At 33.6% G+C, this 70,627-nt stretch overlaps 9 protein-coding genes across 11 annotated transcripts in view; 4 read left to right on the top strand and 5 right to left on the bottom strand.

The window, feature by feature from the left end:
• The window catches only part of LOC109807960 (Phox (PX) domain-containing protein), a 5,048-nt gene extending 780 nt beyond the window's left edge, over positions 1-4,268 (top strand). The window contains exons 3-9 of the mRNA XM_020370720.3: positions 1-5; positions 84-192; positions 379-1,055; positions 2,445-2,609; positions 2,690-2,932; positions 3,262-3,477; positions 3,853-4,268. The exon at positions 1-5 is cut by the window's left edge and continues 82 nt beyond it. Of these exons, the coding sequence (XP_020226309.2) occupies positions 1-5; positions 84-192; positions 379-1,055; positions 2,445-2,609; positions 2,690-2,932; positions 3,262-3,477; positions 3,853-4,116 (1,679 nt within the window). The 3' untranslated portion in view covers positions 4,117-4,268. The remainder of the gene's footprint in view (positions 6-83; positions 193-378; positions 1,056-2,444; positions 2,610-2,689; positions 2,933-3,261; positions 3,478-3,852) is intronic.
• Positions 4,269-4,373: 105 nt separating this feature from the next.
• LOC109807961 (signal recognition particle subunit SRP54 2) lies at positions 4,374-8,184 on the bottom strand. Its single transcript, XM_020370721.2, is given in 10 exon segments — positions 4,374-4,908; positions 5,031-5,145; positions 5,265-5,422; positions 5,549-5,649; positions 5,986-6,134; positions 6,214-6,364; positions 7,249-7,402; positions 7,595-7,631; positions 7,633-7,695; positions 7,802-8,184. Coding segments are annotated over 10 exon segments (1,494 nt in total). The 5' UTR covers positions 8,033-8,184; the 3' UTR covers positions 4,374-4,573.
• On the top strand, positions 8,185-8,893 carry LOC109807962 (homoserine O-acetyltransferase). Its single transcript, XM_020370722.3, has 2 exons — positions 8,185-8,511; positions 8,590-8,893. The coding sequence occupies exons 1-2, from the start codon at positions 8,329-8,331 to the stop codon at positions 8,773-8,775; spliced, it is 369 nt and encodes a 122-aa protein (XP_020226311.1). The 5' UTR covers positions 8,185-8,328; the 3' UTR covers positions 8,776-8,893.
• Positions 8,894-17,044: 8,151 nt separating this feature from the next.
• LOC109809402 (Molecular chaperone Hsp40/DnaJ family protein) lies at positions 17,045-24,609 on the bottom strand. 2 transcript variants are annotated; one of them, XM_020372705.3, is made up of 11 exons: positions 24,166-24,609; positions 23,887-23,955; positions 22,900-22,992; positions 22,519-22,640; positions 20,634-20,829; positions 20,084-20,259; positions 19,624-19,753; positions 18,746-18,906; positions 18,532-18,620; positions 18,210-18,330; positions 17,045-17,461 (listed from the first exon to the last, which is right to left on the bottom strand). In XM_020372705.3, exons 1-11 carry the CDS (start codon positions 24,436-24,438, stop codon positions 17,416-17,418), a joined length of 1,476 nt encoding a protein of 491 aa, XP_020228294.1. In that variant the 5' UTR covers positions 24,439-24,609; the 3' UTR covers positions 17,045-17,415. The 2 variants fall into 2 exon arrangements, with proteins under 2 accessions (XP_020228294.1, XP_020228295.1); XM_020372706.3 differs by having other exon boundaries at positions 18,210-18,327.
• Positions 24,610-26,336: 1,727 nt separating this feature from the next.
• On the bottom strand, positions 26,337-29,256 carry LOC109808193 (uncharacterized). Of its 2 annotated transcripts, none has more exons than XM_083065548.1 (5): positions 28,846-29,256; positions 28,633-28,771; positions 28,243-28,475; positions 27,798-27,971; positions 26,337-26,777 (listed from the first exon to the last, which is right to left on the bottom strand). In XM_083065548.1, exons 1-5 carry the CDS (start codon positions 29,005-29,007, stop codon positions 26,691-26,693), a joined length of 795 nt encoding a protein of 264 aa, XP_082921674.1. In that variant the 5' UTR covers positions 29,008-29,256; the 3' UTR covers positions 26,337-26,690. The 2 variants fall into 2 exon arrangements, with proteins under 2 accessions (XP_082921674.1, XP_082921675.1); XM_083065549.1 differs by having other exon boundaries at positions 28,243-28,469.
• Positions 29,257-37,332: 8,076 nt separating this feature from the next.
• On the top strand, positions 37,333-49,009 carry SUS2 (Pre-mRNA-processing-splicing factor). The gene is made up of 26 exons (XM_083065257.1): positions 37,333-37,827; positions 38,408-38,531; positions 38,660-38,752; positions 38,897-39,287; positions 39,551-40,037; positions 40,162-40,952; positions 41,077-41,162; positions 41,629-41,811; positions 41,892-42,206; positions 42,296-42,600; positions 42,674-43,128; positions 43,242-43,368; positions 43,743-43,984; positions 44,061-44,184; positions 44,301-44,490; positions 44,615-44,722; positions 44,861-45,114; positions 45,249-45,865; positions 45,946-46,052; positions 46,246-46,500; positions 46,584-47,057; positions 47,168-47,329; positions 47,476-47,673; positions 47,758-48,036; positions 48,224-48,466; positions 48,662-49,009. The coding sequence occupies exons 1-26, from the start codon at positions 37,556-37,558 to the stop codon at positions 48,854-48,856; spliced, it is 7,077 nt and encodes a 2,358-aa protein (XP_082921383.1). The 5' UTR covers positions 37,333-37,555; the 3' UTR covers positions 48,857-49,009.
• A 546-nt stretch (positions 49,010-49,555) lies between these two features.
• LOC109808221 (PTI1-like tyrosine-protein kinase At3g15890) lies at positions 49,556-52,993 on the bottom strand. The gene is made up of 4 exons (XM_020371118.3): positions 52,623-52,993; positions 52,040-52,187; positions 50,938-51,200; positions 49,556-50,676 (listed from the first exon to the last, which is right to left on the bottom strand). Exons 1-4 carry the CDS (start codon positions 52,664-52,666, stop codon positions 50,028-50,030), a joined length of 1,104 nt encoding a protein of 367 aa, XP_020226707.1. The 5' UTR covers positions 52,667-52,993; the 3' UTR covers positions 49,556-50,027.
• Positions 52,994-59,596: 6,603 nt separating this feature from the next.
• On the bottom strand, positions 59,597-61,292 carry TMM (Leucine-rich repeat (LRR) family protein). The gene has a single exon (XM_020371117.3). It carries the CDS (start codon positions 61,187-61,189, stop codon positions 59,747-59,749), a length of 1,443 nt encoding a protein of 480 aa, XP_020226706.1. The 5' UTR covers positions 61,190-61,292; the 3' UTR covers positions 59,597-59,746.
• Positions 61,293-62,731: 1,439 nt separating this feature from the next.
• On the top strand, positions 62,732-64,828 carry LOC109808735 (SNF1-related protein kinase regulatory subunit gamma-like PV42a). Its single transcript, XM_020371852.3, has 3 exons — positions 62,732-63,308; positions 63,517-63,877; positions 64,241-64,828. The coding sequence occupies exons 1-3, from the start codon at positions 62,794-62,796 to the stop codon at positions 64,586-64,588; spliced, it is 1,224 nt and encodes a 407-aa protein (XP_020227441.1). The 5' UTR covers positions 62,732-62,793; the 3' UTR covers positions 64,589-64,828.
• The last annotated feature ends 5,799 nt before the right edge of the window (positions 64,829-70,627 follow it).

Below are 70,627 nucleotides of genomic sequence, written 5' to 3'. Positions count from 1 at the left end.
AAGAGGTATGTAGGTGCATAGCGTGATGTTTGTCCGTTTGAACAAATGACTCTGTTTGATGCTGACAAATTGCGTAATTTCAGCGACGGCTTTTGTTAGCGGATTGGATGGAAAAGTTGTTGTCGGACATTGATGTATCAAGAAGTGCCCCGGTGGCCATGTTTCTCGAGCTAGAAGCTGCTGCTAGATCATGTATTTATATGTTTTTTTCAGTTTTCCTCACTAACTTGAACACAATAACATTTTGCCTTTTTTTGTGTTAGATTTTTTAATTTTAGCTGGTTCTTTATTTATTATACTACTTGAAAGAGTATAAAAAACGGTTCATCATGATGTTGCACAAGCATTTAACTCCCTTTTGTTGCTGATATTTTCCAGCATTCCATAGTGTGAATGAGCATATTTCGGATGAAGCTACAACAGCTTCACAAGTGTTCCGAGAGTACTCGTCTGGTTCTGTAACTGCTCATAGTTCATCCGCTGCATCTGTTTTTGGTAATGATGAAGTTTCTGAGCTGGGAGCTCTGCAACATGAAAAGGATAAGCGTTCTGATCAAATCAGGGATAGTTCAACATCAGAACATGACTTAATTAATGCAACTGAAACAGCTGCTGATCATGCCACATCTAGTGAAGACTTTGTTTATAACAATGATAGTACAGACAAAGTTACCGAGTATGCTGCTGATGCTATAACGCTTCACCTGGATGGAACTGAGTTTACACCTGCAATGCGAGATTATAAATTGAATGCTCATGTGAAGAGACTGTCAACAGAAAGCATTGGAAGTGACACAAGTAATTTAAGGCATACTGAAACATCAAATTTAACTATGACCACTTTGGTTCAAGATGCTTCACATGACTTTACTGGGAGACATGAACACTCTGGAAGCACAGATTTATTGTTGACTTTTCAATTGGATGAGCGGCACAAGTTGAACAAAATTCTCAATGCCCAGAAACAGAGACTGGCCACTGCAAAAGCAGATGTTGAAGATCTTGTAGCTAGATTGAATCAAGAAATGGCTGCAAGACAATATCTTGTGACAAAGGTATCCAGTGCATGTTTAAAATTTTTCATTTATTACTATATTTTGAAATAGATATTTTCATTTGTCACTTTTATTTGTTTTTCAAAATGTAGTTAGGATAAATCTTCTTCTGGATGGTGTTTTTCCTTGCAAGAATGTTTGTTCCCAGTTCCTGAAACCTAGAACCAATGCAATGTCATAGATGTAGTTATGTGTAGGTGGTACATATTCAGCACATTGCTATCAGAAAGTCAGAATTTCATGACTGTTGATACTTTTTAGTCTTTATGATACTCAATAGTCATTTGTGGCAGTACTGTACTTAAAGTCATCAACTGCCATTTACCAGCCGAATTAATTTTTATGTTGGTTCATTATGGATCAAATCTTCTGTTCTATATTTGAACTCTGTTGAATAAGTTGTTTTTCAGATCAGGCTAGTAGAGGACTTTTATATGCTAACGAGGAGATCAGCAGAAAACTTTGTTGTTTGAGTATACACTGCACAGAATGAGCTAGCCTAAGTATTGTCCGCAGGATATATTATTAGAAGTCCATGGCTTCCATTATCCTGGTTTCAGTATCTGTCAAATTTAATGACCAATCAGTAAATAGTGTTCTCAAGTTCCTAAATTAAGTTTATGATCAAAATCGTTATGCTAATTATAAAGTTCCCTTTAATTTTTTGCCCTGATGTAATATTGGACAATGAAATTGGAAATTATGGCAGAATTAGATTTTCAAGGCTTTGTCTATTTTCTCTGCATTTGTCTAAAAAACTAAGGACAGAATTTGTAATGTTCGAAAGGATTTTCTTTAATGGGCTAAATATGTATTAGAGGAACATAATTTGCAATTAATTAAAAAAAATGAGGTTATATTTTTCACCTTGTGATGGATTGAGTTGCATAATGCAGTAGTAGAAAGTGTTCTTTGATAAAAACATATTACCTCGGGTCCTAATTATAAGCAATATATAACAAATTATCAAGACCAAGAAAAGTTATTAATATGGTTACTTTTAATTAACTCTGCCATAAATTTAAGTTTTATTCCAAATATATCTTTTACTTTAAGTGATTGTCATATTTAATGTTAGCTATTATAAGTGAATGCATAAGAAATAGACTTAACAATAAATGAAGGGTATAAAAAAAATTTAACCCTGAATAATTTTAAACACTAATGATTGTTGCTTACAATTAATATCAAAGAAAAATTCAATTTTTTTTGTTATAATTAAGATCGGTGTTAGTAGTATTTCTTTTGTTGCTGTTAACTGAGTAGAGATTGCTATTTATGTTGAAACAAGTTAACTCTCAATGATGGAAAAATGGAAAGTAGTGTTGATGTTTTATTGGACTGTTTTATGTTATGTTATAATGTTTAAATATTTCATTTTACTTGTAGGTCAAGGATTTAGAAGTTGAACTTGAAACAACTCGACTGAACTGCCGAGAAAACATGCAGCAGGCTGTTTTAACTGAAAAGGAAAGATTTACACAAATGCAGTGGGATATAGAGGAACTTCGGAGGAACTGCCTGGAGACAGAAATGAAATTGAAGTTAGAAGAGGTCTGTAGTGATAATTTACTTTAATCAACATCTCTTATCATTCCATTTTGGTGGACTTAAGTGAGGATATAATGACTTAGGATGAAAGGCTGCTAGCAGAATCTACAAAAGCATCTGTCATTCAGGAGAAGCAAATGTTGCAGCAAGAGCTAGATGTAACTAGAGAACAACTTAAGCACTTGCAGAAACATCATGATGAGTTTGAGATGAAATCAAAGACAGATTTGAAGGTTCTGATAAAGGAGGTAAAATCCCTTAGAAGTTCTGAGAAAGAACTGAAGCAGCAGCTTAGTGAATTGATGAAGGAGAAGTTAGATTTGGAGGTATGGTACTTCTGTTTTTTGTATGTTGCAAAACTAGCACTGAAAGACTTTTTTATTTGATTATTTTTTATAATTTAAACTAGGAACATATCAATATGACTGATTCCATTGGTTTCTGAGAGGCAGGGGGAGAACAGACATAATTAATCTATTTCAACCAGTTCCTTCTAGATTTCTTTTACATTTTTTATTCGCACAAATTTGAAATTTCTTGTCCTTTTTTTTTTCTCATTTTTTTTAATGAAAGATGGTTCAAATATTTTGTTCTGTGATGTCCTAAAAGTTTGGAAATCCAATTGATTTCATGGTATTGTTTTGCTCTTATTCAGAGAGTTTTTCAGAAGGAAAAGCAAAGAATGGAAATTTCACATAATGCTAATGCAAAGTTGCTGCATGAGTGTGCAATCCTTCAGAAGAGGCTTCGGGAGTGCAGTGTAAATTTCCTTGTTGAAGAGGAAGATAAGCTAAATATCGACACTTTACCATCTGATGCTTTGGATTTATTAGCGACATCAGATAATCGGATTGGTCTCTTGCTTGCAGAGGTATGATATGCACCTTGAGCAACAATTTTGTCTTTCGATATTTATTTTCTGGGGCACTTTAGAAAATACACGGGGAGGCTATTTTTGCTGGTCCGGGTTTTATTCTATGTTTACAAATTATGCTTCTTTAAGTGCTCATGATATGTTCAATATGCTTGTGTCTTTTGTGTGTGGAGTCCTGTCCAATTAAATTATTTCAATAGAAAAGAAAGGCATCTCTTCAATTTTGCTCAGACAAGATTCTGAGAGTTCATAGCAATTATCATTGTGGTTATACTATGTTTACTGCATGCTACCCTATACATATACAGCCTTCTATTTACTGCCCTCTCTACTCACTGTTTTGGTTACTGCTGTCTGCAAATATGCAAACAGGCACAGCTCTTAGCACAAGATGTAGAGAATGCTGTTGTTGCGGTGGAAGAGACCCGTGATGTAAGTAAAGACAATACTGGGAAAACTTATGATGAACTGAGGAAGATGCTGGCGCATATGTTTGTAGACAATGCCAGTTTAAGGAAACAAATCAATGCCGTTCTTCGTTGTGCTCTAAATGCAAATATCAATTCTGAAGAGGAAGGGGAAGGCGAAGAAATTCATTTGCAAAAAACCGTTCTAAGCAAGTTTTTAGAAAGATAGCATATAGCATGTTCTATACTAGTTACTTGTCTGTTAATATAGTCTATAATTTTTTGACCTGTTTGGTATCACTGCGCGAATCGCATTCTTTCCGAGCTGATAATCACATTTAGTAAACCAATAATTAGAAAGTGTCCTGCTTGTGCTTTTAAGCTGATTTCAAACGTTTATTGTTCTGCCAAAATTGCTATAAATAGTTGGAGTCGACGTGGTTAACACAATTGCTCCCATCAATCGTAATCGACAAATCAAATACCTGGATTTAAACCTCCTCGCCTCTTCCATCAATCAATATTAAAAAAAAAAAAAACAATATAGCCTTTGTTTTTAATGTTACTTGACTATGACAATTTCTATTAAGATTTTACTTCGATGGCTCCTAGACTAAATAAGTAATTATACACAGGAAAATGAAATTAAGGCTATTGCAACAATCCGACACTAATAAGGCAATCAACTAATCACCAGCACCAAACAATCCTCCCATTCCCATCATGTCTTTGGCAGATCCCATCTGCTTCATCAAGTTTTGTAAGCCGCCCATGCCACCGATTTGCTTGAGCATCTGCGGAGGGAGGACTTTGCCCATGTGCTGGGCATTCATGTTTCGGGACAGGGCACTCATGTCACCTTTCTTTGGTATTTTAAGCCCTTTCATCTTGCTCCATATCTTTGCAAGACGTTTGTACTCTTCCATCATCTCCACCACTTCCCTAACTAGACGACCTGAACCTCGAGCTATTCGCATCATACGTGATTCATTCATCAGCTTTGGGTTTGAACTATCCAACTCTGAAACATTTTACCAATTAAAAGTCAGCATGTGAGGATGTGTAATTCGGAATTCCAATGAGAGAACCCGAATCATGTGTACACAAAGCTGATCTTCACAACAATCAAAACATACTGCGTACCTTCGTTTGTCATTGAATCCATCATTGTCATGTAACGCTTAATTTTTGCTTGGCTTTCTTTCTCACGGCCTTTTGGCATTAATTCGGAACTAAATCCGGGAAGCATAGAAAACACCTACATAAATCAACCAGGAAATTAGTGAAGGTAATAACTATCTTTGTATGGCACATCAAATGTAAATTTATCAAGAAAAAAAAATCAATTGAACACATAATAAGGTAATAAGTAATAACCTGGCTGATAGGACCCATTTTCATTATGTTCTGAAACTGCTCATACATAATCCTCAAGGTGAAGTTTCCTTCTGACAGCTTTTGAAGAAGTTCTGGTTGTTGATCCATAGGAACAACTTCATGAATTTTGTCCATAAACCCAGACCAGTCACCCATTCCTAGTTCAAAAGCCATTTGAGATGACTAAAGAATAAATATTTATAGGAACTTGGACACCCATACCATGTTCTTGATAAAATAATAATGTACTGGGTGAGATCAAAAAAGAAAAAAAAAATACACACCTAATAGACGACTGACAAATGGCTTAACATCAAAAACTTCAAACTCATCCATATGTTCTCCAGTTCCAATGAATATGACAGGACTCTTTGTAGCTGCAACACTGCACTTATAAAATTAAGAGTAAGGTACCCAAACCACATAATAAATATATACAGAAAAATATAAGCAAACACATCCATTTATAATATTAATTTTCAAATCCCTTTGATGATGTAAATTTTAATTTTTGTTGCGTAAATGTAAGATTTAAATCAGTAGTTCATATTTAGGTTGGAAAATTTGCAATACACTGCATTTATAATTGCTAGACAAGTGCATTATACTAGTTTAAATACACCTGTTCATTTTCACGTAAGATTACTAATTGTTAAATTTACTTATTCATAGTTGCAAAAGTTGATTGTAGATATTATACAATTCTCGCAGTAAGACTTACGCACTAAGAGCACCACCACCTTTTGCATGGCCATCCATCTTGGTAATGATTACAGCTCCAACTGCAACACTCTGTTTAAATGCTTGCGCTTGATCAAAAGCAGCTTGACCAATACTGCTATCCATAACAAATATAATAAGATCTGGTTTCTGAACAATGCAAAAAAAAAATATTAGCATTTAATGGGCTTTGCAAATAAACATCAAAAAAAGAAAGAATGGGAAATACCGTTGCTTCTGAAACTTGGCGCATTTCTTCAAAAAGCGCAGCTTCTTGTTTGTGCCTCCCACTAGTATCAACAATTATAAGATCACAATTTTCTTTCTTGAATCTCTCCACACCTTCCACAGCAATTTTTACAGGATCGGACTCCATATAGCTGTAGAGAAATGCGGGGCACAACAGTGCAATAATTACTTGTGCATTGAAATCAAAGACAATGAAAATGCAACTAACATAGAAGGTTTCATAAACAAATAATACTGAGCACAGCATATCATACATAGTTTATCTTCAAGGACTTAAAGCAAGAATAAAAATTGTTTCAATATAGATGCCCCCTTTCATAAATACAGATTAAAACAGGGAAAATGTGAAATCGTGAGACAAGACTAAACAAATATCCTCTGGGGGAGGGGGAACATTATAAGTTTGCTGTATGGTGGTAATATAATATCTTCCAAATTACCCATATATCTTTAATGGGCTAGCAATTTCCTTTTGTTTTTCACTCTCTTCTTTAATGGGCTGTCAATTACATGCCTCAGACTTGAAATTGTCAAAGGTGATTTTGCTCATCAATCATCATTGATAACCTTGTCCTCAATTAACAGTGACTAAAAGTACTTAGGTAAGCATAAGCTTGGGATGCATTGCCCAATATAAATCAATATTCTTCCAAAGAACCATTCTATAACTGCAGACCATTTTTCTAGAAGTCAATCTTCATTATAAATCTCCAAAAAGAACCAGTTAGACCCCTTGGAAAAGCCTATTACGTAGTTTCAAAATTAACATAAAAACTAGAAAGCAGTTATGACGTAAGTCATACAGAAATAAAACTTCAGTTGTGCTCATCAACATCCATAACCATGATTTTGTCATCAGGAGGGATATATGTTGCATAACTAACCACAAATCTTTAATCTACCATTTAGCTCAGGTGTTCAACCATCTCCACCATCAAATTCTTCATCAATAAGGCAAAAATAATATATCGGAGCACACAATAAATATTAACCAATAACAAATGCCAATGAGTACCTTCCATAGAAAGGGATCTTAGCTTTAGTCGCATTTTGCTTCAATTGATCAAATGCACCAGCCCTGAACGTATCTGCACATACTAGAGCTGGCTTCCAGCCTTTCTTCTGATGATAATATGCATATTTTGTACACGTAGTGGTTTTTCCAGAACCTGAATTCATTTTAAAAACATACAAGTAACTATCAACAATAATAAAGTATTTTCTTTGTTTAAAAAGAACAAAACAACCAACAAAAGCTGAGAAATGCTACAAATTACTGAGGATAATGCATAAATGCCGAGTACATGACATAACAAAAGTCCAGAACAAACAGAATCATAAAATGCAAACTTACAACACACCTTGCAAACCAACAAACATGATAACACTTGTTTTCCCCCTTTTTCGGAGTGAAAGAGGGCTTCCCAGGGTCCAGAATTTTGCAGAGTTCGTTAAACACAGCCTGCAAATAAAAGCATAATCCAGAAAGAGTTACTACCATGAGCAATAACAAACATATAAGCGTTTATTCACTCATTAGTTGGAATAGAAGAAACAAAAAAAAGTACCTGTTGGATGATCTTGCGTTTGTTGTGACCGGCAGCGAGATCATCGAGGTTGACAATCTTCTTGATGTTGGTCTGCATGTCGCGGACGAGCTTGAATTGAACATCGGATTGAAGAAGAGCGCGAGTGATGTCGTTGAGGCAATCGTTGAGCACCTTCTCGTCGATCACCGTCGCATTGCTCATCTGCTGGAGAGCACGCGAAATGCTCCCTCCTAACTCCGCCAGAACCATCTTGATCTCCCCTTCAACAATTCAATTTCCCGATTAGGGTTTCGATACAACACGAACACGAAGGTTTCAGTTTCAGATTCGGACTCAGACTCAGATTGCGTTATCTCGCTTTCTGTTCCACCGCCGGTAAAACGAGCGGGGCATTATGGGGATAAAATTGTAACCGTTAATGGGCCTTGGTTGGTATTGGGCCTTCATTTAGTAGCCCATGAACTGTGGTGTCTATTTTATTTCCGTATGTAATCTAACATGTAACTGTTTGTGGCTGGTGTGGCGAGAGAAAAGAAAAGATAGATATGGCAGTTTCAGATATAGGTAAGAGTTGGAGGGTTTTGTGTGACAACCACAGACACAAAGTTAACTCGCCAAACACGCCCTTGTTCCTCCAAATTGCAATGCCAATTCGCGTCACAAGGTGGTCTTCTTGTGTTGTTGCTCGAGCTCTAGAAGATCAAAATTCCACATCCTCTTCTTCTAAAGTACAATTTATTTTTTATTAATTAAATGAATTTCCTTCCGAAGCATTATTGATTGATCCATTTGTTGATGTATAATAGGAGGATTTAGTGTACGTGGGAAAACTAGTGGCGGGTTCCTTTGCGGGTGGGGCAGCGATCAAGTATGGAAGCGCTCTCTTCCCTGAGATAACCACTCCCAACCTTGTGCTGGCTCTCCTCATCATCTTAACTCCTGTGCTTGTTGCTGTTTTTCTTTTGATCAAGGAAAGTCGCACACACCCATAAAAAAAATAACATGATTTGTTCATGAGCAAATTGGAAAGAGTGTGTGTCATACTGCATTTCTCTATATAATGTTCCCAACATTGCCCTAAAGAATTCAAGGATCAGCTCGTTAATTTTCGATCTCGGGTTATTAGTAAATCAAATTGCAGTTCCATATATCTACATACAAATATTATATTTTCTATGTTTCTTTTGTCCTATCAATAGAATAATAGAATGTTAGTTTAACAAAATCTTACGAAGTTAATTTTTATATATTATTTATTGGTTATGAGTTATGACTATGTTTCTTTTATACTACCAATAGAAATAACCCCTTTTTTATAAGAACATAGATAGCAATGCTAGTATCAAGTCACCGACTATTTATCAAACTTTTTACTCTCTTTACTCCACTTTGATTGCCAACTAGAAAAACAATCTTTATACCAACCATATTTTGTAAGATATGAAATCTGATTCAATTTGCATGTGATTATTATATTTTTGACAGATGTAATATTCTTTTTTTTGAATAATATCGTATCTTGCGGTGCATCTTAGACAAAAATAAGTTACAACAAAACATCACAATAAATTCCAAATCTTAAAATTGGATTAAAAACATTTATTTGAAATAACAATTACTCAATAACCTAAGTAAAACTAGAAACATGAGTAAAATTTCAAAATCAAATCATTTAAAAAACCATAATTGAGAAGAAATTCCCACTAATGTTGGCCAAACAAGTTTCTTGACAAAAATTAATACAAAAACCATAAATATTCCCACTGATAACACAATTATTAAAAAAAAACTTTAAATGAGTGTGCTCTCAAGTCCTGCCAAAGTCCAAACCCTAAAACGAAAAACCTAATAAAATAAAAAATAGTGCAAAATATTAAACCATATGAAACATGTTAAAAACTTTAAAGAATGGAGACAAAATATTAACATGGTTCGGTCATGTAGACCTACATCCACGAGCATAATAATAAACATATTTTATTATTAAAAAAAATATCAACTACAATATACTTGCAACGTTTAACACAACCAAGAAAAAATGAGTTCAACAACAAGCAAATAATAATAATAATAATAAAGGCATCTGATACAATGCTGTGTTGAAATAGCTTTATTGTTTCCTCGAGCTTTGCATTATGACAAAACCAATCCTTCAAAGAAGTGTGAAATTACTCCTGTTTGTAAGAAAAGTGTGTAATTTGCCCTAAACAACAAAAAAAAAACATGATTAATAAAAAAACGCACGATTCATATGCCGCGCTTACTTTTCTTTTTATCGAGAGGGACCACAAAGGCCGAAACAGAGATATTAACGTAAGAAAAGGGTGGTTGTTATCAGCTAGCAGCGGAATAGCTAGGAGGTCGGGAGGAACATTAAAAAATATATATATAAAAAATAAAACCTCAGCGAGCTAGGGTATCAACAGCAAAATTAATCTTGCAAAAAACATGGGAACACATGAGGTAGTAGAATTTGAGAACAAATCTTTGATATCCTTTACAAGGGGATAGAAGGATGCAATGTGTGACATCCTTTGTTAACAAAGGAAACTACAATCTCAATGTTGAGATTAGTGAAGGCCCTGGATATTGGAATTTTAACTAAGATTAGGCATGAATCAAGAAAAGGCTTTCTGAGCTCTATCGGGGGGATGGGAGAGGAGCTTATCTTGCTGCATTATAAAAGTCATATGGCTAGTAAAGTGGGCTGTCCTTGAGTGGAATATAAATATCAAATTCCCACTTTCTGTTGAAACCAAAAGTTAGACGCCAGTTGTGATAAAGTGAGTTCCGAGTCATATAAATGTAAAATGTCTTGGTTCCAAAAGTTGATGGATGCAATGGGGCAAAAAAGAAAACGACAATCCCTGAAAATATGCAATATGGTTTTAGATAGAGACCCTTGTGGAAGTGTGGAAGATAAAAATATTAGTAGGGCACCTTGAGCAATCTTCCATAAACTTTAGCTCTTTCAGGCCCAGGCCAATTCCAAATAGTCCGAAAAATATGTGGATTTATAAGCATAAGCTAAATAGAAATACCCAGGCAAATACATATCCCGAGCTTGCCTAAAGCATAATATACCAACAGTTTGAAAGAGAAAGGAAAAAAAAACAACGAAGGGATCTAAATCAGACTGCGAGGTATTAAAAATCTTATATAGTCTTTAAGCACTGCTCTCGTTTAGAAATTGTGTATAGACTACTTAGCATATGACTAACTTTGTAACGGGCATAAAGCACACATAAGATTCAACTTTACAGCCAATGGTTTATGCCTTGCAAATTAACTACAAAATATTATGACCTTATTTGCTCTAATTGAAAGCCATATAGTGCAACCTCAACAAGTACTAGCAATCGTTCACCGCAGATGAATAACAGGTCAATCAAGTGCAATACATCATTGCATTAGAGCAAGTAACTTGGAAGGATGATCTCGCACATAATCATAATAAGTTAAATAACACAATAAGGTAACACTTTAGGAGTTTATATAAAAAAATAAAGTTACGTTACATAACATTAAATCCTATTTTATCCGTAAAACAGGAAATATGTGACAAACCAACAAATGAGTAGCAAATTTTCCTCTATATGCCTTGCCTTTTATCCACATCTACACCATATTATTCAGAAAATACGTAATATAGGGCAGTTGCAAGATTTTTATTTGGCCACGTAATCTTGCAATCTCTGAAACTATATAGAAAAAGTCCAATTAGGAAACACAATATATAGCATAATGACTACTACATGCCTTTATTCACATCACTTCAAAACAGAATTGAAATCCAACATACAATTCACATAGAGGAAACGTGACAAACAGAAAAACGATGCTTATTCACGTTTGCTCCTAAATTCTACATGCCCTTACCCACATCAAAAGCATACTAATGCTGAAAGACGTAATGTGGAGCGTGATGAAATATTCTTAGTCAGCCAAGTCATCAAAACTCCCTCTGAGATTATCAAGATTAGGAAAGACAATCACATAAATGACTTGATTGCGCTTCAAAATGAAAAACACAACCCTCACCAAAACAAGATTCAAATGATCTGTACACAAATCTGAGACATTTTTCTACATTTTAGGATACAGAAGAACATAAGAACTAACAATTCTAATTCCAAATGCACTTTTCTGAAACTGACAAACATATAACTAGGAGAAGAAATATATCTAATGATATAACTTATAATGAAACAGTGAAATATGAGCACAATTCTTCAAACCAAGACACAGATAACAAAGTGATAAAAGACCTAAACCAAGTTGTCCCCCTTATATATGTGACTTGGGAACACAATACACAAATAAATAAGAAAAGCCTATTCCAAAGGTGTTTCTCAAAATGAAAAACACAACCCTCACCAAAACAAGATTCAAATGATCTGTACACAAATCTGAGACATTCTTCTACATTTTAGGATACAGAAGAACATAAGAACTAACACTTCTAATTCCAAATGCACTATTCTGAAACTGACAAACATATATCCAACTAGGAGAAGAAATATATCTAATGATACAACTTATAATGAAACAGTGAAATATCAGCACAATAATTAAAACCAAGACGCAGATAACAAAGTGATAAAAGACCTAAACCAAGTTGTCCCCTTATACATGTGACTTGGGAACACAAGACACAAATAAATAAGAAAAGCCTATTCAAAAGGTGCTGCTCTGACGAAGAGGATATCCAAGTTATAGATCATACAATCATACTAGCATAATTCCCCAAACCAAAATACAGATCATCAGAAATGAGAGATAAAGACCCTAACTGAGCAGCAGTCCCATTTAAATCAAGAGTTCCCGGTAAATGGATTCCCAAGAAACAGAACAAAACCAAACCATTTAAATTCCAGAGCTCCTAATACAGAAAAACATGAGAGCTGACACTGCCAGGTTACCGTACCCCTTCAAAACAACCAATCCAGGACCATGAGAAAAGATAGCCTATGCAGAATGGAATATTATCGATAAAAAAAATGAACGTATATAATAAATCCCAAGAGCCATAGAGAAGAAGTAAATAAAAATCGGGAAAACAAAATTGCTCATAATAAGACAAATACAAATGAGGAAAAGCCAAATCAGAAAGGAAATCAAGCCCCAGAACCCGTTAATACTTGTATTATGCATGATACAGAAACATCCAAGATCTCTAACACTGCCAAGACACTACACAGTCAAAGCTACCGATCCAAAACCAATAGAAGAAGATAAACGGTCCAGAATAAACATAACAAAATACAATCGTATCATAGGTAATGAAACCTATGGATTTACACCAAAGTTAGCCCGTAGTAATCTCCTACCATTGCTTCTACATTCCTCATTTTCCCTATAAAGCATCATCATACAATACCTTATTAAGCCTCATAGTTGAGAAGGATGAAACCAGTTCCTGCTAAAGACTAGTACAATTACCAATGCGAAAGTTTTTCTTAATGAACCAGTGAAAGAAACAAAAGACAAATCCAAGAATTCAAAATCTAGAGTAAAGATCACCAAATTACAGAAACAAAGACACTGCCTTTCATAGACAACCACACTTTCACTGCTTGACTTCCCTGTGAGAACCATAGCAGAAATCATGGAAGGGTAATCGAGAAAGGCTTGTACCAGAGAAAAGAAAAGGTAGAATCAAAAGACCTCAAAATTCAGGGAAGAGATCACCAAATCATGGACGAGGTTGGATGGCTACGCAGAACATAACACAAATCTACAATACTCTATAACGCAAGAAAAGAGGTTCACAATTCAATCCATATGCATGACGAAATTCATAAACTACCGATACCGAAGATCACATTACAAAAAAGTGAACATTAAGAATTTAGATGAACACGCATCAAATGATAAATCACCATGATCAAATGATGAATGATATTTCAAATGATTGACATAAAAGAAGAGCAACTTGACTATCAAATTTCTTGAGATTTTCATATCAATATCCAAAAAGGCCCAAAATCCTACACAAACTGTAACCAAGACATCCCATACTGAGAACCCATGTAGCAGATAGATACTTTAGAAACGTATGTTATCTTTCCATTCAAAATGGGCTGCTTTATGGAAGAGAATAACCAATAAGGAGAGATATATGTGCATAATTCAACGAACCAAACTAGATAATTGAAACAGAGATAAATACCCTAACCAAACTGTTCTATATACAAAGAAACATGAATTCTCCAGAAACATGTGAAACTCCATTCCCCTTTAATATTGAGATTTCCTGATACAGAAAGCCGATCCAAAACCCACAGAAGAGGATAGCTAATGCAATAACAAACAATGTGATGGAATCAAGGGAAATAATAAAAACTAAGACAGTCAGTCCATACTCTTCTGCCGCTGCTTCCAGGATACTCACAATGCTTATCTTTCCTCTAAAACCCGAAAGGGAAATTCATGAAGCAAATACAGACAAACCAAAACTGCTCATAGTATTAGATCATAGAACCCCTCAAACTGAGATTAACAGAAAAAGTTCAATCAGCAAGAATTTCGACCTTGGTGAAATAAACAGTGCAAATAATAAGGAAACTATTCAGGTAAGAGTCTTGATACAGAAACACAATGGATATCCCACATAGAAACTCTGCAACCAAGAAAATATTCTATATATAAAAATAAATAATAAAAATATCTATACTATCTATTAATATCTGCAACCATCATCGGTCAAACTCTAAACTGCACAAAGAGAATTTAAAAATTCAATTATTGCAATCAATGAATTAGAAGAGGGGAAACAAAACAGTGTCAACTACGCTCTTGCTGAAGCCACTCCGATGAAGGGGACACTCAATTAGAAGAGGGGAAACTTTTATAGGCTATATTATGTTAAAGATTAGTAAAAAGAAGAGTGGTAGAATTCTCCAAACCATGCTTCCCAAATGCATAAACTAGAGTTCTTCTAACGATCTCTTACCGTACAGTATCAAAACCACCAAAAACACATAAGAAAACCTCAGAAACAGTCCGTCATAGTCTCCATTGTTTTATCTCCCTATAAGGGCCAAGCGAAAGTCATCCCCAAATCATAAACCAAAAGAAAATTTCCAAGAATTCAAAAACCCAAGGAGTCATGGCCAAATCATGGACGCTGTTAGCCAGCCGAAATCACTGCATCCAAGAAAGAAACTCTTGGTATCTCAAAATATTCGTGTCAATCGCCAAACCCAACACAGTCTCGATTAAAATTGAACCAGCAAGAAGCATGACAGTCGGCAAAGCAAAACTCATTGAAAAGATGCCAAACAAACAACGGAGAAGATTAAGAAATCGAAACATAATAGAAAAGAAGATGAATAACCTATAAGAGACAGAAACCTACTTAAGAAGGAAGGAAAGAATGAGGAAAATAACTGGGCCAAGGAGGTTTATATTTAAGGGGAGGGTCGTGATGGACGGCTGAGATTACGCATTAGATGGTGAATTCAACGGTTGTGATGCATTCAAAATAAAGCCGTTAGTGCGGCTTTCTAAAGGCGGTAAAATCGCTGAACAAGAATTGGTCGTACTGCTTATCGGTTTGCAAATATTTCATAGATTTTTAAAATAAATTTCATTTATCTACTTAAAAATAATAGTAAAAAATAAAAAATAATGTCATAGAATTTTAGTGGAATAAAAATTAATTTTTAAAATTACAAAATTAAAATTTATTTTATAAAAAAATTTAGAAAATAAAAATAAAGAGATTTTTTTATTAAAAAATTATTTTACAAGTAATAAAAATATATTTCACTTTGATATTTGAATGTGCCATGGTGCACTCACCAAAATGGTGTAGAAACAAGTGTAATCATTATATAATAGATGAGAAACAATGAAATATATTTCACCCGTAAAAAGAAAAAATAAACTAACAATAACATTTATCTATATCTATATATTTATATATAAAAGTAATTTTTTATTTTCATGTACACAGTTTAATTATTTTATCTTTAAATTTTTAAATAATAAAAAATTACATTAAAAATTAATTATTCTTACAAATTCAAGACTCAAACCCAAAATTTAAAAGTTTAAAAACAAAACACAATAATAAATAATTTAACAAATATTGATAATTCTTAAATACCTTTAAACAAGTATCGTGTCTCAATTCTACTAATATACATAAATAATATATTATGTAAGATTAATCTTTTAGTTACACATAATCTATACTAATATATAAAGGGGATACCCTTTTTCAGTAGTCTCTACTTTTATTTGACCATTATATCCTTTTATTTTAAAAAGGGGATACCCTTTTAGTTTTTAATCAACTTTAAAAACTTGAAATTAATAAATCTATACTAATATCTAAAAGAGATACTATTTTTAGTAACTATTTTTAGTTTTCATTTTTACATGGATCATGTTATCCTTTATTTATTTTTCAATAACTACTTTTTTTTATGACTAACTTCTCATTTTTTTCTTTTTTATTTATTTTTTTCTTTTAATATAATGGAGGCCGTGTCTTTTTTCTGCTAGTTTTAATAAGTTTTATTACATAATAATAAATATTATACATGAGAATGTATAGTTTATTTTATCTTATGTAATAATTATATATTATTGCTCTTTAAAAATATACATAAAAATGCATAAATTAAAAAGTATAAATATTTTTACACCTAAAGGATATAAAATCACTTTGAATCAATACACCAAATTATAAACATCAATATTTAAATGCAAAGGCCCATTCGTGGTGGTTTTCTTTATTGTCAGCAGACATCAACTGTGAAAAAGACAAGGTTAATCTTCTTTAGATCACTTTGAGTCAATTTACCAATTAGTCTCTCAAATTATAAACATCAACTGTTAATTGCTTACATTATGAAAATGGAAAATTTAATTTTTAAATATAACACTCATTAATCAATTTAATCCTTGAAATTAACACTACTAGTTAACTTAGTCTCTAATATTAAAGAGTCAATTAATTTAGTCTATGAATTCGAAAAATACTATCAATTTAGTCTTTAAATTCCATTCCATAGCCATCAGTTTGATTTGGTCCTTGATTTTAGGAACCAAATAAAACGATGCACTGTAAAATCAGGAACATAAACTAACTGATAACAAGTTAATAACCGAAGTCAGTTCAAATTTTGGCTCCTTAATATTAAAGACTGAAATAACTAATAGTCAATTCAAGAAATAAACTTTACTTTTCTCATTTTCAAAGTCTGAATGTTGAGACTAATTTAATGGTTTACTGGATCACTCTGTTCATTATTAAAAAGAAACACTAAACATAAGGATTCACTTAATAACAATTTATGTAATTCACTCGTATAGAGCTTAGACTTCTTATCAGATATACACTAGCTTTATCTCAGTGCAACCTGCTCATAGAGTACAATTTGACGATCCTTAAACAAATTATTCTGTATAAATAGTCTTGTGCCAAAATTTACAAATAAAAGAATCTGATCACTACTTGTTTGATTTTGCTGGACAGCAAAAAAAATCATTTAAAGGATTTTGAGAAAACGTCTGCATTAGTCCCTTTCCTTCCAGTAAATGTTGAATCATGACAACTTTAACCCACATTAGGTAAACTACACCTTGGAGACTCTGGTCCACCCAATAATCCCATGGGACTAGAGGTTATCTTTTAGCCACTTTAAAGCACCATTTGCCACAGATCTGCAAGTTTCAGTGGTGGTAAGTTTCCATGAGGACTAGAACAATAATAAAAAGCATCAACACAGTAGCCACAATCTCCATTCCTATGTATCAACTCAATGAGAAGGGCATATATGCACCAAGAATTACTCCCTCCGTTTTTTTTTGTTTCATGTTTAAGGTTTATGCACAAGAATTAAGAAAATGATTGATATTTTAGTTTTTCAAAATATTTATTACTTATTTTCTTATTATACCCTTTAAGTGGTTAGAGAAGAAATAGGTACATTAAAAATGAATAAACACATTGTTCAGTAAATACACATTAATTATCAAGGATAAAAATGAAAAAGAAAATTAAGAAGTCATTGATTTTAGAAAAATGACAATGAAAAAAGAACAAAAAAATAATGTCAAAACGATTATGAATAAAAAACGGAGGCAGTAATTCTTATTTGGAAAAAAATAGCACTAGAGTGCCTAGAGAAATTGATATAAGATTAAAGAACACAATCTATGCTCAAACTTATATAAGACACAAACAAATCGTTGTAAGAGCTCATGGAATATTAAGTATTCTTTAATTCCATGCTACTAAAACTTAAATGCTTTATTTAATTGTTTTTATAACATAAAAAGAGGCACGTTGCTCTCTTGCTCTGCATAAATTAGTCATTAATTTCAGAACCAAAGTTTTCAATTTAGCTCTCTAATCTACACATTGATGAAAAACAAATAAAAATAAAATAAAATAAGAGAAATTTATTACCCAGCAAAGTCCTTCAATTTATTCCATACATCATTTTCATCTTCTGGTTTTTCGGTTTTTTCTTCAACGGTTGCTGTTGGAGTTTCGTAATTTTGAGATGCAGGACCTTCCGTACCACCTGCTACATAAGGTAAAAATATGGTTCACTACTCAAATAAAGTGTCTACTCATTGCATTGCAAGATTTCTCCATTGCAACTTGAAAACGTGTTGTAAAGACCTAACCAAATGTCATGCTATATAAAATATTAATGTTTTCAAATATTCAAATGAATAGATGTTCTGATGTATCGTATGATAGGGAGGGGAAAAAAGCCACCTACTGGTAGAATGAGTCCTAGGACGGGATTTGGAACGTCTGCCTGTGTCACCTAAAGAAGAAAGTTCTTCAAGCAACTCACGCTCCTTTGTACTGAAGATGCAATGCAGAGGCAATTGATATCAAACTTGTGATCAGTAATAAGATATGGACAAAAGAACAAGACATGCAGGGAGGAACTACAGAGACAAAATCAGAATTATAAAATGACTCAATACCTAATACGTTTTGGTATTGTAACTTTAACTGTAAATAAGTGGTCACCACGTATTGATGGCTTATTTAATTTTGGTACTCCTTTTCTTGCAAGGACAAGGACATCTCCAGGTTGGGTACCAGCGGGTATTTGTAGTTCTGAAATGCCTTCCACTGTCTTTACCTGTGTTAGGAGCCAAAATTTGATCCATCGATGGTAAAGGCACAAGTTAACAAGTCACATCAGCATTGATATACCAGAACACAAAAAGCTAAGGGAAAAAATTAAATATCCAGCAAATTTTATTTTATTTTACTCAAAATAACCAGCAAATATTAAACCTTATTACCTTAACATTCAATATAATAAAAAGAAAAAAATATCATAACACATAAAGAAGAGAAGACTATAAATTCAGTCAAACAAAATCTTATTAGCCAAACATGTTTGCAAAAATATCACTAGGTGACACAAGTTCTGACTTTTTTCATGTGACACTCACGAGGCAACAAAATTACTAGCTGGTAGAACTAGCTACGTTTAAGGGCCAACATAAGAAAGGTACATAAACTCCTCCATATATATCTATCACGCCACAATTCCATCCAAAGGAAAATTTGAATATAAGTATCATTCCATTACCATTACCATTACGTGGGGCAGATATAGCATTATTTTTGCAAAAAATATTTTAAGGCCAAGACCTGAATGGAATACCAGGGTTTAGAGAACACTATCAAGTGTCAATTTTACACTTGGTGACATGGATAACAAAGAAAACTACAGGAATAATGTTATTGCAATTGAAATTCAGAGGACCTAAACTGCAATTCAAGCCTATAGGCACTGATCCAAAAAATACTCGAGCTCAAAGCATGAATAGTGACTAGATTAATTTACCTTCACAACAGTCCCCAGTATAGCATCTAGATAACTGATTGATATTGTTGAGCTGAGATTAATGTCATCTCTTTGTATTCCAGGTATCTCTTGAACATCAAGATATACATAAAGATCTCCAGGAGGGCCCCTGCTATGACAAGATAAATAGCCACTTCTAAATCATGTACTCGAATTATAAAAGAATCTTGAATTCACATACAAATAAACCATTTCCTAACTCCTATTCATTTCATTATATATATTTCTTTAGAATTAGGAGAACAGATATTAATGCTCCTTTTACTTTGAAATATCCACCCTTCGTCAAAGAGCAAGAAAAACTTATTGATGGAAGCATGTATATCATGCTGCATTTACAATAAAAGCACAAAACACAAAATCTCTATAACTTTTATTCAATAATTGACCAAAGACATCCGCAACAAGAAGACCAGATATTTATATAAATACAGCATACCCTCTAGGTCCAGCATCACCCTCCCCAGAAACTCTTAGAATACTGCCTGAGCTAACACCAGGAGGAACTTTAACTTTAATATTTTTCTTAACCCGTATTCGTCCTTCACCATTGCATTTACGACAATATTCAGATATGACTTCACCATCCCCTCCACAGTTTGGACATACAGAAACCTAATATTGAAAAAGAGATTACATTATATTAGAATAGTACTCTCAGGCAGACAAAATGTACAAGGTTTTTACCTTGTGTAAGAAAACTGTATATGAAATGAAGATGAACTGATGAGTGATGAAGTAATATAAGCAATTGATTTAAACATAAATCAATTATTCCCATAAAGTAAAGCATGAGGATGTCTACAATTCATGAAAAGAAATGGAAAATTACAAAGGACCATGCAGAATGTCTTCCCATTGAAGAAATTTATTCGCCATAAATAAGTTAGCGTATCAATTTTCTTACCACACCAAACCATTTTATTTTTTGTTCTGCACTGGAAAAAAAAAATGATATCCAGACCCATCAGGCAAACAACTCAAATTACCTGAGAGAACAACCCAAAAGGTGTTTGTTCGGTCCTCATCACCTGACCCCTCCCACCACATGTTGAACATACTCTCATCTTGGAGCCTATCTTTGCTCCAGTACCAGTACAGACTTCACATGTTTCTAAATGAGAAAGCTCGAATTCTTTCTCTGTTCCAAAAATTGCCTCAGAAAACTCCAAGGAAAAATCATACCTGTTGACATTTGAATCAAAAGTTTTCTCAAGTCACAGTAAACTCTCGTTAAGTTTGGAAGCTGTAATATTTGCATATATAGAACTGTCAATTCACATTTCTGAATAAAGAATTGATATGATAGGATATAATATAAAATATTAAATATTGGAATTTAAGATCATCAAATAATAATTGGAAAAAGTTATTGCTAAAAAAATTTCCCATATTGATATTTTATGTTAAGAGTTACAGAAGTTATAATAATTAGTTAGTTAATCAGGGGGTTAATAAGTTAAATAAATGGGAGAATGTAAGGGGAAAGGATGCATTCAATCTTGTCATTTTGCAGATTGATCTTTGCTCATTGTGAAAGGAGAAATTATTTGTGTTTGTGAAGGGAAACCCTTGTAGGAGAGATATCTCTCCTATTTTCTGTTCAATCTCATTCTATCAATAAAATCTTTGTTTTCTTTTTCCCCAACCCTGTTCTTGGTTGTATAATATACAGAAGCATTTTTAGTGTCAACTTAATGTCTCAAATTGAACCACTCCCCCTAAACTCTCGTCATCCCCCAACCAAAGCATTTTTTTTCCAATTATGTTTCCCCTTTATTAATTTGTTCCTTGTACCTAAGGTCCTTAACAAGGGGTGTTGGAGAGTAATATTGTGTCTATATGTTATGAGTGTTATCAGGCTAGACTTATTCTAGTTGTACTGCACTGGTATTTGACTAAGATTAATAATATAAATAGGGTTTTTTCTTTTTCATTTTTTCTCTACATCACGTTCATGTTTTCTCTAATTTTAAGTATTTGGAATCAATATTAAAAATGATGGAGAAATACATGAGATAAAAAAAAAAAAGTGTGTTTGGGGGAGGGGGTTAGAGAAGAACATCAGGGATTATTTATTTGCGACCACAAAGTGTCTACAAAACTTGAGGAAAAGTTTTATCATACTGTTATAAGATCAACTATATTTCATGGAAGTGAATATTGAACTTTAAAGGGAAAAAAGTATAAAAAAAAAATAGAGAAGCAAAATTGAGAACGTTAAGACAGATGTGTGACAATACAAGAAAGTACAAGACACAGAAAAAAACTGTATAGGAAGAGATATTGGTATATCAATGAAAAAGATGACAAAAAAATGATTAAGGTAGTTTTGACACGTCAAAGAAGGCCATTGGAGGCACTAATGACGAAAATAGATTGCATGATTTATAACCATATGAAAGTGATAGATTGCAGAGGAAGACTAAGAATGACATTGAAGATAATTATTAAAAAAGATTTCAAGGATAATAATATCCCTGTGAATTTGGTTTTAATCGAGTTCAATGCCGTCAGATACATGTAGTCAAACCTCAACTTGTAAGATAACAAAAAATAAATTTAGAATAAGAGCCCAAACATCTCCCACAAGTTAAAAATAACTTGTGCACTCTACTTTTTGAGGAGTTAGACCACAAAGCTCATAAAAAGTTGAGATGGATAAATTGATTTTAATTTAAGAAAAAAGTTGGATCTGTTTTATCGTCTTATTTTTCTCCTATAAATACTTCTTTAGAAGTTTCTTGACTTTCTTCAAAATGTGCCAAGGTCCTCTTCAAACACTAGCAATATTTATGTTAACTAGCTAAATATAGTAATCATTCACCAGACTAACATGGCCGAAAGAAGAATAACCAAATATCCCCAACTCACCGGATGTCTTCACCCTTAGTAACTGTACTACGACGACGAGTTCCAAATCCAGTTGGATCCATGCCTGCAAAGCCACCCATGCTTGGCCCAAAAAATGTCTCAAATAAATCAAAAGGATTTGTCTACAAAAAAAAAAAGATCGTTAAATATAAATCTACCTTATGGAAGCAGCAAAAAAAGAGTGGATAGTGTAAAACACAACTTCAATTGCCATGCATTTCAGTTTCTTTTATCCCAAAAAATAGACAACTTATGCGCATTGGAGCTATTGGTACATTAACCACTAATTCTGCTGACCAGTAAACTTTGAATCATCCTTTCAAATATGTATTGCTCCAAAAACTACATATGAAAACAAAAATACAAAAACATATTGAATACCGTATAGGCACTTGACCCTCCTCCAACTGCACTCTTAACTCCCGCCTCGCCATATTGATCATATAAAGCCCTCTTTTTATCGTCTGATAGCACCTGACAGTGTTGTAATTCAGAATTCAACAACTAATAACATAAATATAATTTAAAATAATTGTACATTCAGTGTTATGACTGCAAAGACAGGTTCATGCCATTGTTCCAGAATAAAGTAGGAGTTTCAGGCATTTCCACCAACCCAGTTGAGAGTAACAAGTAATGACTATCATAAAACTTTTGATGTTGAGTCCTTCAAGACAGAGCACATAGTAAATAAATAAATATGAAAGTTTGAACTGCACAACGGACACCCATGACTTGGTGGTAATCAATTTTGCTCATCACTTTTGGGTGTAATCTGTTGTGATTTGATCTGTCATCTTATAAAAAAAATGAGATATTTTAGAGTAATAGCCTGTTACTTCTTTATCATAGACAAAACTTAGGTGCAGTTATTTATGTACTTTTGATACTATTTTCCAATTAGAATTGGAATTTCCTTTCAATAATCTGCGAAATAAAAGTTTGCATTAAAGGGGAGCATAAATTACCAAGATGAAACTTCGATTCTGATCGCTGATCAACACTAAGAGTACTTAAGGAACTACATCTAAGTTTTATCCTTTTTGGAGAAACTAATAAGAAAGAGTTTCTACAAAATAGCTTATACATGAGTTTATTTTAGCTTATTTCATTTTTTTTTCCTATTTTGCTCTCCTAGAAGTGCTTCTAGAAAAGTTTACTCAAACAGGCCCAAAAGTTAATTATGGACCAAAGCCTATGTGCCTCTAATGTGGAAGTTGGGACCCCAAACCAAACACCCATCCATTCATTTCCTAAAGCAATAATTCAGTAGATTGCTTTTGGAGGTGATGTTAAACATCCATACATGTCCTGCAAATAAGGCTTAACATAACATTCAGCACTGAGCAGTGTAGTTTCCATGCATACCTCATAAGCAGCACTGATCTCTTTGAACTTTTCAGTTGCCCCGGGCTCCTTGTTTACGTCGGGATGGTACTGAACACAAAATCAGGCAAATTAGGAACACACTTTCAGGTACATTCCACAGTTCAAATTCCAAGACGAAATCGTAAAAATCCGCATGGAAAAACAAAATAACCACGTGGAATCCCTTACAATTTCTAATTAGCTAACACAGGCATGGAGTCAGCTTGGGATTCGCAATCAATTTGAACGAAAGAAGCAACGACGGGTAAAATCGGATACCTGACGAGCTAACCTTCGATAGGCGGCTTTGATTTCCTTGCCGGAGGCGGATTTGGGGACTCCGAGAGTGGTGTAGTAGTCAGAGGAGGCGGCGAGGACAGTGTGAGAGCGGCGGCGCGTGGGAGCGTGATTGGGATTTGGAATTGTGGAGAAAGAGGGAAAGGGAGAAGAGGAGTTAAGGGAAATGAAGGCGTTGTGGGAGCGGAGATGGATGGCGCCACAGAAGCAGGGACACGTGGAGGGAGGGAGAAGAGAGAGGGATGTAACGGCCATTGAGTGAATGCGGAAGTTGAACGGAACGAAAATGGTTGAAAGCTAAGAAGAAGAAGAAGAGAGGGAGTGCAGCGAAGAGTTGTTTGCGTTCATGGTTTTGCTTTGCTTACCTACTGTGCTGAGTCTGCGCGCGTTTGTGGGTGGGAACTAGGCTATGTGTGCAAAGCATAAAGGTCAGCTTTTATGGCACTGCCATTGCTACGAATCAGAAAGGGAGAGACTTCGTGGGACCTACAAGATAACTTGTGTGGTATGCTTCTGTGCAAAGTTGAAAATTAGAAAATGTAAAAAAAAACCACTTATTATTATGAGAAATACTAAGTTACCCTTATATTCAAATTTTGAATTTATTTTTGTTTTTATATTTTTGTTTCTTTTAATTTGTGAATATTTGATTTAGAATTATTTGATTTTTAATATGTTTATCTTTTTTATTTCAATACTTCTTTTTAATTCATATATATATGAAATGTTTGAATTTAGTACAAATATTTTTTTATATATATTATGAGTCATAATAAATTAAAAAAAATTATATTTGTACATAAATTATAAAGAATAAGTTAAATAAAAAAATTCACAAAAGATTTCTCAACTTTAGCAAATAGAATCTTATTGTATTTTTCTCAAAGTTTTTTTTTTGTAGTTTTTAGGTTTTTTCGGTATTTTTTTCTAAATTATTTTAATATCTACAAAATGATTTAAATCACTTAGACCAATATTTAATAATAATAAAAATTAATTAATTACTATAAAAATATATTACTTAATATAAAAGAAAAAAATTAAAATAAATTTTTTTCACACTTTACATCATTTTTATTAATTTAAAAAAATTGATTGTATCATAATATCTCTATTTACAAAGTTACCATAATAACTCCCTCTTTTTATTGTCTTCGCTGAGGAAAATCGGAAAAGAAAGGATTTTCGTAATGAATTTTGGTTGGTCACTACTTTGAACCCAATTGTGATTTGTTCCGGTTGAAGTGAATTGTACTTCAGACAAATTTTACCTATAATCGTCGGGATTCAAATTTTGAAGATACCTTTCGAATTGAAGGTGAACTCATTTCCTAAAAAAAAAATATTATATGTAGATTTAATTATTTTTATACAAGATATAATCTTATAGTTATTGATTTGATTATTTTTATATACATTAAAACTGTTTTTTCGCTCTTTATTTTGAGAATAGAAAATGCTCTCAACATATTTTTTTTATTCAATTAATGCCATGTACAAAAATACTTCAAACAAAATTAGCCTATAATCCGATAAATCGAGAGATATACGTATAAGGATGAGAATAAGTAAATTTTATTTCAAAAATTATTTTTTTAAGTATATGGTTTAAGTAGTGATAACACTTAATGACACTTTATCTAATGTAAGAGAGAATTTTTTTTTACCAATAAATAAAACTTGTATGGGTAATAAAAAAATAAATGTATTTTCACTTGTACAATAGATGAGTAAGTATTTCATTGATAAACTTAATCATAAATAATAAGGGGGTATAAAAAACTTGCAATTAATATATTTAAAATGTCTATGTTTCTTATAATTAAGACAAAACAATATTCATTTCTTATAATAATTTCTTATTGGTTGATTACATATAAAAATAATTAAACTGACAATTAAATTCTTTTATTAATCTAGATCTCAAGTATTTTCTGTGAAAAACAAACTTAAAGTAGTTGTAATTTATAAAAATCTACAACATAGTGAGACAGCAAATATTTTTTCGTAGACAATACTCAGACTCAAATAATACTTAAAAAGAAACAAACATGCACCGTTTGAACTCAACACCAGCTGGTCTCACTATATATACCACATCTATAATGGAAATCAATATTAGCATGTATGGAACAACCAAACTGCAACAAAGCTCAAGACCAAGAAAAATAAACACATAATTTGTAGTACTGTTGTGATGGTACATCAAAGTGATCTTGAACATTCTTAGTAATTACAGTACATTCGATGCTAAATGGGGAATAAATAATTGAATTAACTGCTGAATAATCTTATCTGTAATGTCAAATTCTATCCGAATCACCCCTGAACTAGGAAGAGCTACAATTCCTTGACCTACAGGAGCTACACAAACTGCAACAATTTAACACCACGCTTTTTTTTTTGGGGAAGGGGGTGGGGGGTGGGATGGGAAGAAACACCAAACATAATTAACCAGATGCAGCTATTTTACTGCCTCAATTATGGTATACTACATACTGATCGACCTAGAATGCATCAGGAGGGAAACGCCCGGGAAAAGGGTTGTACTGTTGTGCCTGATTCAAATGCATTCGCAATGCATAATTATTCACCTGTCAACAAATCCATAGACACAGTATTCATCAGTGTGCATAAAAAAGTTTTAAAATTAAAAATATATATATATAAATAAGGGATGATTGTTAATCTTAGAATTTCATCCACCATTATAATTATTAATCGGTTATATAATGTATACAATATAACAATACTAGTATCTTATTCGATTTAATAAGATTACCACAAAACAAAAAACAGTATTTTATTCTGTGCTCCCAGGTCAGTGCATACATATCCCAATACATTCTAATACAGTACACTAAAAAAGAGAGATGAAATGATAAGTGAAGTGGAGAGAAACAAAAAAACATCAAAATGGAACTCTGGTCCGAATGAAAGAGAATAGAGAGAATGGAAGAAAATAGACAATAGAAAAAGAAGAAATCGGGACCCAAAAATCAAAAGTTGCTTGAGAGAGAATCTTAGAGAAACTAGCTCTCTGTTATGAAAAGAAATCGCAACCCAAAAAATCCTACAGTGTGTACGAGTTTGCATTAAACTTAAACCGTTTAACAGATGCAGGAACTGTAAGGTAAACTCGTAAGTTTTTACAAGTTGGCCCACGATACCTCTATTAATCCCTTGTCCGAAACAATGGACAGATTGTACTATAAAGTATTTTCTTATGATATAAACCCAGCATTGGCCCTGCCCTCTTTATAACACAAGTACAGCCAGAGAAAGGGGAGGAAATTGGGAGACGGCCTGAAAGAAAAATTTATGCACTTAAAAGACCTGTCGTTGATTGTATATAGTGAATTTACTGCCAACTCTCAATCCCATGGGGATGAGTATGCATTAGCATCTCTTCACGATCACTATCATTGAGTCATTTCCATTTCTTTGGTTTAAGCACTCATGTCATTTCCTCCTTTTGTCTTCCATTTTAAAAAAGGGAAATCATTCAAAATTCATGCAGTTATTGGTTAAAATTTCAAAACCCATATACAAGAACTACTGAAATGTTTTGGTAAAAAGTAAATCGTGCAAACTGAACCGGGACAAAGCTGTACCTCAAGAGTTCTGATCTGCTCTTGGTATTGAGACACCAACTGCTTCAACTGCTGCAGCTCTTGGTTTTTATTCTCATAATCAGAAAGACGTTCAAGCTGGATTCTAAAAGCACTTTTAAAACAATTTTTCTCCTTAGTCAAGGCTTCAATTTGCTCTTTCAGCATCAAATTTTCCTGAAAGTAAAAACCTCTTATGATAAGTACTACTATTACAAGCTCAAAACTGACAATTCACTACCCAATCATCCAACTGCTGCTTCAATTATCACATGTTAATGTCGCTACACGCCAGGGACATTTACTTAGCCACAGGTAAGATGCCAAGACACCAGAAACAAGCTAACTCAATTACGTCCACGACAAACAACTCGACTTTACAATAGCCTTCAAAATTCCCAAAACCAATCAAAATGAATGTATAATTAAGATAAATACGAACATATACCCTTTGAAGATCAGTTGTCGCCCCGGAACTCGCGTGTGCAGTGATCGATTTCTCGAGAACCTCCAGCAATCTAGCAGCGCGGGCTCTGGCGTCATCAACACTCGTAGCACAAGTCATCTCTCTAACAAACAAGTCAATCCATTCCGCTCCATCAGCAGGAAAATTGCTGGAAGCCGGCTGGGGCTGATCCCCGGAAGCAGAAGCATCCTCATTCTCTCCCAACGCACCTGCAACTTTTGCAAAGAAAAATCATATCCATAAAATTCTTTCAGTCAACACACAAAACGTTATTAAACACGAGAAAAATCCAATGGAAATTGAAAGATTCGAATTCCATAGCAGAATAATTTGAATTGAGGTATAAATTAAAATTGATTTGACGATAGGTACCTGCTTGGACGACGTTAGGGTCAGGCTGCGGAGGAGCGGATTGAGAAGTATCATCGGCAGATCCCAAGCAGAGGCCGTGGAGGCTCTTGATGGCGGCGTCTAGGTCATTGCCGCATTGTTGGAGCGCTCTCTCGAGGACCTGAACCGAATTTGAAATTGAAATCAACGAATGAAGAGGAAAAGTAAGGATTAACGAATGACGAATAACGAAACCTGGTCATCCATATGAGGGAAGAGGGAGCGAAGGTGGTCGATGAGAGAGGGAAGAGAGAGGCGAATTGGGGAAGAGGAACAGCGGAGCCTCTTGGACACTGGCGGAGAAGGGGGAAGCTCTTCGAAGAAAGATCTCTTGCTTCCGCACACCGCAGCAGACATCGTTCAATCACGATAATGCCTCGTTCTCCTTCTTCGGTTTTCTTCTATGTGTCTTTCCCCCTAAATGCAAAAATATAGGATTAGGGTTCCTCACAAAACCATATATGTGGAGCGGATGGGGAGGAGGAGCTTTCCTATGCCAATCAATGATATTCGTCTCTTGGATGGGTCAAATTCCCAACAATAAGTTACGCCCGCTTCCAATATCAATTCCAGGGTTTCCAAAATGCAAACTTTCCTATTCCTTCTTTCTCCTAAAAATTATAATTCTTTCAACAACTTTATGAGAATTTTTTACGTAAATATTATTTTTTTTAAAAAAAAATACCCAAATAACCACTGTGCAGGTTTATTTACACAGATAGAACCATTCACTGTTCAAGCTCAGAATTCGGTTCCCGGGGAACCGAATTCTGAGCACCAAAATGTATTTTTTTTTGTTTTTTCAACTCAGAATTCGGTTCCCGGGGAACCGAATTCTGAGTTGCTTTTATATATTTTTTTTTTTTTCGTGTTTGCAGGGGAGACGTGGGCTGACGTTGGAAGCGGAACGGCCCGTTCCGAAATCAGAACGGGCCGTTCTGCTTAAAGAAACAGAGTGGCATTTGTTAACGTGAAACGGGACAAGAACGGGCCGTTCCGACGTTAAGAATTAACGTTGAAATAGATGTTGGAAGTGGCCCGTTTTAAACAAATTGTTGTGGCAATTTTTTTAACGTGGAACGGGCCGTTTTTGTTTTAGAACAGCCCGTTCCAAGATAGATATTTACACATTTTTTTTACTCCTGGAACGGCTTCGAAACGTCCCGTTCCAGGAGCTGTTTTTACAAAGTGTTTTTGATTTAGAACGGGCCGTTAAACAGTAAAAGTTGCGTTTTTTCTATAAATAGTCCCCCTCCCCTTCATTTTTTGATGCGATTTGTACTGCTTCTGATTCACCTTGATAGTAAGAAATTTTTTTTTTCTTCAATTTTTATTAACTATATCAAAAATGTTGTTGTGGAAGTAAAATGAGCATAGGTTTGCTTTCATTGGTAGAACTGTAAGTTCAGCACTTTCGTTATATACTTTAAATTTCAATTAACTTGTAACAAATTAGTACTAATTTTGGTAATTATTATTGCAGGAGACTGAGAATATTATTTGTTCTTACTGTCATTCAATGCCAGAACCTCACCCTCTAATTGTTCCTATACTAGAGGAAGTGGGTTTTTCTGGGGTTGCAAAGCTCAGACATCTAAAAGTGGATCACGCATTAATCACAGCTTTGGTTGAAAGATGGAGACCTGAGACTCATACATTCCATTTTCCAACTGGAGAGTGCACCATAACACTGGAGGATGTTGCACTTCAACTTGGCTTAAGAGTTGATGGTTTACCGGTCATTGGCCCAACATTATGTGACTGGGAGGAAATGTGCTCCACCTATCTCGGAATCATGCCAGTTAAAGGTGAGTCACTAATTGGCTCTATGATTAAGTTAAAGTGGTTAAGAGATAATATGTTAGAATTACCAGAGGAGCCATCTCAAGAACAACTTGATGCACATTGTAGATCATATATATTAGGGTTAATAGGAGGTGTTTTGATGCCTGACAAAACAGACAATAAGGTACATCTTATGTATTTATCTTTATTAATAAATCTTAGAAGAACAAGACGATATAGTTGGGGGTCGGCTTGTTTAGCTATGTTATATAGGGAAATGTGTAGAGCTACAAATGTTAGTAGCAAAACAATGGGTGGTTGTGCATCTCTGTTACAATCTTGGGCATGGCATCGCATGCCATATATTGCGCCTATTTCCAGGTTACCAGCATCATTCCCTCTAGTCTGTAAATGGAGCGGGGGCAGAGTTTTAAACTTTCAAAATGTACCTCATAATGATGTTGTTGGATATAGATCAAGGTTTGATCACATTCAGAATGATCAGGTAACTCTTTAAAATCAAAGTTTTATTTTTTTTTCTTTTGTTTAGCATAATATGTTAACTAAAGAAGTTTAATTTTTTTTGTAGTTTTTATGGGCGCCATATGGAGTATTGCAAACAGCAATACCGATGCAAGCATATAGAGATGCTCTGCTATGGACATCATGCACCTCCATTATTTGTTTTGCAATTGTTGAATGGCACCAATCTGATAGAGTGAAATTGCAATTTCGTCTCTTCCAGGATGTCCCTTCTCCACCGAATAATTTGGATAACCTGCACAACATTGACATGAGGGGAAGACAAGATGAAAATTGGGTTACAAGACATGCTCAGTGGATCGACATATGGAACAATAGACGTGAGCACACATTGATGGGTCATCCAATGCAAGGCCCACTGTTTCACACACGAGAATACATGGAATGGTACATGGCCAATTCCATCTATTTTTTATCTGTGCCACGACTACTACAAGATCCAAGGACCCATCAACAACGAAGGACTTCCACAACATTTGAGACTGGTCGAACTTCCATGCGATCGCATGAAGAGATTGGTCAACATGTATCAAATCCTCAGTACGTCACTCCTGAACAAAACATAATTGACAGACGACATTCATTTGCAACAACTTCAGAGGATTTTTTTACAAATTTATTTGGAGTAGATTTTAGAACTCCATCTTCAGCACAATCATACATGCAATCTCTTTACTGTCCACAATTCGGTAATGAACCTGGAAGTTCTTCAGCACCATTTCAACATCCGGTGGTTGATGATGAAGCAAATCCTTCTGAGCAACAACCTCCACGGCGTAATCCAGGCCGTAATAGACGTCGCCCTCGTTGTGGAACTGGACACCATTACGGAGATTGAAAAATGTATATAAATCACTCTATGTTAATGTTATTGTTTTTTTATTCTAATGTACTATGTGTCTTTATCAATGTAATATAAATTTTAATATTATGCATTTTTACATGCGATCTAGACTAAGAAGGTTATAAACTATTATAATTATAAGTATTGTTGCGAACATAATATACGATTTCAACACAATATACAATTTCAACACAATATACGATTTCAACACAATATACGATTTTAACACAAACACAACGTACTATCCGATACTAACACAAAGTAATTAACTTTAATATTACATAACTAAATAAATTTATTACAACTGATTACAACAATAATGATCATTGGTGGCGGGAACTACATCCATGACTAATATTCGGACATGTCTTCCTAGTGTGACCAGGAGTGTGACAATAAGAACAATTTTTGACATGAGTATGTTGTTCTCTAATATCCATCTCTGTTCTAATCCTGGTGGACTTTGGTCGACCCTTCGAAGTTCTCTTCAGTTCTGGATTTGGCCACAAAGTTGGACCAGTGTAAGTAGGCCAATAATCTTCATGTCGAAGCTCTCCAAACTGTCCTTCGTATACCTTTGCAACTTGTTGTAAGGTATATATGGGAGATATGTACCTTTCATAGTCATGATGTGCATGTAAGCATGAAGCAAGCACATGTGAGCAAGGGATATGAACTTTTTGGAACTTGCCACAATCACACCACAATTCATCAAGCCTTACCGCAAATCTCCCAGCTGGTCGAACTTCTCTCGAATGTTGCGTTTCTTCCACTAGAAATCTACTGCTTGATCTGTCAAAGCTGATAACTCTATGAGTATTTGCCTTAGACTGTGCATCTTGAATAGTTTTATTTGCAATTTCCGAGTAGACATGTCATGCATTAATCATTGCGCCCACTTCCGTACCTCTTTGAACGAAAAACTTGTTGCAACGAGTGTATGTGGCCATTACCATGGAACAAATTGGCAAATTTCGTGTTTTCTTCAATACGGAATTAATTGACTCAGCTAGGTTTGTTGTCATGTGTCCCCAACGTCGTCCATTGTCCCATGCTAGTGTCCATTTTTCCCTAGGAATGTTGTCTAACCATTGAGCTGCTTCAACATTAGTATCTCTTACTATGTTGTAATAGTAAAAGAATCTAGGTTCAGTCATCCCGTAGGCTACAAAATAATGAAATTATTAAATAATTAAAAGTAATAATCAAATGCTTTAAAAAAAGTAATGATAAACTTACCCATATTGACGACATCCTTCTTTAGTGCTGCATTTTTGAACCGTCGCATGAAATTTTGTACAATATGTCGAATGCAATATGTCGAATACCACGACTTCTCCAGGCACAGTCGTGGTGAACGCATTCCATAACAAGCCTACTACTGCTTGAATTTTTAACCTTGTAACTGCAATGGTTGACAATGTGAAATCTATTTATGGCATCCTGCATTTGTTCTTTTGTTTGGAAGCGTTGGCCAACAAATAGTGTTCCAGGTGGATACACAACCATATCACGCTCCAACAAATGGCTATACTCACTGTCTTGTTGGATTTCATTGGGAAACTCTAAAAAGTGTGGAGGTGGGTTGTATATGGCTACTGGTTGTGGTTGTAGTGGTGGATTATTTGGAATTGGGAGGGTTTCTTCATCATCATGTTCATGTGCAGAGAGAATTTCGTCTTCGTCCTCGCTAAAAGGATCAAAGACATTTTCTGTTGGGAGACCAACAACAACATCATCTTCAATGTTGGTTTCAACATTGGGTTGAGAAGCAGAAGGTCTAGCTTGCTCAAATGGCTGAGAAGGTATTTGATTAAGGTCCATGATTGGACCACTTAAAAGCTGTGTGTATGACTCAATGTTGTAGTTGGAGGGGATATCATAAGAAGGGCCAGCTGGGTTAGTGTACTGGTAACTTTGATAAACTTCTTAAGGTGAACGTGAAGGTGAAACTTGTGGTGCATGTGATTCAACTGTAGTAAATGTAGCATATAATTCAATACCTGATTGAAGTTGATTAGAATCGTGAACATTGAAAACTGCCTCAACGTCTTCATCATCCGTCAACTCAACACAGGTATAGTTACTAACCCCTGGGCCAAGTCTAATAGGGTACCGAAAATGTATGCTAGCCACCCTCTCAGAATCTTGTCGATGTAGCTTTCTGTGGATGACTCTTTAAAGCCTTTCTAGAGTAATTCCTCTGTTGATACGAACTAATTTTGCAGATGGAGAAGAGAAGGTGATTCCTTCATTCGGACATTGGTTAATGGAACCATCAGAATGAACAATAATGTAGATTGAAGAAGCCATTTTATGAAAGGTTTAAAGGAAATTAACGTGATTCTAAGAAACTGATTCAAAAGGGGTACACGAAAGGAATAAAGGAGATAAGCTAATCTGAAATCGTGTGAAAAAAATAAAGGGGAGAGGGTCTATTTATAGAAAAACACAAGTTTTTACTGTTTACCTAGAACGGGCTGTTCCAAAACCAGAACGGCCCGTTCCAAATCAAAAAACCTTTGTAAAAACAGCTCCTGGAACGGGCCGTTCCTAAGCCGTTCCAGGAGTAAAAAAAATGTGTAAATATCTATCTTGGAACGGGCTGTTCTAAAACAAAAACGGCCCGTTCCACGTTAAAAAAATTGCCACAACAATTTGTTTAAAACGGGCCGCTTCCAACATCTATTTCAACGTTAATTCTTAACGTCGGAACAGCCCGTTCTTGTCCCGTTTCACGTTAACAAATGCCACTCTGTTTCTTTAAGCAGAACGGCCCGTTCTGATTTCGGAACGGGCCGTTCCGCTTCCAACGTCAGCCCACGTCTCCCCTGCAAACACGAAAAAAAAAATAAAATATAAAAGCAACTCAGAATTCGGTTCCCCGGGAACCGAATTCTGAGTTGAAAAAACAAAAAAAAATACATTTTGGTGCTCAGAATTCGGTTCCCCGGGAACCGAATTCTGAGCTTGAACAGTGAATAGTTCTATCTGTGTAAATAAACCTGCACATTGGTTATTTGGGTATTTTTTTTAAAAAAAATAATATTTAGGTAAAAAATTCACTTTATGAATTCTTTTTATTGAAAATTGGTAATATCACAATTTCAAACTATTCTTCTACCCCCAGATTATACATTTAATAACGTTTTAATGATATCTAATGTGAGTGCTTAATTTATATTCTTTTGAACAAATTGTGATTAAGTTATGTAATATATATTAAATACTAACATCTATTTGTCATATATTATGTTTGAGATAATAAAACAATGTTGAAATGAAAGTCAATAGGAGGACAGACATTTAAATACAATTCATCTTGCTGATTGAAATTAACAAAAATTGGTGGCTGTTATATCCTCTTAAATGATTTTCTCTCTTTTGATTTTATAATTTTCAAAGAATTTAAACTAATAAGAAAGAAAGTGGTAAAAAAAATCTATTAAAAAGTTTATTATTAACACTTTTCATATCATAATAAGAAATATTAGTGACATTCATAATAATAATTTTCTAAAATATTTTTATTATTGGTTGTAATTTATTGAAATAAATACAAGTTTTGTGAGTTTCACAACTCATTTAACAAGCATTACTCTAAATTTAGTGGTAAAACCTATAAAAAAAATTATGATTTTGATTAACAATATACAAAATATTAATAAAAAGTGTCGTTAACATTCTTCTATCATTACATCTCATTAAATTTTTATAAGGCATTTTAGTTAGATAAGTTGTGTGATTTCATCAATTTTAGCAAAAATTTCACATATTTTTTTTGTTATTTTTACACTTTTTAGAATTTATAATGTCTTGGATTGTATTTATGTTTCACGAAATTATTTGTTAATTATTAGAGTATTGAAATTTCAATGTCGAAGCAATAAAATCATTTTGTTATCTAGAAAGGAAATACTAACGACAAAAGTAAAAAAAAAATGAATGAATAAGTTTTAAGAAGCTTTTAAAGCCCCTAAATCATGGTCATGAAATCCCATTTACTCTCATTTAGGTATGGCAACGGGGCGGGGCGGGGCGGGGCGGGACAAATTTAAACTGCCCCCGCTCCCGCCCCCGATACCCGCCGGGGATAAAATCTGGCTCCCCATCCCCGTCCACGGCGGGGTTCGGGTTTCCCCACCCCGCCCTCGCCCCCGCTCTTATTTTTTTCTTCTTCTTTTTTTCTTTTAAATAAATATGAACAATTTTAAAAAAATAAAAGAAAAGTAAACTAATATAAATTTTTACAAATAAATATTTATAATTTTGGTTTATATATATATAAATAATTTTTTAATTATATTATTAAGCGGGGCGGGGGCGGGGGCGGGTATGGGGGCGGGGGGCAGAGTGGGTATTAACATTCCCGCCCCCCGATTTTATCAATCGGGGAAAACTCGAACCCGAACTTGATAAACACGGATTTTCCCCATCCAAATCGGGGCGGGTTCGGGCGGGTACCCACGGGAGCGGGTTAGATTGTCATGCCTACTCCCATTAACTTTGTTTGGTTTCATGTCATGACTTTAAGTAGTGGAATTTATGGTTGTGAAAACTTGCTCACGCCTATGAACCTCCTAGGTGTAACGTTCCTAAAATTCAAAGTCTTAACAATTGCATTGCATTACATTTTACTTGATAGCACTTCACTCAATATTTTGTTGATTAAAACCTTTCATCGATTAGAATCTTTCATGATAGTCATTTTCAAGACACCTAACTGCTTTTAGAATCAATAAATGTATTCACAAATTAGCACATAAATTTTCAATATGTTTTGTTATCACTCACACATGTTATAAGAGTTTTCATAGAATGTCACACGTCCCCAAATTACTCAAAGTCAAGCACAATTAAATATGGAGTTCTTAAAGTCAAACACATTTAATTAAGTGTGGGGAAACTTGATCCATTACATTTTTTTATTATTAGTCATGTAATTTTTGAATTATATTTAAGATCAAGTGTATTATATTGTGAGATAATAAAAAATTAAATCTAAATATCATACCCAGTGGACTAATTTAATGATCAATGACTTCTAAAAATTCCTATGAGGTTCATGCAAATTAGTTTAGAGATTGGATTATGTTAGAGTCAAAGATCTTTTAAGTGTTTAATCTTTGGGTTAAGTTTTTTTAATGATAACAAAACTTATTAAAATTTTAAAATATATCTCGAAACTTTGGAAAAACTTGAAGATATATTCCAACTTTATAAAAAAAAGTTTATAATCAATAATAAATCAAATTTAAAATTTATAGAATATTCCAAGTTGTATAATATTAAAAGTTTAACTTGCCTATTTCCAACCTACTTGTTAGTAGATCAAAGTTTAATTATTAGTCACGTAACAACAATAAGACTCATGGAATAATAGGATTGGGTAAAAAATAGGGCCTATTACAGTCGGGCCCAAACAAGAAGCCCAATAAAAGTTAATCCAATAGTGAAGGCGGTATTCGATAGAAGGCGGCACGTGCCACTGTTTTAGTGATTGGCAAACTATCCATCGTCCAGTATTATTAAGTCCCATTTCACTTCCTCTCTGTTGTCTCTTGATTTTTTCCTTCACTCATAAACCCTAGAACCTGCACGTACCTGTGTAGAGTTCTTTAGGTCTCTTTGTTCCAAAATCATGCTCTGAAACTATTCCCAATCATTTCACACCATATTAGCTCGTCCAATTCCTGGACCTTCAAGTTCTGAAAGAGTACAGTCTTTTTCAAGATGTGGAACAACGGCCAGATTGTGCCGCCAGGAACTTCCGTTCCTCCGATTCCTCCGCCTCCGGCCGCGCAGCCGTCGTATACTGTGCTTCCTCCACCGCCTGCAGCACCGGTCCCTATGGAGACTGAGGCTGATGCGGAGGCGCGGCTCGAGGAGAAAGCTCGAAAATGGCAGCAACTTAATTCTAAACGTTACAGTGATAAGAGGAAATTTGGTTTTGTCGAGACCCAGAAAGAGGACATGCCTCCTGAACATGTTAGGAAAATCATCAGGTAAGTGTTCTATCTTTCACTGTCTCGCTGTTTCGTGGATAGCTTTTGGAGATTTGCGGCTACGAGTATTCATTTTTCAGAATTTTAAGTTTTGGTTTCGAAGTTGCATCTGCGAATGGAATTCTGTTAGGTTGATGAACATATTTATGTAGTTTTATGATTTACAAGTGAGATTGAGGTTGTCTTGGTTTTGCCGGAGAGGATGCTGGGTTATAACAGTTCTTAGGGTTAGCTAATAGTCAACTAGAAACTGTATTATTTCTAATTGCGAACTGTGAAATGGATAATTCATTATCTGAATATCTGTATCTCGATGTCTGGAGAAATGATTTTAAGTAACTTGGGTGTTATTTTTGTGGTTAAAATTTGAGTGATGCCCAAGGCTGACTTAAAGATTGGTTTAGTAGAATGCACTGATTAAATTAATGGATTGGATGATTATTTTTTTTGGCAATTAATGGGATAATTTTGAGTTACTGACTTTGTATTGTGTAAATATCTTTGTGACTTTTTTTCAATCTAATTATGGTGTCACTACCATAGTTTCAAGTGTAATTCTCTCTGCTATTCTTTATTTCAGGGATCATGGTGACATGTCCTCAAAGAAATATCGTCATGACAAACGAGTTTATCTTGGAGCACTTAAATTCATACCACATGCGGTTTACAAGCTCCTTGAAAATATGCCTATGCCTTGGGAGCAGGTTCTCTACATTTTTCAGTTTCTCATATTTGATCAATGTTTGCTTTTTTACTTTTTCCTCTTCATTTGATTCACCGTAATGTGGTCCCATACCAATAGCATCTATAATTTTATTTTTGGTAAATGTAGGTTCGAGATGTGAAGGTCTTGTACCATATTTCTGGGGCTATCACATTTGTCAATGAAATACCATGGGTTGTTGAGCCTATTTATCTTGCTCAGGTTTGTTGTTATATTCTCCTCGTACTGTACACATGCAGCAGATCATCATATAGTTTACAGTTATAAAGTCAGCTATGTTGTGTATAATCTTGAGACAGCATGTTTTTATCTCCATAATTATGCTCTAAACAAACTATTGTGCAGTGGGGTACCATGTGGATCATGATGAGAAGGGAGAAAAGGGATCGTCGTCATTTTAAGAGGATGCGCTTTCCCCCATTTGATGACGAGGAGCCTCCACTAGATTATGCTGATAATCTTTTAGATGTTGATCCTCTAGAACCGATTCAGTTGGAGCTAGATGAAGAGGAAGATTCTGCTGTGTATACTTGGTTTTATGACCACAAACCACTTGTGAAGACAAAGCTAATAAATGGTCCTAGTTACCGGAGATGGCATCTCTCCCTCCCCATAATGGCAACTCTGCATCGGTTAGCTGGGCAACTTCTGTCTGATTTAATTGACCGCAATTATTTCTACTTGTTTGACATGGAGTCATTTTTTACTGCAAAGGCTTTGAACATGTGCATACCAGGTATTCAGAATGCTTTCATGAATACATTTACTGCTATTTATATTAAAAAGTATTTATATAAACACTTTATATTTTTAATTATTGGGTTAGATATTGATTGTGTGATCCATTGAGCTAGATACTGCTTAATATAAAATTAGAGAGCAATGCAAATTGTATTGTAAAAGGCACAGAAAGTTATGTTGCAAATAATATTATGCATGTTAAGAATTATGTGGAGATTCAAAATCCTGCATTAATTTTTTGTTATTAATGCCCTCCAGGTGGACCTAAATTTGAGCCTCTCTACCGTGATATGGAAAAGGGAGATGAGGACTGGAATGAGTTTAATGACATCAATAAACTTATTATAAGGTCGCCACTTCGGACAGAATATAGAATTGCTTTTCCTCACCTCTATAACAACAGGCCTCGCAAAGTAAAGCTTTGTGTGTATCATACACCCATGATCATGTACATAAAGGCTGAAGATCCCGATCTACCCGCATTTTATTATGATCCCTTGATACACCCGATAACCAGTGCTAACAAGGAGCGGCGTGAGAAGAGAATTTATGAAGAAGAAGATGATGATGATTGGATATTGCCAGATGGTGTGGAGCCATTGCTTAAAGATACACAACTTTATACAGACACTACAGCTGCTGGTGTCTCTTTGCTGTTTGCTCCTCGTCCTTTTAATATGAGATCTGGTCGCATGAGACGGTCAGAGGATATTCCTCTTGTGTCGGAGTGGTACAAGGAGCATTGGTAAGTTGTAGCCTCCCTTGTATGCTTTCTAGGTTTTCTTGTTTGTTAATTATGCACATGACATTGCATTTTTTCTCTAGCAGTCTCATGAAGATTAACTATTTTCTTTTTTATTGCCCAACAGTCCTCCGTCATATCCAGTTAAAGTTCGAGTTAGTTATCAAAAGTTGCTTAAATGTTTTGTGTTGAATGAGTTGCATCATAGACCTCCTAAGGCTCAAAAGAAGAAGCACTTATTCCGATCTCTTCAAGCAACAAAGTTTTTCCAAACTACAGAACTTGATTGGGTAGAGGCTGGTCTTCAAGTTTGTAGGCAGGGGTATAACATGCTGAATCTGTTGATTCACAGAAAAAATTTGAACTACCTCCACCTTGATTATAATTTTAATCTAAAGCCTGTGAAAACCTTGACCACGAAAGAGCGTAAGAAATCACGATTCGGTAATGCTTTCCATCTCTGTCGTGAGATCCTCCGTTTGACGAAACTTGTGGTTGATGCCAATGTTCAGTTCCGTTTGGGGAATGTTGATGCTTTTCAGCTGGCAGATGGTCTGCAGTATACCTTTTCGCATGTTGGACAATTGACTGGTATGTATCGGTACAAGTACAGGCTTATGCGACAAATAAGAATGTGCAAGGACTTAAAGCACCTGATTTACTACCGCTTCAACACTGGGCCTGTTGGGAAGGGACCTGGGTGTGGGTTTTGGGCACCAATGTGGAGGGTTTGGTTGTTCTTCCTCCGTGGTATTGTGCCCCTTCTTGAACGGTGGCTGGGAAATTTACTTGCACGTCAGTTTGAGGGACGCCATTCAAAAGGAGTTGCAAAGACTGTAACTAAACAGCGTGTTGAGAGCCACTTTGACTTGGAGCTTCGGGCAGCAGTGATGCACGATGTGCTTGATGCTATGCCAGGTAATAATTTTTTATTCAACATTATTTATGCTTTCTAAATTTTAGTTTCTTTTAACCAAGTGGTTCCTGCTATTTTTCTTATGAAATTTACTAAAGTTAAAAGTGTTTTCCTCCTTGATGGCAGAGGGCATAAAACAAAATAAGGCAAGGACTATATTGCAACATTTGAGTGAGGCATGGCGATGCTGGAAAGCTAATATTCCCTGGAAGGTAAATTAGTATTTGATTGTAATTTTTAGATGATGATGTCATTTTCAGCTTAATTTTGGAGAAATTTTATCTTAGGATGTTGCAAAAAGTATTTTTTTAATAAATAAATTAATCCAAATATGCACTAAATTGTATTGCTGGGGAACTAATGAAACTAAAGACATGGTTGGGTTAGTAATCTCCTAGAAAGCCGAAAAGATACTTATATTTTGAAATAAGCTAATTCAAACATGCACTAAATTATATTGCTGGTGAATTAGAAAAAAAACTAACCACATGTTGGGTTTGGATAGCTCTTCTAAGATGTTTAATTGCTTGTCTATACTCTGTTATAGGTTCTGAGCATGGTGAGGCACAATAGGCCAAGAGAGACCATTCATTATTTTGTTCTTAAAAAATAATTTCAATTCATTCGAATTTGGTTCCCTCCTTCAGTCTTATTGTTGACATGCTTTGGAATGTGTAGGTTCCTGGTCTGCCTGTTCCCATTGAGAACATGATTCTTCGATATGTGAAGTCAAAAGCAGACTGGTGGACAAATGTTGCTCATTACAATCGTGAGCGTATAAGAAGAGGTGCAACTGTGGATAAAACCGTTTGCCGAAAGAATCTTGGAAGATTGACACGCCTCTGGCTGAAGGCGGAGCAGGTGTGCTTAGTGTTCTCGATTTATAGAATTTTTAACAATTATATGTGAAGTTATTTCCTGATCATTGATGACTGTTACAGGAACGGCAACACAATTATTTGAAAGATGGTCCATATGTTACTCCTGAAGAAGCTGTTGCTATCTATACAACAACTGTGCATTGGTTGGAATCTAGGAAATTCTCCCCTATTCCATTTCCACCTTTATCATACAAGCATGATACCAAGCTGCTTATCCTTGCGCTTGAGAGGTTGAAGGAATCCTATAGTGTTGCAGTGAGGTTAAATCAACTGCAAAGAGAAGAGTTGGGGCTGATTGAGCAAGCTTATGACAATCCTCATGAGGCATTATCGCGAATCAAGCGGCACCTGCTCACCCAGCGTGCATTCAAAGAAGTATGCCAATATAATTAAAATTAGTTAGCTTTAGGTTGCCCATTTCTAGCACAAGACAAGTATAACTTTGTTTTTTTTTTTTTGGACAGGTTGGGATAGAGTTTATGGATTTATATAGCTACTTGATTCCGGTTTATGAGATAGAGCCTCTTGAGAAAATTACAGATGCTTATCTTGATCAATACCTGTGGTATGAAGGTGACAAGCGTCATCTCTTTCCCAACTGGATTAAGCCAGCTGATTCAGAGCCACCTCCCCTCTTGGTTTACAAATGGTGCCAAGGTATAAACAATTTGCAAGGTATATGGGACACCAGTGATGGTCAGTGTGTTGTGATGCTGCAAACTAAGTTTGAGAAATTCTTTGAGAAGATTGATTTAACAATGCTCAACAGGTATGTGTTATATAAATCACTTTGTGAATGTACTTGGCTATTTTCAATTCTAAATTTATTTTTGATGTTGCAGGCTTCTGCGACTGGTTCTAGACCATAATATTGCTGATTATGTCACTGCAAAGAACAATGTTGTGTTGTCATACAAGGATATGAGCCACACCAATTCATATGGTCTTATACGTGGCCTACAATTTGCTTCCTTTGTTGTTCAGTATTATGGGCTGGTATTAGATCTTTTGCTTCTTGGACTGACTCGAGCCAGTGAGATTGCTGGCCCACCACAGATGCCAAACGAATTCATTACTTATTGGGACACAAAAGTTGAGACTAGGCATCCAATCCGGCTTTATTCTAGGTACATAGATCGGGTTCATATATTATTTCGCTTCACCCATGAAGAGGCTCGGGACCTCATTCAGCGGTATCTGACTGAGCACCCTGACCCTAACAATGAGAACATGGTGGGGTACAATAATAAGAAGTGCTGGCCAAGGGATGCTAGAATGAGGCTAATGAAACATGATGGTATTTGTTCCTCCTTTTTACCTTGTGAAGGTTATATATATACATATATATATATATATATAATATACCTTTGTTTCTTAAAATGTTTCTTATTTTGTTTGTTATAATTTCAGTCAATCTTGGGAGGAGTGTCTTCTGGGATATGAAGAATCGTCTTCCTCGAAGCATCACAACATTGGAGTGGGAGAACAGTTTTGTTTCTGTTTACAGCAAGGATAATCCAAACTTGCTTTTTAGCATGTGAGTATTGATTATTTTCAGCAATTTTTGTAATGTTATTTTCCCTTTTCCTTCCCCTTTTTTTTCTGTGAAATGGAAATGGTTATGGTTATGCAAGTCAATCACTTTTTTCACTTTGCATTGGAGTCTTTCAGAATTTTAAAACTGGCATTGGATGTGTAACCTGACATGTTGGAGATTGAAACTAGTGTTAAAAAGTCTGGCTGTCAGTTGATTTCAGAATATATCCACATCTTCCCCTGATAAAAAAACATTGCATTTTCTAATTGTTAATTTCCTTGTTTTTTTGTTTTTGCAGTTTTGAATTTTTCTTTTAAAACCTATGTATATGATGAATGAAGCTATCTCTAACCATATCTGTCAATGACCTTTAGGTGTGGATTTGAAGTAAGGATACTTCCTAAAATTAGAATGACTCAAGAAGCATTCAGTAACACCAGAGATGGTGTTTGGAATCTCCAGAATGAACAGACCAAAGAAAGGACAGCTGTTGCTTTCTTACGAGTTGATGATGAACACATGAAAGTGTTTGAGAATCGTGTGAGGCAGATTCTTATGTCTTCTGGTTCTACTACATTTACAAAAATTGTCAACAAGTGGAATACAGCTTTAATAGGTAAGTGAAGTTGAAATTATAGGGGGTCTTATAAGTGGCTATTGTTGGTTTACTCATTGTTTTTGGTTCTCATCAGGACTTATGACTTATTTCCGGGAGGCAACTGTTCATACCCAAGAACTGTTGGATTTGCTAGTTAAATGTGAAAACAAAATTCAGACTCGTATTAAGATTGGACTCAACTCAAAGATGCCTAGCAGGTAACTAGTCAGTTTTTTTGGGGAATATTTTATAGCTGGTAAGTAGTTAGGTTTTTAATATTTTATTCAGAACTATTGGGTTTAAATGTTCAAATTTTTTGCTGTTTCTGTATCAGGTTTCCACCTGTCATTTTCTACACCCCTAAAGAAATTGGAGGTCTTGGAATGTTGTCCATGGGTCACATTTTGATTCCACAAAGTGATCTCCGATACAGTCAGCAGACAGATGTTGGAGTAACCCACTTCAGGAGTGGGATGAGTCATGAGGAGGACCAACTGATTCCCAACCTTTACCGTTATATTCAGGTGAACCTCAATTCTTTTGCCTATTATATAATAATCTCCGTGCATTTGCCTTTGCATATGATTTATGTTGGTTCATATATTTCTATGTTCTTCATAACTTTTTATGGTCTCTTTGATCATGCAGCCTTGGGAGAGTGAGTTCATTGATTCACAGCGTGTCTGGGCTGAATATGCATTGAAAAGACAGGAAGCACAGGCCCAAAACAGACGTTTGACCCTTGAAGATCTGGAAGTGAGTTTTTGATGCTTTTTTAATGATCCTAATATGTGGGTTTTGTTGTTTGGATAATACAGTGGCAATGTTCCTGTGTTTTTCTTTGTGGAAAATCTACTTACGTACATAATGAGTTATTGTTGATCTGTTCTGCAGGATTCATGGGATAGAGGAATACCACGTATAAATACTTTGTTTCAAAAGGATAGGCACACTTTGGCTTATGACAAAGGATGGAGGGTGCGTACTGATTTCAAACAGTACCAAGTTCTGAAACAAAATCCCTTCTGGTGGACACATCAGAGGCATGATGGGAAATTGTGGAACTTGAACAATTACCGAACTGATGTTATCCAAGCCCTTGGAGGAGTTGAAGGAATTCTTGAACATACTTTATTCAAAGGAACATAGTAAGTTTTACTCTTTTTTTTTGAGCTTGTTTTGCTGTTTGAATTCAGGTATTCTTTTTAGTACGTAACTCTTGCTATTGTGTGTTTACTGTGGAAAAAGCTGTAATTGACTTGCTGTTATTTTTCACTGTTAGTTTTCCAACTTGGGAAGGTCTTTTCTGGGAAAAGGCATCTGGCTTTGAGGAATCTATGAAGTACAAGAAGCTCACCAATGCTCAGAGATCTGGTCTCAACCAGATACCCAACCGAAGGTTTACACTTTGGTGGTCACCAACCATTAATCGAGCCAATGTTTATGTCGGTTTCCAAGTGCAGTTGGATCTGACTGGTATTTTCATGCATGGAAAAATACCAACCTTGAAGATATCCCTCATTCAGATATTCCGAGCTCACTTGTGGCAGAAGATCCATGAGAGTGTTGTAATGGATCTCTGTCAGGTTTTGGATCAAGAGTTGGATGCTTTGGAGATTGAAACTGTTCAGAAGGAAACAATCCATCCAAGGAAGAGTTACAAGATGAACAGTTCCTGTGCAGACATTCTTCTCTTTGCTGCCCATAGATGGCCAATGTCAAAGCCTAGTCTTGTAGCTGAGTCTAAGGATGTTTTTGATCAGAAGGCAAGCAATAAGTACTGGATTGATGTTCAGCTGCGATGGGGTGATTATGACTCTCATGATATTGAGCGTTACACTCGGGCCAAATTTATGGACTACACAACAGATAATATGTCCATATATCCATCTCCTACGGGTATATCTCCTTCATTTTACTATTCTCCCCTATGTGGTTTTTTATTTGTAGAGCTGACTACATCATTGCTTTCCATGCAGGTGTAATGATTGGCATTGATTTGGCGTATAATTTGCATTCTGCATTTGGGAACTGGTTCCCTGGGTCAAAACCACTACTTCAGCAGGCCATGAATAAAATCATGAAGGTAAATAAACCATCATACATCAGAAGTCTGTTATGAAATTATATATCACTTAGATACATGAGTTATTTTTTTGGGTATAAAAATTGTGATTATGATCTGTTCTAATATATATTAATGCCGTCTCCACTAAGCGGTATCTGTAGTGTTGAAACAAGTGTGATTGTGTTATTCTAATAATGTTGTGCATATGCAGTCAAATCCTGCACTTTATGTGTTGAGGGAACGGATCAGGAAAGGTTTGCAGTTGTACTCTTCTGAGCCCACTGAACCATATTTGTCTTCCCAAAACTATGGAGAGATATTCAGCAACCAAATAATATGGTTTGTTGATGACACAAATGTGTATCGTGTTACTATTCACAAGACTTTTGAAGGAAATCTTACAACAAAGCCCATCAATGGTGCCATATTTATTTTCAATCCAAGGACTGGACAGTTGTTTCTTAAGGTTTGTTTACTTTCTCTTGTTCTTACTGAGGTGTTTCAAACATTTGTTGTCTAGTTATTGATCTTTCTTATCCTACCTTGTAGGTTATTCATACTAGTGTGTGGGCTGGTCAGAAGCGTCTCGGGCAGTTGGCTAAGTGGAAAACAGCAGAAGAAGTTGCTGCTCTTGTAAGGTCTTTGCCTGTAGAAGAACAGCCAAAGCAAATAATTGTCACTCGTAAAGGAATGTTGGATCCATTGGAGGTTCACTTGCTGGACTTTCCTAACATTGTTATTAAAGGAAGTGAACTGCAACTTCCTTTCCAGGCATGTTTGAAAATTGAGAAATTTGGAGACCTTATTTTGAAGGCCACTGAACCACAGATGGTTTTGTTCAACATCTATGATGACTGGTTGAAGAGTATTTCTTCATACACTGCATTCTCCAGGCTAATTCTGATTCTGCGAGCACTTCATGTGAATAATGAAAAGGCAAAAATGTTGCTGAAGCCTGATAAAACTATCATCACTGAACCTCATCACATCTGGCCTTCTTTAAGTGATGACCAGTGGATGAAGGTAGCTTTAATTTTCATTTGCAATTTTCTGATGTTTTATACAATACTGTATCAATTTTTAGATTTTTAGAAATAATTGCTACATAACCAACCCTTTTGATAAATTGACAGGTGGAGGTTGCTTTAAGAGATCTTATACTTTCAGATTATGCCAAGAAAAACAATGTGAATACTTCAGCTTTGACTCAGTCTGAGATCCGTGATATTATACTTGGAGCTGAGATTACTCCACCTTCTCAACAGCGGCAACAGATTGCAGAGATTGAGAAACAGGTTAATATTATCTTTTCTGCCTCGAACATAAAATTTAATACTATTTTTTTCTTCCCTTTTAATTGCTTTTTCATTGCATGGACTTGATTTTCTCACCCTCTTGTTTTTTAATTACTTACCTGGTTTTTGTACTTATTATTTTGCAGGCTCATGAAGCCAATCAGGTGACAGCTGTGACAACGAAGACTACAAATGTTCATGGTGAAGAGCTTATAGTAACCACCACTAGTCCTTATGAGCAAGCTGCTTTTGGTTCCAAGACTGACTGGCGTGTCAGGGCAATATCAGCCACGAATCTATACCTTCGTGTGAACCATATATACGTGAACTCTGAGGATATAAAGGTTTGGATATTATTCTTTATTTTTGGCAATCCTGTTACACTTGTAGTTCCTGTCAGATATTAAATATCAGATTTTGTGGTGCAGGAAACTGGATACACCTATATTATGCCAAAGAACATTTTGAAAAAGTTTATTTGCATAGCAGATCTTCGAACCCAGATTGCTGGGTACATGTATGGCATAAGTCCTCCGGACAATCCTCAGGTGAAAGAAATTCGCTGCATTGTGATGGCACCACAATGGGGGACTCATCAACAAGTTCATCTGCCATCAGCCCTTCCAGAGCATGATTTCTTGAATGATTTAGAGCCCTTGGGATGGATGCATACGCAACCGAATGAACTTCCACAGTTGTCACCTCAGGTTTTGCTTGATTCAGTTTTCAATTTCTTTTGTTTTTAATACGATTACAAGACAGAGGGAGGTTTTAATTCCCTTTGGAATATGATAGTTTTTGAAACAATTGCCCCTCCCTCTACCTCTTGCTTGTCAGGGAAATACGTTTATGATTCATGGTACACTGTCTCACCTGTGAAAATGATTATTGCAGGATCTCACTTCACATGCCAAGATCCTTGAGAACAATAAGCAATGGGATGGGGAGAAATGTATTATATTGACTTGCAGCTTTACTCCTGGTTCTTGTTCTTTAACTGCATATAAACTCACTCCATCTGGTTATGAATGGGGGCGTGTCAACAAGGATACGGGAAGCAATCCACATGGTTACCTTCCTACTCATTATGAGAAGGTTCAGATGCTCCTTAGCGATCGCTTCCTTGGTTTCTACATGGTAACACCTTTCTTCCTGCTCAAACTTGTACAGTAGTTTGTCTGCGTGATTGATATTGATGTGTTATATAATTATACTAATTCGTTACTTTTAAAAATGATTATATATTCTTATTAAAATTATGGTTATTATTATTATTGTACTGATTGACTTTTCTTTCTTTCTTTCTTTTTTTTTTTTGCTACAATTTCTTAGGTTCCTGATAATGGTCCATGGAATTACAACTTCATGGGGGTGAGACATGCGTCCGGGATGAAATATGGAGTGAAGCTGGGAACTCCTAGGGAATATTACCACGAGGACCATAGACCAACCCATTTCTTGGAGTTTAGCAATATGGAGGAGGGGGAGACAATTGCTGAGGGAGATCGAGAGGATACATTCTCTTGATATAAAAATATTTTTTGTTTGCGGTCCAATTGTTTTTGAAATTTGTCAGAATATGTTGTAACATCTGTTGTTTGTTAATCCTAGGGATTTTGTATTAACGGTATCATAACGTTGTAAATAATTACCATCAATTTTACACTACAGTTATCGGCTTCTGCATTCCTACCACTAGAAGTATTTGGCCAAGCAAAGGCAATTACAAAATTTTAGTTTTTGGCCTGATTTTCTTTACTAGTTGCTATTAGTTCCTTAATTATATATCCCGGACCGTAACTGGATTATAAGCTCGGGTGATTGGTTTAATCGGGTTAAGGGTCTAGATCGGAATATTATTATAGCAACTTATAATAAATTTATTTTATAAACATAAATTGGAGTTACACTTACTGTATTAAAATATATTTAAGCAAATTAGGAAAGGACGTGATTGGAGAAGAGTATGTGATCTAGTAAATAGTATATATTTCAAGATAATGGTCGTTATTATTTTTTTAATCTTGTTAGTTGTAACTACCTGACAAATTCTAAAGGTGTAATACTCTAAACTCTTATTCTTATAAATATATGATTCAAGTTCTACAATTGTAACGACTTAAATAAGAATTTGGCTCTCGCATTTTGAATCATAATTCAACAATGAAATTAAAAATCAAGTGTATTTTCGAAAAAAATAATAAACTGAATGAATAACACCGTCACTACGAAAAAAGTGATACAAACATACATTTAATAATTTATATTATATGGCTCCATACAAACTAAGGATCTCAATATATTCTAACATGGCCGTAATATGTGCTTTATCACATCGAGTTTGATTTTTAGGGATGGGACACAATTTAGGACCGTACAGCCTAGACAACGGCTCTGCACAGCATCCACGTTTAATAAATAACACCCTCTAAAAAAGTGTTTCCAAACAATTAAAAAAGTTGAAATTTTTGGAAACTTCACAATCTGTGTATTTAACATCAAATTCCTAGTTCCAGACTTTCAGCAATTCTGCATGGTTCATATCCACATTCATATTATGGGAAGGAGACACATGCAGTCGCCTCTCTAATACACTGCACAAGTAATATTAATAAACATCATAATACAAAAAGGCAATCCTGCAGAGTCACAATCTGTATTTAACATCAAATCCATAGTTCAATCTCTCTTGCACAGTTCATGGCTCAGTATTCTCTTCCAACTCAGGTTTTGATTCCTTCTCTTCTGAGATGAAATCTGAGCTGCCTTCAGCAGCAAGGGTCCCATCTTCAGTATGTCCTACAGCTGGAGGGCTTTTAAAGAGTTCATTATTTTCCAGCTGAGCTAACTTTTCTTTGGATACTCCCTTCAGTAACTCTACCACCTCAAGTATGGTAGGTCTCTTCTCTGGTTGACTCTGAGCACATACCAGAGCAATTAAAACAACTTTTTTAAGCTCTTCCTCCACATAGTTACCCTCAAGTTTTGGATCTGCTAGTTCACTGAATTTCTTCTCACAAGCCAGTGGCAGTGCCCAATCATTTATTGATCGCTTCACTGTAGAACTAAGTTTTTCAAGTGGTTTTTTGCCACTAGCAAGTTCTAAAAGGAGAATTCCGAAACTGTAGACATCACAACTCTCATTTGCTTTACCTAACATAGCATATTCTGGTGCAAGGTAACCTAGTGTGCCCTTAACTCTTGTAGTCACATGTGTTGCCCCATCAGGGATCAACTTTGCAAAACCAAAATCAGCTACCCGGGCCTGAAAATCCGAATCCAACAACACATTGCTTGCCTTGATATCTCTGTGGATGATGTGTGGTGTTGACTGGTGGTGAAGATATCTACAAGTAATCAAATTCTAGTGTTAATGTAGTGATAAAGGCAAAAAGGGAATAACAAAAGAGACAAAACTTAGATCCAGTAAAACATCATTCTCTAATCAAAATTGGAGTTTCTCTGAAGTAATATGTGTAACAAAGAATTTCATTAAATGTCGGTGCATATTACTGAAATAAACATTTAATTTTGATTAGAGAACAATACCAATAACACCTATGATATTACATTTAAGTTTTGTCTTAAGAAAAGTCATGGGCACTCACGCAATTCCCTCAGCAGACCCAATTGCAATATTCATCCGCCGGTTCCAATCAAGAAGGCATTCTGCTGAGTGCTGTCCATGAAGATGAGAGAGCAGGCTCAAATTAGGCATATAATCATACACAATTAACCGTTCTTGACCTTCAGCACAATAGCCACGTAGACTGAGAAGATTCTTGTGTCGTACTCTAGCCAATATCTCAACTTCAACAGCAAATTCCATGTCTGCTTTGTTGCTCCATACTTTCAATCTTTTCACTGCAATCTGCATGTGTACACACATCAACATAAATAGAATTGAAAACAGCCATTATGAAGATATCTTGGAAAAAGGAAAAAGTTTACATAAGGTTCATTTCACAGGCACCAGCTAAAATGTTTTTTTATCAGAGGCTTTAGCAGCATTAGCAGCTGAAACTTGTGATCGTGTTTTATAAATTGCATTATCAGGTCAAGTCAAAGTTAATAAGTCAAAAGAATCATCCATTACGTAACAGATCACTATTAGAAGATATAAGCAATAATCATCCTAGCTCAATAGTAGAGTTAAGAATGAAATTAACGGGGGCACAAAAAAACTCACTAGGAACTAGCTAAGACATCAAGTTGTTTTATGTTCACTCACAAATCATTATAAGTATTATGTTTTTACATCGAAGGATTGCGGCAAAAGAAAAAAAAATCCAGTGGAGATGCCATATTTAGGTTATTTTTCTTTCTTATTCCTAATTTCATTGAAACTAAAATAACTTCCATACAAATCCTTCTTAATATGGTCCTTCTCAGTATTACATGATAAAACCATATCACTAAGAATCATTCAAGATTGAGAAAGACAGGAAATTTTATGTGAGATCTTTCAATCTGTCAAAGCAGATCCCAACATGCCTCTTAGATATCAACTGGCCATAATATTTGGAGACACACTGTTGTGTTAAATTAAATCTTTGCTGATTTAAAAAAAAATGTGTCAAAATTAACTAAATTAACCATTACAAAGAACTCTGTAATAGTAATCAAAACTAGAATGATCAAGAATAACCATAAACCAAAGGTGATTTGGTAAGATGAAATAAAGAATAAAAAAACAAATTAATGTCCTACTTGTGATCCATCCCAAAGCTGGCCCCAGTAAACACTGCCGAATCCTCCTTCGCCAAGCTTGTTATCATAGTTGAAATTATTTGTAGCAGAGTGTAATTCCTTCAAAGAAAACACTCTCCATGGAGGTTGTTTCTTCCCTCGTCCTTTGCTGCATTGAAAGAGACAAATATCAACTATCAATTCAGTATGGCTAAAACAAGAGTTTGAATCTAAAACCATACTTTAAAAACTCTCCAGGCATGGTATCGATGAAACAGGCACCTTGGTATACCCAGAACGATTAACCATGCATGTTATGTTAATTAAGTCCTAAGAAGAAACTCAAAGTAACAATCTTCCCTCTTTATATTCCCTCGAGACTTTACCAACCAAACTAAATTTTAGTAGTTTTGTTACACAGAGCAGCTTGAGTAACACCTAGAATCTGAGCTAAACCAGAATCTAAAACCCTCTCTATAATTAATTTCCCTCAAAAGAGAAAAAAAGAAAAAAGAAAATCTGAAAGTGATGTGAGACAAATATGTGATATCTGATCCATAACAAAAATTATTACAAATTAGAGAATAATGAATGATAGCCATACCGATCCGAACCATTTCCGCAACAAAAAATTGGGCAAAAAGCCATAACCTTCCCACAAAGCAGCCCTCACTGAGTCTGCAACTCAAGCGAGCAGAGAAAAATGAACAAAATCGAAACTTGAAGTTGACCCACCAAACCAAATCAAGCGCTCCACTCCGAAAGCCGTTACTTTGTGCTATTCTGTTACCAGCGACAAAGACCTTCCGGAGAAACGCTTTCCAAACGCTGTGTTATGTGAAACTGAGAGAATAACCAAAAAAGAAAAACAATAAAAAAAGTGGGAATCGGTTTAGATGATGAGATGAGATGAGATGAGATGGTGTGTAAGCTAAGTCTTCTTTCTTCTTCTTCCTCCCTTTAACACAATTCCAGCTGTTGGCACATTTCAAAAACAGAAGAAACACGCACGTGGGGTCCATTTTCCTTTTTTTTTTTGTTAATAAAAAAGTTAGAACTAAAAATATCAAAATAATAAAATAAAAGTTTTAAAAATTGAAAATAAGTAAGTATTCGCATTATACGGTGATGACGAGTTTGTATGAGAATATTGAGAAGGTATTAATATTTAAATAATAAAAAAAAATATTTACATTAGACCATAACGGAATATTTTATATTAAATATTAATATTTAAATTATAACGATGAATACATGGATTACACTGAAAGCGATTAATGTCTAAAAAAATTACGATTTTGGATGTGAACCTCGTTGAGATGCCAATGCTTTTGCAAATTATTTTTGGCTTAATAAAAATATTAATGTTTAAATTGTATTAGTAAATATTGTACCCCAACATTGGTAAGCATTTTTACTTTTCTCAATCATCCTTAAATAATATTAATAATGATAATAATAATAATAATAATTAATTTTATATCAATAAATATTTGCACTACACATGTATGAAATTTTTTACATGAAATTATATTGGTATCTAAATAATACACACACATATATATATATATATATATATATATATATATATATATATATATTGCATTATAAAAAAGTTGTATGAACAACTGCATTCATTATTATACACTAAAGAAATTGCTTTTCCTTAACTTTGTAGAGTCGTATTTTATATTATATCGTGTAATAAAAAAAAATAGTAAAAGTTCCTTCAAGATGTGAATATGGATTTAGTAATATGAAGTGTGCCTTTGGTTTAGAATCAAAGAGAAAGTCATGATCAGAAAACAGTATAAAATAAGTAAAAGTTCCTTCATAGGATGTAAGAGTAAGACAAGATATATATTAATGGATTTATTTATACGAAGTGTGCCCCGCTTAGGATTAGAGAGGAAGACATGATCAGAAAACTACACATGATAAAATCTACCAATCATGTATTTTGAATGCATATTAGTGCCAAGTTCATACTTATAATTTTGTTATAATGATGCAAAAGGGTAGTTTAAGCAAGATTGCAGAATTGGAAATCATTTATGAATGAATGGAAATTGTTGATGGAATAATAACCTTTGTAAATTGAATTCAAGCAAATCAGCATCATCGTGATTGACTACTTTCCACTTCATAAAATCTAATTCATAGGTAAAATTCGTACTTTATTGTAAAACTGTTGGAGAAACATGGACATGCACTATTAATCTATTATGATTAAGGGCAAGATTCCTATAGACGGGGAGTCTCCATTAATATAGCTCCAGTAAATTATATTAGTAATTTTTTTAAACTATACAAGTGAGGTGGTGGACAAAACATCTTAACATCGTAATCTTAAAATATTATGTTTATGGTGAATGAAAAAATAATTAAAAAAAATATTGTAAACCTCTTTATATCGAATATTTGATCTCACATATATATATATATATATATATATATATATATATGATTTATTGTGAATACAAAAATATAATAAAGTTTATCAATATTTTTCACTTACATATATTGGTTAACTTGTGGGACATAACTAATAAATTATATAAAAACAAAATTATATTTAACTAAAACTTTAAAGCATCATGTATTTAAATTCTTCCCATTTATATATATTGTTCAACTTACTTATATACGTCTTACGTTAACGTAAGACTTATTCTTTACTCATATTTGTTCTCCCAACTATTGTTTTTAGTTCAATATATTATATATCGGTTAACCTATAATTACAAAAAAATGATTCAACAAGCAATCATTACGTAGTAAATGATAAAAATTTTCCTCGAATGATTTTTACAAGATATATGTACTTTGCCACCAATGTTTTCAATTTCATATTGATGTTTATTTATATATTAATTGCCACTAGTTGGACAATTGTTGTCTTGTTGACAGTGCTTTTCCACTGTAAAAGTCAAGTGAAGCATAAATAATTGTCTTTGTTGTGCATTTTCGTTTAGATGCGTAAGCATAAAGAGACGGAGAGTTTTGGCAGTTATAACTTGTCACACTGCTTGCTAGAGAATAAAGAGATTAATTAACATCCATTTTTTAGGCGTATATATAGGAGTGGTAGAATACTAATCAGCTCTTCCTTCACATGATGATACAAGTACATCAACTTCTTAACTTCTAAAAATATTAATTAGTCACTCCTCTCCGTAAAAGTCCCTTTATAATCAGAAACAAGGACATTGTTTTAATATAAAACTAACTGATTATTATATATGATTTATATTTAAATTTTCACTTCAAAATGATTAAAATAATACTTATTAGTGGGTCAACTTTCAACTTACAAAGTTAATTTTGTAGGTTAGTAAAAATATAATACATATTTCAAATGATATTAAAGTCTATTGTAAAATATGTATCGAAAATATTTTAATAAGAGATAACTAAAGTAATGTATGAACAAAATTTAGGTACAACTCTTTCTTTAAATATGATTGAAGATGTGTATTCTTTAATTAAAATTAAAGTTCTATCTTATATATATATATATATATATAACATTTTTTATATCATAAGTTTTTTTTATTAGACCTGAACGCATTCTCAAAACTTTGAGATCACATAGTTATGGTAAGGGAAAAAATAACAAAATAAAAAAAAAAAGGTAATATGACTGGTTGAAAGAGATATATATTATTCAAAATTATACTTTCACAATACTTTTTATTATTATTTTTTTTATTTTGATCTTTTACACTACTCATTTTATCATATGCGTCTTTTCTCTGTTTTTTTTTTTTTTGGTAATCGTAAAAGCCCTCGTAAGCTTTATTGCGCAAATGCATTTTTCTATATTATTATTATTAATATATATTCACACACATATATATATATATATATATATATATATATATATATTATTTTAATTAATTAATTATTATAGTAATGAGATAAAAAAAAGAATATTTTAATCTAAATATAATAGTAGTAATATTTAATTTGTATCTACTTTTTTAATCTATATGTATCAACTATGTAGTGCATTTGAAGAGATAATTTAGTAGAGAATGAAGAAGAAAATGAGAGATTATCGATGAATTAAAAAAAATGTTTAAGAAAGATGATTTAAGTAGATTTATAACGATACTCATGTAAATTTAATTTCACTTTATGAATTTTCATGAATTTTTTCAATAAATATTTAAATAAAATTAATATTATACTATTATCTAAATAATTAGTTAATAAAAAATAAAAATATAATTATCTAAATAATATATTTTTATATAAAATAAAATTTAATTATATAAAATATATTTTTAAAATATTAATTTCTCTCTATTTTTTATTTATTTATCAAATTTTACTCTATAAAATAATTATAATTTTTTTTTATCTATTACTTATAAAATCAATTATCGTTTATCTTATTCTTTTTCCCCTCCCAAAACAAACATTATTTATGGTAGGGAAGTAGTATAACATATAGAATTTTTGTTCGGATACATGAGATTGGGTAAATAAATAATTTGAGTTGGCTACAATGTGAGGTGAAGGTGGCAGCATATTTGTATATAATATAATTTTACTAACTAGGTAGGCCAATGATGATTCAATGATTGATGTCAGGACCGCGAGTTGTCCTCTAAAACATGTTAAATGAGTTGTCCTACAATTCTTTATATTTGTTGCCTTGACCTCTACCAACTTCCACAGCACAATATTAAGACCTAAGGATTCTATTTCTCACTTAATTATAGAATTATTAGTTTAATACTACTCATCAAACTCAAATATTAATTTCACCCTTCAAAAATGTTCTTGGGTTAAAGTTCGAAACATACACTTTCTCCCTACAGAGTTTCTGCTGAACATTTCCCACTTCACAGATTACATTATATGTGAAAACATAGAGAAACCGACACTCTTAACTCAAGGTGCAAACTATAGGGCAATAATTTATTTGTTTTTTTCTGCTTAGTATACAATAAACAATTTGTAGTATAACCAAATACCTGAAGGTAGCCCCTAAAAGTCCCGTTTCAGTAAATAATTTCTAGATTGACCCCACTTTGATCAATTAGTCCAAAATTAACACATATTTATATATATGTGTGTTGCGTGCAGTGAGGGGATTAAATTTGGCTGATGAGCATGACTTCTTACTGGCATTTTTCTAATCACCACATTTGAAATTCAAACGACTACCGACATCTCTTTATAACTATATGGTCCCCTAAACTATAATATATTTATGGTACTTATATATATATTTGACACATAATAATTGTGATTGATACTCAAAATCCCTCGTGTAATGTTTTGAGATTAAAGAGATAACAATTAACAATCGGTAAATAGATTTCTTTGGATATGCTTTCAGATGTTTGAAAATCAGCAAATATGTTGTAAATCACAAATTCAATTTATTATTTCTACATCTAAAAAATAATTAGAATTAGTGTCTGTTTGGAGATATTTTTGTGTGAAAAAAGAAAGAAATAGGTAATAATTAAGGGAGGTCTCTCTTTTTCTCATGCGGAAAATAAATAGAGGTATGATCTAATACTTTGCTCACTAGCCACCGTTATCCATTCAAATTCATAATCCTCTATTCTAAACCGACAATTGACTATTTTGATGTTATGATTTGTATCCACGACGTGAACTAGTTACAATAATTTCATTGAGCATTTATTTTCATCACACTGAACTAAAAGCAAACGAATAATGCTGCTAGCTACTCATCACATCACATTTACACTGTTTCTCTCATGTCAACATTGTTTTCTGTATATTTACACGTCCATTATGCCACCAATTTCCAGATGTGCACTATCAAGATGTTGTATTTTTTTTTTATATTTCCAAAAGATTAATATGTTTATTTAACTAAAAAAAATTATATTTATTTTATTTTATTTTATTAAATAAATATTTTAATTAGATTTAATCTTATTAATTTGGTCTTTTAAATTAAATCTTATCTTATATTTTGACTTGATCTTCAAGAGATAAATATATCTTATTTTATGACTTGGTAAAATGTGATTTTGATAAATAATTTTTCTTCATTATAAATATAACATATAAAAGACTTTGAGAGTATCTCCTCACACATCTTTTCTTGATTATATTATGAGTCTCATTGGTTATTCTCATTTGAAAAATTTGTTAATTTATTACCTCAATTATTTATTGGGAAAGACTTGTTATATACTAGGAGACTTGCACATTACGCAAATAAATCCTTGAAGATAGTATTATCACACGTTTCATTTTATTGTTAATTTTACTATTGTATATTTTCCATATTAGAAAAAAGACTCTTGTTCGTTATTATACGAAGATGGACAACAATTTTACAACACAAAATATGTATTAAAAATTATTTAAAGCACATACATCAATTCTTCCTAGCTTTGCTTAATCTTTTTTCCTTATCATATCCGTTCAGGTACATTATGTTCATTGAATGATGTTGTGTGATTATAAATTAGTTATTGATTATTAACATGAAAATATTGTATAAATTATACTTATAAATTAAAAATAAAGTATCCGTTCAAGTTTTCTATCGCTTAATCACATTTTCTTTTACATAACTAAAATAAATTTAAAATAAATATTAATAAAACTTTTTTATAATTGAGGTGTACCAGTTGATTAAAAAAGGTTGAGTAATTTTTATTTAACTTTCATTTATTTATTTCCTCTTACGATTACTTGTTATTAGGGGTGAGCAACGGGTGGGTTTGGTCGGGTTCGGGTGAAAAATGTCCAACCCATTGTAAACCGACTTTGAAAAAATGTGACCCATATCCGACCGACTGAGCTTTCGATTTGAGGCGGTTCGGGTTGAAACGAATTCGGATTTAAGCGGGTGGGTATAATCGGGTTTGAATTTTTTTGTAAACCAATTTATCTTAAGGAAGATGAAGCTTAAAACGATAAAAAAATATTTTTAAAATAGTATATAAAAATAGAATGAAGGTGACAATAGATGGTGTAAGTAGATTCGTAGTTGAAACATTTACAAACTAAAGAAGCAAAAATAAAAGATAACAAAATTCATAGTTGTTACATGGAAAAAAAATATAAAGTTAGATTACAAAATCATAAGAAATCACAGTCACACAAAATGTACTCAAAATGGAGATAAGAAGATGGAAAATAAAGACAAAGAAAGAAGCAAAAAGATAACTCTAAAAATGGACTAGTGTGTTGAGAAGTTGAATGAGGAAGGAGAAGATAAAATAAATATCTAAGTTATGAGAAAAAGGAAAAAAAAAAGTTACAAATTGATGGCTATATTATACTTGAAATAAAGACTTTTAAATTTGGACCATTGTTGTTTAGTTATACAAAAGTAATAAAAATTTAAACTTATCTCATTTTCAGTTGGGTTCGGTTTTTGGCGGGTTTAAAAATTCAAAACCGAACCCGCCTAATATAACCCGTATAAAGTCAAAATTTTAACCCGATTTACCCATAAGACCCGCCCGAACCCACCCAAAAACAATATTTTTTATCGAGTTTTTCGGGTTCGATTCGGGTGTCGGTTTAATGCTCAGCCCTACTTGTTATAATGTTTTCATATTCGACAACTGAAAGACAATAAAATAAAGAACGCCGAATCTATTTACGAGACTGTAGATGTACTAACAATTTTTTCTTCTTTAGTGCTGGCTGCTGACAAGGGCGTCCTCGGATTCTTTTACTATGAATATGAATATTTAGTTATATACTTACTCACAATCACAACAAAATCATAGTAAACAGAACAAAAGTAGCTACTCCGAGTGACGTTGTAAGTGCTTGGACAGCATCTGATGTGACATGTGTGATTGTTGGCATAGACTTTTCCGTAGCTGAAACATGTTGCACTGTCCTAACCGACCCTGGACTCGAAGAAGTTTCGCACAAACTGATACCCAAATCAAACGTGGAATCCACGCTATCCCCAAACGCATCATAATCATAACAAAGCCCAGAGTTATTATTCAGCCTCAGCTTCCTTTTCATCCTCCAAACCATTTCTCTGTCAAACGGCACCACCCCACTAAGCCCATTATCATTCAGCCTCAGTTCACTCAGGTTTCTCAAATCCCTAAAACTCTTCGGAATCGACCCATTCAAGTGGTTCCCGTCCAGATGAACCACGCGAAGGTTCGCTAACCGGCCCAGTGATTCTGGCAACGGCCCGTGCAAATTCATGTTCGACAAAATCACGATCATTAGGGCCTTCATACCGTCAAACCCATCTATAATCTTTGAGCCCATTGGGTTTCCTTTCAGAATCAAGGCCTGAAGAGAAACCAAGCTCCTGAGAGAAACCGGAAACGGGCCCTGGATTCGATTGTAGCTCAAATCCAAAAGCACAAGTTCCTTGAGGGCCGTGAGTTTCCCCGGCAAGGGGCCCACAAGGCGGTTACGACTGAAGTCCAATTTAATGAGGAAGCGGGAGTCACAAAGCGTGGAGGGAATTGGGCCCATGAGAAGATTCTGGCTGAGGTCCAATACGTTTAAAGAGGGGAAAGCTAAACCGGGTATAGAACCGGTTAGTTTGTTACCGCTCAAATCCAACGATTTTAACCCGGTGATCTGGCCCAATGAGAGAGGGATAGATCCGTTGAGATTGTTTTTATGAAGGTCGAGGATTCTCAAGCGGGTGAGGTTACCCAACTCCACAGGGATAGGCCCAACATGGGCGTTTTCTCTGAGGACTAAAGTTTGCAAGGAAGAGCCCAACAGGCCCAAGAAGGGTGGGATGGGGTGAGGGTTGTAAGTGAAACAACGGTAAAAGAACAAGGTTTTGAGATGAGGGAGGTTGGTGATGGAGGGTGAAAGAAAGGAGCGAGTGGGGTCGCACGTGGGAAAAGCGGTGTCTTCGGAGAGTTCCCCGAAGGAGAGGGAGACAACGTGGAAAACGTTGTCCTTGTCGGGCATGCATTCGATGCCGTGCCAGCGCCCGCGGCACACGTCGGGGATGTCGGTGGCCCAGTGGTTTCCGGTGGCTCTCATGATGTCGTACACCGCTTCTTGCTCTCCTCTCTCCGTTCGGGCGCCGTCTTGGGGCACGGAAAACGGCGTTTGTGGGCCGTCCACCAGGGTGGAGGGGAGCCCGAAATCCGACGTTACTGCATGGAGTAACAAAAGCGTAAGCGTGCACCAATATAGTACTACTACAGATGGATTCATTTTGGAGTGGTATGAGGAAATTTTAATTTTTTTGTTCTTGTTTTATAGTGTGTGAGGTTGATCATTGATGCATTAATGAATGAGTGATGGAGAGGATGTGTTTAAATGCGAAGTTGGTGATGTGCATGATGTGTGCTCACGAGAAAGGACGGTAGTGTATAAATTGGGGGGAGAATTTCAGCATTTATGTGCGTCACGAGATTTACACCCTACGATTTGGATATTTTATCGCAACTTCATTCCAGATTGAACTCACATCATGATTAAAGAGTGAGCATAAGTAAAAAATGTTTTTTATTAACTATTTTAATTTCACTAAAACAAATTTTATATATAATTACAAAAATATATTACTATAAATATATAATTACATATATCGTTAATATTAATTTTAAACGAGATTTAATAATATATATCATGTTCATGTATCCTTATATTTTATATTTATATTTTTTAATAATATATTAATATATATTATATCGTATTGTGAGCATGTAAAAGTAATTTTTAACGAAATTTCAAATGTATCATAATTTGTTTTTTAGTGTCTTGTTATTTCTTTTATTTATTATCGGCTATGCTCTCCCACTGCTTTTAATACTAGTCAGTAGTCACCTCAGCATTCATTGTCAATAATTTTGTTAGATCAACGATGGCTTTAATAAACACGTGAGCGTGTGTTGTCAAAAGAATAAACACGATAGCCTGAATACATTATTACAAAATTACTTTTGCAGAGTTGAAATATTAAATATATTATAAATTCTACGGTATTTTTATATATTTAAAAGATTTTAAAATTGTTATTGTTTTCTAAAATATTTAAACATTTAATTTATAATTGTTTATATTTTTGACATATTTTTATTTTTTATTTTAATATATTTTTTTAAAATTCTTAATATTTGAATATTTGAATTTAATAAAAATATTTTTGATATATTATGAAGTATGATAAATTAATTTTTTTTACATTTGTCTATAAATTATAAGAACTAAATTAAATAAAGAATTTACAAAAAATTTCTTAATTTTAAGTAAATAAAGTCTTATTGTGTTCTTCTTAAAATTATTTTTATTTTTTAAAAATAATTTGAAACACTTAATCAATATTTTATGAAAAAAATAGTAAATTAATTACTTAAATTATTTATTTATTAAGAACATATTATTTAGTGTTAAAAAAGAAAAAAAAGAAAAGATAAAAAAGTTAATACTTTACATCGTTTTCATTAATTTAAAAATATAGGCCGTATCAAAACTTCCTAATTTATAAGATAACGGTACTAATTCCTTAAAAATTTATGGTATACCTGATACCGACGCAAGATTATGGTGCATGGAAAAGCCTATGATACGTAATATATTAGTTACAGAAGAAAAACAATGCAGAAACTTGATAAGGTGTCGCCATATAACATGTGTCTTTGATGAGTCATCTAGTATACAACCACACATGGCAAGAGCAGAGCATGCATGCACAACATTACAAATCTCACAAAACTACACGTGTAAAAATGTTCCTACAAAAGAAAAAAGAATTAGATCAACAACGATAACACCATACCCTAACAATGCTTTAATTAAATCTCTTGATATCTTTGATGCTCGCTCTATATTTTCCCATCAGTACCCATCTTTTGACTAGGAAGAAGCATTTGAGAAAATTCGAAAGCATGCAGGAGATGAAGGAGGAGAAGCACATGCACATGCAACGCAGCGAGAGTATGAGACTAAAAGAGAAGAAGGTGAAAGATTTGATGGTGGAGAAGAGGAGGCTAGTGGAGGTGCCGTACACGGCGTCGTTGGCACACACGATGCACACACTCGTGGCGAACAAGGTGGCGGCGGTGCCGGTAGCGGCGCCGCCGGGGCAGTGGATCGGAGCCGGAGGGTCGATGATCGTTGAGTCTGATAAGCAAACCGGGGCCGTAAGGAAACATTACATAGGGATGGTGACGATGCTTGATATTGTGGCCCACATCGCTGGTGATGACCACTTGAGTTGTGGCGATAATGTAACAGAAGACCTTGATCAAAAGTTGTCTGACCCGGTCTCTTCCATCATTGGCCACTCCTTTGAAGGTCTTAGTTTGTGGACTCTCAATCCTAATACCAGGTTAATTAACTTGTCAACCTTTCTTTTAATTAATGTTGTTAAACAGTAAATACTCGGCATATATATATGTTTCATTTTTCAGTAACATATTGTTAATATTATCATATTAGTAAGATGTGCTGGCAGACAATTTTCCTTGCTCAAAATATATTCTTCTTTGTGGGTTTGTTTAGTTCTTCTTAATTGTAATGTTTGTATGATATATTAGTCTGTTAGATTGTATGGAAGTGTTGAGCAAAGGGGTGCATCGTGCTATGGTACCTGTCGATGGGCAAGAACTAGAAGAGAACGTGTCAGCTGGGGTTGAACTTGTGGAGTCTGCTTCGAGCTATCTAATGCTGACTCAGATGGATGTGCTTAGGTTCTTGAACGATCGTGCTCGTGAGCTACAGAGCATTCTGTCACGTTCTGTTCAAGATTTGGGAGCCAACACTGAACAGATTTATGCCATCACTGACCGCACAAAACTCGTCCATGCCATCAAGTGCTTAAAGGCTGCTATGCTAAACGCTGTTCCTATCGTTAAAGCCTCTAATGTTGGTGAAGATGATCACAAACAGCATATAAATGCAAGTCTCGTTAATTCTCCACTGACCCTCTTTTCATTATACTTCTTGCTAACCACTGTCGTGTCAAAGAATCAATATGCAGAAAGTTTTTATTGAAAATTACGATAAAATTAGATCGAAACAGATAAAGTTTTTAATTCCTTAACCATTCCATAACCAGTACTTTCAGGACATTGATTATAGCATTTTCCTTATACTTGTCATAACAGAAACATATGGAAATACTAGGAGTGCTAGTAATACACTAACATTCTTATCGGTTTGCGATTTTTAATAAAAAGAGTGTTCAAAAAGCTGAGTTTGAGAGTGCGTTGTTAGTATTTATCACGAGAATATTGCTGATTTTTGTGGAACTTTTTGCAGGGAAGATGCAGGAAGCTTATTGGTACATTTTCAGCAACTGATTTGAGGGGTTGCTACTTGGCCACGCTGAAATCATGGTTGGGAATAAGTGCATTAGCGTTCACCGAAGAAGTTGCATCGAGTCCTTTGTACAGGGAATCAGACATGCAGAATAGAGGGTACAGAAGGGAGCTTGTGACATGCTATGGTGAATCACCCTTGTCTGAGGTAATTGAAAAGGCAGTGACTAAGCATGTTCATCGAGTTTGGGTGGTGGATCAAGAGGGTTTGCTCGTGGGGGTTGTGTCACTTACTGATATAATCAGAGTTATAAGACACTATCTGCTATCAGATTCGGATGATCTGTGACGACTGACGAGCGTAGTTTTGTCCCATGCATGTTGATTGTTGGAGCCTTAGTTTATACTTTAATTATAATGATACTAGAACTGAGCATTTTGGAATGCTAGTGAACTGTGTTTTTGTATCGAAGGTGTGAGGTACAGTTCAGTATCGTCAAAATAAGTCTGCATCTTCTGTTACAATGTATTGTACACAGAAACACTTATGTTTGTGAACCTAATCTATATTTATAGACACGTTTCATCAGGTGTGCATGATTTGCTTTTTTAAAAAAATTGCACCCATGAATCGTACCGTATTATGTATTCTTTTATCCCGTTTATGAAATGAACTATTTGAACTAACTATATTAATGAATCGATTCATAACTAAATTGCTTTTATAATTAAATAGGTTCATAACCGGTTTAGAAACTGTTTTAGAATTAAACCAAATTTCAACCAGCTTTAAAAATTAAATTAGTTTTAGACCAGTATTTTTAAGAAAAATATTTTTTGAAGTCACAATTAATGCACTTTTAGAGACATTAAAAATGTTTATTAGTGGAGATTAGTTAAGTAGGTAAATACATTGGAAAAGTGGAGATTAATTAAATAGGTGAATACATTTTTAAAAGTATAATTTTTTATTTTATTAAAAATCATTTTTAAAAGAAAAAACGTTAACACAAACAAATTCAAAGTTAATTAAAAAATATTCGAGGATTATAATTTTCATGTGAAAAGTTAAAAATATTAAAAAATTATAATTGTTATGTGAAAAATTAATTTTAAAGTATAATTTGATAATTAATATTTACTTTATAGTCTAAAAATAATTAAAAAAAAACTTTTAAGAAAGAAAAAATAAAAAGAATAACCATAAGTAATGTTTAAACTATTTTATGTGATACTGTAAAATATTGAATCATAAGAGATATAAATAAATAATTTTGATTTTATTTTATTATTTAAAAAATAATATAGTGAACCTAATTACCAATATATATAGTTAAGTTTTTAAAATCTAATTTATCTAAATAATGCAGTTTTTTTTTAAAAAAAAATTAGTTATGATTTTTTTTAATTCGGTTCGAATTTAAACCGATTTTTTTTCACATTTTTTTTTTTTGAAAGGGTAGGTAACATGTTATTATGACATAGCGAAAATTACTGGTTCCTTCAGAAATAATGGTCTTTTTACAAATGAAAAGTATATATATGACTCGTTTATTTCTTTTGATTGCATTGGAACCAAGTGCAATATGCTATACTTTTTGAGGAGTTGCATTGGGGCGATTTATAGAGAAAATAAGAGGGATAGGAGGAAAAGAATGTGAAAAATAAAAAAAGTAATAGATATGATGAATCACTAGTGCAAAAAGAGTATTTTACGTATGTTATTTTCAAGTTTTTATGTCGAAAAAACGTCTGACATAAATATGGAAGATGTAAATTTATGTCGGGTTTAAAAGCTGACGTAATATTACGTCGGTTGTTTTCGAGTCCTGACGTAAAAAAGTTGAAAAACTAAGACTAGAACGACCCATTTTGCTTGTACTCGTTGTGTGTTAATTATACATCTGGAACGAGCCATTTTGGTTTGAGAACGGAACGTTCTAGATGCAAAATTAACACATGACATATGCAAGCAGAACGGGCTATTCTGGTTGGAGAACGAGCCGTTCCAGTTGGAGAACGGGCAGTTCCAGATGTAAAATTAACACATGACATACGTATGTTTTCATTTAAAAAATATACTTATGGAATAACCATAAATCCTCCAAAATAACACACACAAACAATGTTTAAGTTCAAAAATATCCTCCAATCCAATCTATTTGCACTAACCTTGAATCCCAACACCTTCGAGTATCCTTAAACGCTAACTTAAGCAAGACGCGCACCAAAACTTCAATATAATTGAATAAAATGATCTGCAATGATGAATGGACATCGCGACCATTGTCGCCGCCGTTCAACGTCACCGGAAACACCCAGGATGTGTAGAAACTCATCGCCGGAGGTCGTCTGAACGTTCTGCAAATAAATTCCTAGAGCGCGCGCAAAGAAATGAATAAGAGAAAGGAGATATAACAAATTTTTACGTCGGACACCACGAGCTCCGACGTAAATTTTTAAATCTACGTCGGTCTATATAGAGGGCCGACGTAGATTTTAAATTTTACGTCGGACCTAGTAGTGTCCGACATAAAAAACTTGGTTTAAATTTCAAATACTACTGCATTTTTTTACATCGAATTTTTCGTTTTCTAACGATAAAATAGTGACGTAAATAACAAAATTTGTACTAATGAATGATAGAATAAACAATAAATAATCAAAAAATAAGGAGAAAATGAGGTGAAATTCCGGAATGATGAGTATTTTTCTTGCTTCTTTGTTAACTGTGTGTTATACATGCCTTGCTCAAAATTGTTACTTAAACTGGTTTTTGATTAAATTTGAAAATGTCATTAAAGTAATTGCATTCTTGTTTAACTTTAAAAATATAATTTTTAAGGTTAAAATAAGAGTTTTCTTGTATGAGTGGATAGTTGAATAAAAATAAGTTGACAAATTAAGTTAGATTTTATTATTAGAATAAAAAATATATTTTTAAATTTATGGACAATATAAAGAATTGGTTAATATGGTCTTCTTTGTGATGTTGATCTTTGGACTATTACCTTTTGTTTCACTATACTTAAATTATTCTTTAATGTATAATATAAATATTATTGGATCTTTTATAACTTAATTACTAAACTATTTGTTTTAAAATTATAATGGTGTCGTTGGTCAATGATATCGTTGACTAACGACACCCATGCCACATAATTGTTTTTTGCAAAATGTTAAAAAAACGAACACATGATACCATTTTGATAGTATTAAAGTCGCATGTAAGATCACCATTGATGTTTCTGATTTTAGCATCACTCATTTTAATTTTATTTAGTAAAAGTGATGTTGTCCCTAAGTGGGGGACTTGTTTATTTTACTTATTTTATTTTATTTTTAGTGTTGCTTTTTTAGTAGAAAAATTGTTTGATGTGTGTATGTCTAATTAGAAGACTATTTTATATTATATATTTTATAAGTTTCATTGCTCCAATTGGGTGATTGTTTTATTATTATTTTTTTATTGTCCTCAAAAGAGAGATTTTTATATATTTTTATTTTTATTTTAGTCTCACTAACCCTTATTAGGCTATTTCACTTTTCTTCTTCTTTATACATTTTTTCTACTACTCTTTCACAACACCATGACAATCTTGTGTATATTTGTTGGTAAGATTGAGTGATCAAGATTAAATTTTTTAAAATTAATTATTGTTGATAGTTTTTACTTGTTATTTGTTATATTTTTTATTTCATTCGTAGATATTATGGATCAAATTGTCATTTTTATTTATACCAAGTTTTTTGAACATTGTTGTGTAGTCAAAACTTCTTGAGATGAGTCATATTGGTGAGTCTTTCAACATTATCACGCAAATAAGGTTCGAGTCTTTGACCATTTACATGCAATGTGCAAGTAAATTATTTGATCTTATTGTAAATATAATATTATCAACTGATAAAACAAATAATAATATAAAAATGAGACTAAATTAACTCATTCAAAAATAGTGGGACTAAATTAAAAAATAAATAAAAAATCAATTGAATAATTTAACCTATTTTTTTGTGTGAAAGATATCGATGTTTGAACATGTAGAATCATTATTAAAAAATCTGAATATTTAATGTAATTTCACATTTATAATTTAAACTAAAAAATGAAAATATAATTTGTATTTATTGGATAATAATATATAAAATAATATAATATCAATGATGAGTTAAAAAAACATGAGAAGAGAATAGAGTTAAAAAGAAAATGAAAGATAAATAAATCTGTATTTAAATTGATTATAGAAAATATATTAAATAATAGATTATATAAATTAATTATTAAAAATGTATATTTATTTTTATTATGTAAATTTATAATTATTAATTTTAAGCTAAATATTTTTTGCTAGATAATTTTATGCTATATTTAACATTTAGCATCAAATAAATATTTTAAAATTAAACCTAACTGATACAATAATGCTATATACAATATAATACTTGTATTGTAACTCAGATTCGCTAAGGGTTCATTTGGTATTAATGTCGTGTTAAAAAGTTGAGAAGAAAATGAAATTAAAAATAAAATAACATAGTATAATATTGTATAAATAACTTAGTAGTTTGAATAATAGCAAAATAGAAGGTGAATTTAAGGGATTAAAATTGTGTAACTAAAAAGTATATCAAAATTGTGATAAGTGCAATTTAGTCTAAAGAATTTATTAAAATAATGTTATGACGTCGTTAATTTTATGAATCTTTTGCATTTTCATGAAAATAAATTTTACTAATAATTTGAAGAAAGAAAATATTTCACAATGATGAAATCATAAATTTTTTTTTTGAGAATTATCTGGCTTAAATTTGACAGCATTATTGGAACATTATATATGATAAATAGTAGTACATAACTCAGCACGCAAGAGGATCTGAACGTGGCAAGAAATTCAAAGAAATTCTTGGAAAGACCAAACGAAAAGGAAAAGAAAGGGAATAGGTATCTGTTATGCAAACAGCTCATGTAATTAAAAACTTAGAAGACAACAACCTCGAGCATTGAGATTTGAGACCACCTGTTTTTCATTACTGTCTTCACCACTTAACCACCATACTCTAACAAACAAGACAATGACAATATTTAAAAACTTTATGTTCTTAGAGAACAAAAACTCATTTAGCATTTCGAAATTAACCAAAAGGGAAATGAAACAATAATCATATAAAGACAGACAAAAGGCATATATTGGTTGTTGGAATAGAATAATGGTCACTGTAAATAAGCACGGGAGAGCACCATTATAAATTTTAACTATAACAAGTACTACTTTTTTTTGAAAGGGCTATAAGTACTACCCTAAACTATAAAGCAATGTTAATATGCTTTAAGTAGCAAGCTGCTTACATCAATGCAAAGTATGCTTATATGAACAAGTTGAACTCGAATGAGCATCTAAATTTAAGTCTGAAACATTTCTTCATTGATGCCCATAGTATTTTTTTTATAGGAAAAAAAAAAGAAGAAAAATACACTTATATAACTTAGATAGTTAATGCAGACAATTAAATGATTATATAAGTGTTATTATGACTTTAAAGATTAAAATTTAATAACATTTTAAATAATATCTTTATCTAGTATCAAAAGTTGATAACTTAATTGATTTGACATTTTATTTTTATAAAAGTCGAAATATCACTTTATTTTTATAAAAATTGGTATGATAAAAAAAATTGTATCTTCTTATAAGAAAATAATGTCCTTAACTAACTTATAATTTATTTATTTATTTTTGGAGTTATAAAGCCCATTCTATCATCCACACACAAATATTATGATTAGCATGCTTGAGTATAGTTTGCTTACGTCAGTAGACTATGAACAAAATATGTCTTTCAAACAAGTATTTCGAGCTTCTAGGTATCTATAATTAATTAATAACATGCATGCTTCTCAGTAGTACTATCAAAACATGTATAAAAATAAATAATTAAATAAAGTAGTTGTAAGTTGTAACACCGAAGCAAGTTAACCCATACCAAAGATTGGTTTTGCACTCATACTGTACGGTTAATTGTATAAAGTGAATTTTTTTATCCTAAAGAAAAGTTCACATTTTTTTTTGTTGGAAGTTAAAGTGCATATTTAACGGTTGCATGTGTGATTGAGCATAAAAAGTATGCAATGGCGTTGGCAGCAATGCATTCAACTCGTGGTTCACCTTTTAGCTTAAAATTACTGAAATGCTAAACAGAAAGCGCGATAGAAAAAGTAATTGTGCGACATTTTTAATTTTAACTTGTCTAACTAATGTATTAATTCTTTGTGTAAAAAAAAAAACACTAATGTATTAATTCTAGTTGACTCGTGTCGTCGGACACTGTTAATTATACCTTGTTAGAGTGTTTTTTTTTTATTTTTATTTTTAAAAACTTTTTTCGGTTT

This window comes from Cajanus cajan, chromosome 10 (assembly GCF_000230855.2).
Source record: "Cajanus cajan strain Asha chromosome 10, NIPB_CcT2T_4, whole genome shotgun sequence".
In the NCBI taxonomy this organism is placed as follows: domain Eukaryota; kingdom Viridiplantae; phylum Streptophyta; class Magnoliopsida; order Fabales; family Fabaceae; genus Cajanus; species Cajanus cajan.
Note: the sequence above shows the minus strand (reverse complement) of the source record. Positions and strands in the feature narration are given on the sequence as shown.

Excerpts from the sequence above, each read along its gene's own strand:
- LOC109807962 (XM_020370722.3), top strand. The coding sequence starts at position 8,329 with ATGGCAGTTTCAGATATAGGTAAGAGTTGGAGGGTTTTGTGTGACAAC. Across the intron at positions 8,512-8,589 it reads CCACATCCTCTTCTTCTAAA|GAGGATTTAGTGTACGTGGG; the intron begins GTACAATTTATT and ends GATGTATAATAG.
- LOC109809402 (XM_020372705.3), bottom strand. The coding sequence starts at position 24,438 with ATGGCCGTTACATCCCTCTCTCTTCTCCCTCCCTCCACGTGTCCCTGC. Across the intron at positions 23,956-24,165 it reads ATCGAAGGTTAGCTCGTCAG|TACCATCCCGACGTAAACAA; the intron begins GTATCCGATTTT and ends TTTTGTGTTCAG. Across the intron at positions 20,830-22,518 it reads ACTAAGGGTGAAGACATCCG|GTATGATTTTTCCTTGGAGT; the intron begins GTGAGTTGGGGA and ends AAATGTCAACAG.
- LOC109808193 (XM_083065548.1), bottom strand. The coding sequence starts at position 29,007 with ATGTCTGCTGCGGTGTGCGGAAGCAAGAGATCTTTCTTCGAAGAGCTT. Across the intron at positions 28,772-28,845 it reads TCCCTCATATGGATGACCAG|GTCCTCGAGAGAGCGCTCCA; the intron begins GTTTCGTTATTC and ends AATTCGGTTCAG. Across the intron at positions 26,778-27,797 it reads AGCAGATCAGAACTCTTGAG|GTGAATAATTATGCATTGCG; the intron begins GTACAGCTTTGT and ends ATTTGTTGACAG.
- SUS2 (XM_083065257.1), top strand. The coding sequence starts at position 37,556 with ATGTGGAACAACGGCCAGATTGTGCCGCCAGGAACTTCCGTTCCTCCG. Across the intron at positions 40,038-40,161 it reads GAGTGGTACAAGGAGCATTG|TCCTCCGTCATATCCAGTTA; the intron begins GTAAGTTGTAGC and ends ATTGCCCAACAG. Across the intron at positions 47,058-47,167 it reads GTGATGACCAGTGGATGAAG|GTGGAGGTTGCTTTAAGAGA; the intron begins GTAGCTTTAATT and ends ATAAATTGACAG.
- LOC109808221 (XM_020371118.3), bottom strand. The coding sequence starts at position 52,666 with ATGGCTTTTTGCCCAATTTTTTGTTGCGGAAATGGTTCGGATCG. Across the intron at positions 52,188-52,622 it reads TGCGGAAATGGTTCGGATCG|CAAAGGACGAGGGAAGAAAC; the intron begins GTATGGCTATCA and ends CTTTCAATGCAG. Across the intron at positions 50,677-50,937 it reads GGGTCTGCTGAGGGAATTGC|ATATCTTCACCACCAGTCAA; the intron begins GTGAGTGCCCAT and ends GATTACTTGTAG.
- TMM (XM_020371117.3), bottom strand. The coding sequence starts at position 61,189 with ATGAATCCATCTGTAGTAGTACTATATTGGTGCACGCTTACGCTTTTG.
- LOC109808735 (XM_020371852.3), top strand. The coding sequence starts at position 62,794 with ATGCTCGCTCTATATTTTCCCATCAGTACCCATCTTTTGACTAGGAAG. Across the intron at positions 63,309-63,516 it reads ACTCTCAATCCTAATACCAG|TCTGTTAGATTGTATGGAAG; the intron begins GTTAATTAACTT and ends ATGATATATTAG. Across the intron at positions 63,878-64,240 it reads ATCACAAACAGCATATAAAT|GGAAGATGCAGGAAGCTTAT; the intron begins GCAAGTCTCGTT and ends AACTTTTTGCAG.